The sequence below is a fragment of the Rhyacophila brunnea genome, unplaced genomic scaffold (genome assembly GCF_057557595.1).
Source record: "Rhyacophila brunnea isolate RB1 unplaced genomic scaffold, BYU_Rbru_1.0 scaffold_62, whole genome shotgun sequence".
NCBI classification, from domain to species: Eukaryota; Metazoa; Arthropoda; class Insecta; order Trichoptera; family Rhyacophilidae; genus Rhyacophila; species Rhyacophila brunnea.
Genome location: NW_028233299.1, coordinates 1881697 through 1953785, shown reverse-complemented (window position 1 = coordinate 1953785; position 72089 = coordinate 1881697). Strand labels below are relative to the sequence as shown.

At 25.5% G+C, this 72089-nt stretch overlaps 1 pseudogene; it reads right to left on the bottom strand.

Moving 5' to 3' along the window:
* Nucleotides 1-54760: 54760 nt before the first annotated feature.
* On the bottom strand, nt 54761-56014 carry LOC147065037 (uncharacterized; annotated as a pseudogene).
* Between the last annotated feature and the right edge of the window lie 16075 nt (nt 56015-72089).

Genomic DNA, 72089 nt, shown 5'->3' with positions numbered 1-72089 from the left:
AATCTCTCTAGTATTACTGTTTCTATTTCATCTTTAAAATAAATGACACTAGCGCTAAGTGTATAGCGAAAATCGACTTCTGTAGGTATATTGAAATCTAAATATACACATTTTGTTACTGTATACGATTCCCCTTTTCGCTCGATTCTTCTATAGCCATATAAAAGAAAATATCCGGATAAAATCATAAAAAAAAGAGATACACAAAAATAAATATTTAAAAAATACATTTTTTGCTTAAAAATATGTCTATGACGTCTTTAAATATGATTTTTAGTTTTAAAAAGAGTCATTTTTTCTCAACTCGAAAATAATCTCCTATTATTATCTTGATGTAATACTTCCTAAATTATAAGTCCCTGATATGGATGAGAGAGTTTTATCAATGTCAAATAATTTGTAAGTTCGTATTTTATGATTTTAATAAACATATCTAAATGTTCATACCGACTTTTTTCGGTCGAATTAAGTACGTAGATGTGCAGTTTGTATATTATATTCTAATATCTTGATCATTTTAATTTGTAATAAAAAACATTTTTTTAAATAATCGTTAAATAATACAAATCTTAAATGGTATAGTAACAAATCTAATTGGATTCAATAAAGGTTTATAAAAAAAGTAATTTATTTTATGTTTTTATTTGGTATTGAAATTTAGGATTATTTTCTATATGCTCAACTTGACTGACTTTCCGTGAGCACAAAATATATAGACTCTTGATCATTATTTCTTCTCTTGTATCTTCTCCGATACCTCTCCTCTTTTTAAAACATTTAAAAAAGGATTTTTTGATTGTAAAATCAAAGGAATAGTTACAAATATGAAATACAGTAAAAAGTTCTACAAATAATATATTTTTAGATTTTTTCAAATAAAAACAACAAGTATCGATAATCTCATCAATATTTAAAATGATCAATTGTGAAAATAAGATCAATCGGCGAATAAACCTTCATTTCATGCAAATGCATAACAAGAATAGACATTTGTCATAACATGTGATAGCGTTGTCGCAGATTACTTAAGTTGTATCTTAAAGAATCAGCATGCCAACAGAAGCTATGAAATATGCGCAAACCGTAGTATTGATAAAAACACTTGAATGCATAAGTCTTAGACGTAGAAGATGTATTGAGAAGTTCTGTAAAGATGGTAGGCCCTAAAGGAGCATACAACAAATCTGCAATATATAGCAATTATAAGTTTTACGCGACCATAATGAAAATTGGGCTCTCAGATAAATATATAATATTTCTTTAAATAAAATATATGCAAGAACAATCACAATTTACTGTAATAAATGCTTAAGATGGTAATAAAACCCAATCTCCATATTAAAATTAGGTCTTAAATAAAGAACTACTCTCTGTAAATTATGATACTTCAAGTGGTGTTTATCATTCAATAAAGTGCTTCTAATGATTTGAAATTTATAAAAAATGGTTTTGCATCATTTTTAGAAAAAAAACTTAAGGGTTATCGAAATGATATTGATAAAAAAAAAGTAGAGTGATGTTTTAGCTCGACTTCCCTTCAATGTACATAAATATAAAATAAAAGTCTATTTAATTTTGTATAGTGTACTGAATTAACAGCTATTTGAGCTCTTTTATTAGAAATATAAAAATTATATTTAAACTGACGCAGTTTCAAAATTATAACTTAATAAAAAGGAAAGAAACGATAATGCTCCAATTGCTAAATCAGATCGGTATATGCTATAAGAAGACTCTGTTACTAAGTGATTAAAAAAATTATTTATTTAGAAGGGTGTTTTTTTGCTTAACATAAACAGCGTATTTATACCTAAAAACAGCGATAGATTATAAAAAATATCAAAACTTTCTAACAAATAAACATAATTTAAAAATTTTTTTGTTAAATTTATATAACTGCAAAATCAGCGTTAAAAAATATATTACCAACCTTTATTTTTCTCTTATTAATATGTATAATTCAATAGAAAATACAATTAGTATATTATTTGTGTAATATTTGGATTATTTCTGGTTAAGTATACCCACTGACTCTAAATTCATATAATTACGTCTAGAAATATTCGGAACTTTTTTTCATGTTTTTCAATCTTAGATAGTCGTTGAGATATGAATATCTCTCTAGATAAACTCTGTACAAAAATACAAAATTTTAATATCTCTTTTATATAAATAACACCATATCACAAAAAAAATTTGTTGTTTGAATAAAAGAAACACTCACACATGAAAAAATAGTGTGTCATTCAAACTTAAAAAAAAAGATGGAATTTATTTTTATGGATTATATTAGATTTTGTTTTATCGAATAAACAATATAAAAATATAAGTAATCTATCATCTACAGAATTATAATAATAATATTTGACTTTTAAAATTGTTTATATCTTAAGATTTTCCATTTAATTATTATCTAAGCTATTGTATTTCTTCTTTAATCTATTTTTTTGTTTTCTAAAATTGCATACTGAAATTCTCATCGCATCTAGGCACTAGTTTATAATATGAAAACAATTCATCAGGACTTTTTGACAAAATTTTAAGGATTTTAATACAAACAAACTTTATCAAAATAAAAATTTTTATTTAAATGAAAACCTGTATCTTCATGAACGAATGAATCTTTTAATAAAGATAAAGTATAAATCTAAAGCTTTTTACAGAAGTATTTTTCATTAAAAAGTTTTTAATATATATAGTTGCGGTTTAACAATGTTAATACATGATTTCGGAGGGATCTATAAACTGTGACTATGGTGCCGAAAAATACATGAGTGCCCTGTATTTATTTTATATTCTGTACCAAAATGTATTTTATGAAAAGAAACATTATTAAATACTAAGAATGCTAGATTAATTTATATACCATCCAGTGTTCGAATTACAAATTAAATAAAATTTAAAAAATAAGTGGTAATAAATACGCTTTATGAACTAGGTATTTGAAATTACAAATTTTTTTGTGGCACAAAAAAAAGTTTAATTCCATTACTTTACGCAAAAATCTTCCGATTTGCGTTCTATTTAAAACTTTATAGCCAAACTCATCATCATATTAAGAAATTAATCATCATGCATGACATAATCTAATGTGGTTTTCTCTATGCTTTATATAATTATTTATTTTTCAGTGGCTTTTCTACACTCTTTTTACTAAAAAAAAATATACATGCCGCTTAATAATGTAAATAATAACCCCATCTTTTCTTTAAATTCAATTAGGTATCTTTAATAATGATTTAACATATTTTCATTCGGGTTTTTAAGGCATTTTTATCGTCAAAATTTAAGATTTTACGTCCTAAACAGCCTTATGGTACTTTCACTCACAAAAACTTTCAACATTTTATCTTAGTGCAATTTAAACAATTTTTAATATAGAGTCTATATGGAAGATACATTTTGAACGTTTAAAATTATCAAAAGCATAGTGTTTTTTTCTGTATTTATTGATGGAAAATAAGATGACGCAATCACAAAAAGTGGCAAAAATTTTCAAATATAACAAATTTTGTACTTAGACAATTATGACTTGTTTACTTAGCTTGTATAAACAAATTCTAGATATTTATAAACTATGGATTTATAAAATGAACGAACTCATGCTAAAGTGCATCCGAAATCGAAATATTTTTGCAAACTAAAATTAAACCACGAAATTTTTATAAATTCGATTCCTTGTAAAATCGCGCAAAAAATTATAAAACAATAAAACCTCCATTAAAAAAATAATATGCCCATAAAAATATGATTTTTTATGCACCATATCATTAGCGTAAATATTTAAGAAATATAAAAAATTTTGGGTTTTATAATTTAGCAGCAAAATATAATTATCTATATACACCCAGAGTGTCTATAAAACCTTTCAATCTTAAAATAATTATTTTAATGCCTTTCTAAAAAAACCTGAATAGTACTAGAATGTATGCAGAAAAAAATATACGGTTAACGATTATATAAGTAAAAAATACATCATGATATTATATTTTTTTATTGATAATATTGCTGTTACCTTCGATGTGAAGGATAAAAAGAAGTTTTTAATCACTATAATATAAATAAGAAAAATGAAAAAAGAAAAATGATTTTCTATAAATTAATTACCTGTATAGAATATATGGCTTTATTTCTATCACAATCCGAAGCAATGATACTCTTTAATTGATTTGTTTTGGATTTAAAAGCTAAATTTACTTATGATGAAAAGGATTTTAATTCACAATCTATAAATACGTAATTTATTTGAAAAAAATGCAATATTATTTTTAAATATTCTGTTATTATAATTTTTTTGCCTTACATACATACAAATATCTAAACATGCTAACAAGAATCTACCATTTTGTATAATACAACTGATTCTGAACATATATTATTATATTTTCATAAAGATAAAAAAATTTGTGCTTTTCCATTGTAAGTTTTATTGATTACATTGAAAATATAGTGGTTGCTTTTAATATTGAATTTTAGAACTGTAAAATCTTTTAAGATGGTTCTTTATATTTTGATCACTGGCAAAAGATGTTTCTAAAATTTTCACTTTATTATGAATAACCACAAAAGTTATGATTTTTTTTTGACACACTTTATTATAATAACATAAACTTTGATTATCGACGAACTAAATTTCTCTATACTTCATAAATATAATTTTTATGTTTAAATACACGTATTTAAAAGACATAAAGTATTGTAAATTTTATGTATTTTTTACGGTAAAATATCACATTTAGTTTTATTACTACTAATGATGTTCATGAATGGTGCTGCACCAACTATAAATAAAAGTTTCTCTTAATAATGAAATAAAAAGCGCAAAAATCAATGCATAAAATATGTATTATGATAAATTCTGAAAAATTAAGATAATAGTGTAATGGGTGGAAAAAAAACATTTAAAAAATGATTTTTATTGAAATCAAATAATTCTATGCGCATGAAAATAAATTTATTTTCAAATTGTATCCTCGTGATTTTTTTGCGGCAAAATAAAATTTTTATTGTGTGTATTTATATTTTTCTGCTTAGACAAATAAATTTACTAAAAAAAAGGCCTGTTTAATAGTTATATTTTTATAAGCCTTGAATTGAACTAATAATCTAGTTTTTTTTGGCAGATAATATTTTTAAATTGTATAAAAATGCTTTCTCTCAACAACACTACACTTTTTTACATATATGGAGCTTAGATTAACATAAATGAACTATATTCGATTCAGATATATTGTTATTTTTTTATGAAATCATTTAAATTTGATGATATTCATGTTTTACCTTAAAATTCTACTGTTTCCAATAAAAAGAAATATGAACATAAGATTTATAAGATTTTAATTAAAAAGTTCTGAGCTATCTAAATATCCGTAAAATATTATGTGTCGCTTTTTTTGTATTTCTCAAATCCTATTTAGCGTGCTATACACTACATTATATTTTTTTATTTAATATTTTTATATATGGAAAAAATGGAAATGTTCCCAAACTTTGTTTTCGCAATTATTTGTCAATACTTTTATTTTTTACAAAACATTGCGAATTTTTTTTCTATAATTTATAATAAAATATTGTAATTTGGGTGTACAAATTAAAAAATTTCTGTATGTTTGTTATTTTGATTGATTTTTTTAATATTTAACCATCATAAATTAGGATAAAACATTTAAATAGTGGTTACATGATGCAATATCATTTTGTTAGAATTTCATTATCATATTATAAATTGTAGAGGATATATAAGTTTATTATCATAAGGCTTTAACTACATATTCATTGATTTTGTTCCCAATCACATACGAGCATATCAAAAAAAGACAATAATAAGGTTTTTTTTATTTTAAAATCGTGATTAGTGTAAATATTCACGTAATCTTATCTTAATACGTGAATTTTCTTTCAAAACAAATATGATATTTTTTAAATATACATGATTCACAAAAAAAATTGAACTGTAGTTTTAAACTTTATAACCATATTTTGGCAGTATTTAAGACCATAATTGTTTTTTTTGGTTCTCAAAGATTCGAAAAAATTGAATCAGTAAAAAATTATATACGAGTTTGAGACCATTTCTAGGTTGGAAAATCTATTTATTTTTGAAATTATGTGTAATATATACTTTTTCATGATCAATATGCAACGAAAGATAAAAATTTAATCTTAAACATCAAGGTTAGGCTTACATTAAAAAAGTATAGATACATACGATTAACGAAAATGTTTTTTTTCAACAAATTCAATAGCTTTTATCTATATTTTCTTTTGCAAATAAATATTATTTCTTCAATTATTTATTTTTATAAAATATAATGTATTTCGTTTAAAGGGACCATACATTGATACATTTGATTACAATGACTTATCTTTTTGTTTATTAGGCGGTTTTATAAGTGAAAATAGTTTTAAATCATAAAAGCGAACTAAAATTGTTTGAGGTGCTTAAATATGCAAAAAAATTCACTATAATTATAAAAAAATATATAATTGCGATATTGATGTATTTACGAAATTTAAATTAATTTAAAAGTCAGAGAATGCATAGACATATTCACCTTTTTATGATAACTCTTTTGTGAAATAGTTTTTTTTTCAGACATCACATTTATGGCAATGTTCATTGAATGATAATTACTATATTGAGTATTGAGTCTAAAATTTTCCATGTCATCTAAAAATTGATTAGTTAAAATAATTTGAAGTTTTCTTTTGGTTAATTTCATAGAATTGGTTCTTTTAGTTTGTGAGCAATATATAAAGATATTTTTACGATCGAACTGAAATGATAGACATTATCTTAGTGATACGATAGTTTTATATGCTTTTTACATTTTTTAGGCATGGTTAGTCACTACGGACTTCTTTTGTAGCTTTTTAGAAGCATTATATATATTTATACACACTCGAAAATCATCACTGTCTCTACAAATGTCTATCTTTCTAATTTACTTTGATCGATAAGAAAGCTTATATTGATCATAATTTAAATTAAAAAATAGAAAAAGAAATATTCTAACCATATTATAAATTTGATAAATATTCTATTCACATTATAAATTTGATAAATATTCTATCAATATTATAAATTTGATAAATATTCTATAATATCCGCATTCTTTTAAAATTATATATCTTATACAGTCTACAATGATATATTTAATGTGTTCTGCTTTTTTTCAAATATATAGTGCTTGAATTTTTAAATAAAAAAAGCTTAAAGAACAACTGTTTGATTATTATTTTTATTCTCTATACATCCATTTCTAATATGGTATTTTTTTAGTCGATAAATAAAATGATGGTGACACTTTTTATCCATAATTGTATGAAAATAATAAAAAAGTTTTTAAATTTATAACCCTATTTTAAAATCTAGATGTTGTATAATAATCTGATCTATCTGATTGTGGCTTCATTTATGATAATTTTATACGGGCTTTACATGCCGGGAAAATTAAAAAGGTGGATATGGAAAGGGGATGTCGCATTAAAATTAGCTTATTCTGAATACGATATGCCGGAGGATGTGTATCTTCGTTATGCATTCTGTGATTTAATAATGTATCGAAAGTCCGATTTGGATGTAATAATTCCTACCTATTTTGACTTTAGTCGTAGTAATTCGTACCTATGTGACAAAATGGACTACTATTTGTCATATTTTTTTTACATAGCTTGTACAACCCTTCGAAGTCACAAAGAACTTATAAAAATACTGTTTAGTATAAATCAAAATAGAAACAAAGTTAAACAGCAATTTATGGAAAATAAGACCTTTAGAAATGATTTTTTTAGACAAGATCCAGAGGACTGTTCTTTATCATCTCTCGAACTTTTTGATAAATATAAATCGGATGGTAGCTTTGTTTTCGAGGCGCTTCTTCATACTTCAAGTATATTTTTAAAAATGATTATTGCCAAAAAAAGTATCGTATCCAGGATGATTTTGAATCTTAATGTTGCATCTATGCGTCGTATACAAGATGAAAAGGTTGAAAAGGACCTAAAAAAGATAACAGGTGACAATTTCGATTACGATTTACACGAATTTGATATTTACAACCATTTCAAGATTCGTCTTTTTATAAGGGAATTTATTGCCGAGAGAAAAAAAAATACAGCTAATTCAAATATAATTATTTTTTATTATGATTACATTCAATTGATTGCAAAATTGCTTTCCAAAAAATCATTTGATCAAAATATTTTTTATACCTCTGCGATATTAAAATTAAAGACAGATGCCTTGAAAAAACTCAATTTTGATGATTTAGAACAGGACAGCAAAAAAGTAAAAGATATAAAAAGAAAGGAAGTCATTTTAGTCGTAAAAGAGCACTATAATAAAAATCGTTTATCTTTGATGGCATCAATTTTAAGTGAGTGTGATGATAGAAAATCCAATGCTGATATTGATTTAGATATAATTGACTTCAATAAAATAGCACTAGAAATTTCTTCGGATGTGCATCTATATTATAATCGACTTTTAAAACTGTTGGAGCGTGATTTTTTGAGTTACACTTTTAAACTTAAATTTGTCTACACATACCATAATATCGAAGAATTACAGAAAAAGCAAAGAATTGATGGTGATGTTTCAGGTCAAAAAATATATGAAAAATCAAAAAATGAACATGGTATAAAATTAATTGAAATAAAGAATGAAGATAAGAAAGACAAATTTTTGGGTACTACAAATAAAAATGAATATGGTATAAAAGTAATTGATATAAAGAATGAAGATAAGAAAGACAAATTTTTGGGTACTACAAATAAAAAGAAATATAAAATGGGGAATGAAAATATGGCACCTACTAGCAAAGCGACACCTTTAGCTTTAGATGAAATAAAAAACTTGCCAAATACCAAAAGCACAAATAATATCCGCGTTAATACGCCTTTGAACGAGCTAGAACAAGCGAAAATCTTTTTAGAACCCAAACCACAATTAACAGCAAAGAATAAATTTGTAAAAGAACAGAAAGAATACAATTTATGCCAAAATTTTGAAATAAAAAGTGGTTCATCAAGACAAAATAGGGTTAAATATAAAATGTCTCAGGCTGATCAAAAATCTAGAAAGATGCAACCATTAATCACTGCTACAATTTATGCTCAGAATAAATCAATAAAAATAGAATCAAAGGAAAGGGATGAAGATTCTAAACCCACGACAATAAAATTAAAAAAAAAGTTGATTCAACCAGATTTTGGCAGTACTATTAAAAGAGGAAATAAAAGCTCAGAAGTAAAAAAAGAAAATAGTGAGAAAATAATCCCGAATGTTCATAATAATAATAAAATATGTGAAAATATTGTAATAAAAATTACCAATAATATAACAGTGATCAAAAATGAAGATATAGATATTGTTTCGAGCAATGAATATGTGGAAAAAAACTCTAAAGATGCCATTGAAAATTTGCTTTCTAAGAAAGAAAACGCAAGTAAAAATATGACTGATAATCAAATCTTAGGATCAAACAGTCTGCCGATACTTGTAAACCCTGTTTTAAACTGCGAAGAACAATTGATAGATGAAAGTGACATCAAGTCTCAAAAAAAAGAGCAAATTTTGAAACCTATTAATATCGATATTGCTTTGCTTAAAGCTACAACAAAAAAAAGAAATTCAAGATATATGTATTTGTATTCAAAAAAATTACTTGCACCTAGGCTAATTTATACTATTTTAGAATAATTAAAAAAAAATTTATGAATTTTTATTTTTAAATGGTACTACAGTTTATATTATTTTTTCTCGTTGCCCCAGAAAACGCAATCTAATACCTCTTGTTTTTTCATACTTAACTTTATTAAATATATTTTATTTCCGTATTCGCATGCGAATTATATATAAATTAAAAATATGAAGAATTTCTTTTCCGTATTTAGTGCCCTAGACTATTGTTTCGGGCTCTATACAGAATGTGAACATGAAAATATTATTTTAAAACGACATCCGACGAAGTAAAAAGTTGTGGGTTTATAAATTGGTAATGGATGATCCTGTATTTTTTGATAATTTATAAGAATTTTTTGCATATCTCGTTTATTTAAGAAGCGTAAGATATAAAAGTAACTGTGGAATAATAAACACAGCTCTATGTGATCTTTATCGCTTAGTATTCTGATATAAGAAGCTTTTTTTAAAATTTTTATCTCAACCTAAATATTTGTTATTTGAAAAGTAACCAATATGTAGGTTGACCTCGATCTTTTTTTTATTATTATAAATTATCATTATAATCATGAAAAGCATCCAATTTATAATAAATAAAAAACTGGCGATGGTTGAGTGGTGTAAATATTCAACCTAAAACTAAAATTTAATGCGGTAGGTTCGATTTCTCCTCACGTAAGGTTTTTATTCATTTCCAAACTGGTAATCAATGCCGTCTAGCTGCAAAGAATACAGAAAACACTGTTAGACCGATCCAAAGTAATTGAAAGCTTTCGGCTTTATATATGCATTTTAATGTGGCGCTGATAAAACTTAACTACATTCTCAAACACAAGTTCAAGAGCAATTAATTCAATCCATAATGTTATAGTTGGTATATTTCTTTGTAGCAGGTACTCTATTGACGTGGTCAATACTGTTAATCTGTATTATTATAACCAATAAAGTAGATCTAAAAAGAACTATTATGCGTTACTTTATAGAGACAATAAAAATCATAATATTAATACTTTGATGGGTAAACTTGATTTGCATTTATTCAAAAATATTCAAGTTAAAATTCATAAGGCTCTATAAAACATATTTTTTTTATAATTTTTTTATAAGATTAGAAATTTTACATCTTTTTTAATATCTATTTAGACGTCAAACTATAGTTTCAAGCCAAAAATCTTGATTTTAATATTAACACAATTGACTTTTATGCTATTTTTGTGTGCCTAATGAAGGAATTCTACTTTTATTATATTTATCGTGATTTTTATGTTTTATATAAAGACTTTAAATATGCCTTTTAATTGTATATTTGTGGGCTCTTCTACATATACATAAAAAGAGCTATATATTTAGTATTAAGGGCTAATCTCATTGTTATGTTACAAAAATGATTGTATCACTATATTTCTGCATATTTAAATTTTAATTAAACACAAAAGGAAAAATGTTTTTTTCACAAATAAATTGTATTTGAGTAATATCTTCGGATGTTTCTAAATAGGATAAGCATAATCTAAAATTAAGGTGGCGATGGCTAAAGGGTGTTTTCAACCTACAATCTTAATGGTAAAGCAAAAAAATAAATTCACTTGCACGATGGCATTTTTGATTTATCAAATAAGTAATTAATGCCACCAAGCTTGAAGAAAAACCGAAAATATCGGTAAACTGATCCGCGATAAAAGAAAATTTTTGGTTTTAAACATATTTTATATTTCGTTTCTGTGTGAATTGGCTCAAATTCAAAATATAAGTAAATACAAAAAATGACATAATTAGCATTTTGGGTATGTTTAGCGGAAGAATCGACCCGCAGAGACACAATATAATTTTTCATTTCTAACATTATAAGCGAAAACTTAACTGTTTCAAGATCTTAATTGGCGAATAAATAAAATTTAAACAATAAATTGATATATAGAAAATGAAACACGATTCCATAAAAGGTACCCGAAAGAACTTGAAGTCATACACCAAATCAAGGCATATATCCAAACTATAGTATCAAGAAATACACTTAAATAATAGGCCTTGAAAAGAGAAGAGTATTGATATGTTTACCAACGGAGAATAAATCACGTCATGCTTGAAGAAAAATATATATAATTAAAAAAATATAACAACGGCATAAAATATATATTAATTTATTTTAGCGATTTATACTTGTTCGATCAGAACTTTAGATTGCTCTATAGAGCTGATTTGTCGCATACTGTATTCAATTCGTCATTTAGACAATCTTCTTCACTCAAGACATATCATTTAAAGCGTCCTCTTCGATTTAATTCATTCTAAATATGTCGTTATAATAGCTCATTGTTTTCTGTTAACCAAGGCGTGGCATATGCTTAAAGCGTAAAAGGATTATAATAACCCTCTCGGGAAAATAAGTCTTTAGAAAATTACATTTTAAAGTATTTTTGCTATAATGAGCATTTTCAAAGTATAAGCCTTCATTATTATGGGAATTTCTTCCATTTGATTTTTTATTCTGTCTTTACATGACCAGTTCGGTTTTTTAACTACCTTTAGCCCTCATCGTGGTTTTTCTTTTATTCTCATTATTTTTTAATATACGGATATAATCTGTATTTTATAAATTAAATAACACTCTTTTTATGAAAAATACCGAAAGAAGCAAACAGTTCAATGCCAAAAATGTCTATCTTTCGAATTTTATTTAAAAAAATGATGTAAAGGCTATTTTCAAGATTAGTAAATGATAATATAATTAAGAATTTTTGTACTTTTACACTTAGGCAACAATTTGAAGATAAATATTACAGTTATACGACTTAAAATATAATAATATAAGAATTTGATAGAGAGAATACCAGATCTCAAAAAAAAAACATATCCTGAATGTTATTGCTAGTTTTAAAAGGGTATAAGGGTGGAATCTGAAATGGCAATAAATATATTAAAGTATGATCTACCAAAATATTTTTATTGCAATTAATATCATTTCACGCGAATTAAATTGTATTAATATGAATTGAATAAAAATTTTAGCTACGAATACTTTAATAAACATGGTTAATACCTAAAATCAAAGAAAACAATCATCTGGTACTATTAGCCTAAATACGGACCAATAGTAGAAATTATATTTCGGTAACCGAATTTAGCAGCTATTAAAGGGGTATTTTTCGTGTGATATGATCCTAAGCAAGCTGATTTCGCGTCACTTCGATCCCATAGTCTTATTGTTTGATCAGCTCCACAAGATGCAATAACAGTGCCAAACCAACAAAAAGCTACGCTATAAATAACCCTTTCATGTCCAATAAATTTATTGATACTTTTTCCTGTGTTAATATCCCATAAAAATACATTCTTATCTTTTCCACCACTCAAAAGATATTTACCGCAACAACTTACTTCAAGACAAGTGACACCTTCTGTATGTCCGTTGAAAATCCTTAAGAGTACACCATCTTGGACTGAGTGTAATCTTATTTTATTGTCACTTGATCCTGTAAATAGATAATTACCGTTGGGGTGAAATTTCACGACTGTTACATCAGAAAGTGCGCTTACTATCAATCTTTCGGGCTTGTGTGATGCTATTGACCAGATGCATGCTTGTCTGTCTGATCCTCCACTAGCAAAATAAAAATTATCGGGCGAAACATCTATAGACCAAATGGGAAATACATGTCCCTTATATGTTGCTATACACGAAAACAATTCCAGTGACCATAATCTTATTGTGCAGTCTTGTGAACATGATATTAAAGTTTTATTCCCCTTGAAAAACTTGATTGAATAAACGGGCCCAGAGTGGCCAATAAGTTTGGCTGAACTTCCTATACTTTCGAAAAGAAGATCCACTTCCTTTTTCGCTTTTTTTGCTTTCTTATCATTCAGTAATTTTTCATCTTCACCCATGGAGAATTCTGTTTCTTTTACATTTTTCTTTTTTTTACTGCTTTTTAGTTCCTCACTCTTTCCAATATCGGTATTTTGCTTCAATAATTCAGAATCACTTTTTCCCAATTCTGAACTGCTTCTAAGTTTTTTAAGTTCGCCTGAAAGTGAATGTATTTCAATGATGCTATCTTGATACCCGAGAGCAATCATTTTACAGTCTTCACTTATTTCAGCACAGCACAATTTATCGCTGGCATTGTGAACCGTGAAACAACAAATTGAAGGCAAATTGTTTTTATTTAAATTTACGCGCTTACAAAGATCTTTTAACTTTTCAATTTCACTATTAATATAGCTTGGATTGGGGTTTATACTTTTTCTAGCCTCTTTACTCTTCTTCAACTGCATTACAAATTGCTCAAGACTATCATATTTGTACTTATCGTTTGATAAAACTGCTTCTTCTGTCTCTTTTGTGATTAACTGTGTCCCTAAATCCAATACCACATTTTCTGGTGAATTATCATCTCCTTGTACATTGTTTATTCCAGTAATACCGATATTTTCATCATCGCTTGCATGATTTCTTGACCCAGGATGAACCTTTATATCAAAATAATGGGATATTATTTTGAGAATCTGTGTCAAATTATTCTCTTCTAAATAAGATATAAAAAGATCGAAAGCATACTTTCCCATCGATATATGGTATTTATTATTTCTGTAACTGTTTGCTATATTGTTGTCTCTTAAATGTATAGTATCACATATCGAACCTATTACACATAGATCATGTCTTCTTGTGCTATTATTTTGTTCAAACTCTGTGCTAAAATCACTAAAGAATTTCTTTGCTTCATCCACTTTTCGATTCGCTATCAGATCTAAATAAGTGTGAATGAAAAGTGGATATAGAACTCTCATAAGTTCATCTCTGAAAATGTCTAAGGAATCCTCTATCCATGTTTTTAAATGCGAAAATGATTGACTTATTGAGTTTTCATCGGGTTGAGCGCAATGTAATCTTGCTGGAAAGCTATGCATTTTTGAGGGCAATTTTAAAAAAATTTGTGGGTCTCAAAACTGTAATTTGGATATTAAAAGCGTGAAATTAAAAAATTAATTTTAAGCATAAAAAATCAAATCTTGATAAGTTTCATTAATTTTGTGGGAAATCTAAGCTTGTATTTTCTAATGAAATTCAAGCCAATACGAATGGAAAATGGAACTGTTTTCGGATATTTTTAAAAAACATTATATTTATAAAGTGTAAGTAAAATGACTAAAACACGTTTTGCTTAAATTTAGAAAATATTTCATCAAAAATATCATTGCTACTTAAGAAAAAATTAAATTTTATAGTACCACAAAATTATCCTTTTGTTTGGAAGCATTATCGATAATTTTATTCTATATTTTTTACATAGATACTTATCTTTGTAAATATTTTTATTTTAAATCATAGGTAAAAGAAAGAAACTAAGATCCTTATAAATGATATCATCTATTTATCTCTATAAAATCAATTCAAGGCCAGCAAAATTATTGATCTTAGCTTAAATTAGTGCTCTTGGTGTGTTGTTTTTAATAACATTTACTCTATTTTAACCTCTAATATTTTTATATCATTTATTTTACTTGATTAGATTATAATTATAAGGAATTTTTTGAACAGGCTTTGTTGTCCGCTTTTTTCTTTAATTATCATATTTTCTATGGACTTGATTGAATTTTAATTTAAATGAATTTGTCAATCCGGGCGTATTGTCTACTTTTTTTATTGAATTCTCATATTTTCTATATCATTTACTCGAATTGATTGAATTATAATTATAATTAAGGTGTTAAAAGGACGTTATGTCTGCTTTTTTCTTTAATTGCATATTTGTAATGATTAATTTTAGTCCATTAATTTAATATTGACTATCGTAAAAAAATTAAATACTGCTGTAATTTAGAGGATAAATGCAAAAATATTTTATTATATAAAAATTGAAAGGTTGATTTTATTTACAGTAAATTTTAAGATTTGTGATATAATTATTTTGCATTTAATTTAATGTTTACATAAAGAATAGAAAATAAATGCGGCTTTAACTCATTTAAAAATTATGGTAAATATTTTTTTTAGAACTAGTATGCTTTTTCAATCTCGATAAAAATTTATTAAGTCATGAATAATTTATAAAATTAGCTTGTATAAATGTATAATTTTTTTCATGTAAAAAATATAACAAGCATCTATAAAAAAATAGTTCGTCATTTATTATAGGGATTTATCTTAAAAAGAAGTTCTATAAACCATACATAAAAATAGCACAATCTCATCTGGAATTATAAACACATGGCAATCAGCTGAAAACAGGATCTTAAATTAAGCATAAATATTTATTTTGGGTTAAATGCAACAAAAACACTGTTTATATTTACAATTAAAAAAATGTATTTTTACAATATATCGAAAAATAATCCCATTATAAATAAATAATCTGAAAATATAAATCTCTGTATATTAAGATGAAGGTTCTTATTCGATTTATCCCCCCCACCCAAGAACAATAATATATTAAATTAGAATCTAAGATCGCATAACTTTTTTAAAATATATTGGTAATTAATGTTTTTTATATTTGTTTGTTTTTACTTTTTTTAGATCAAAAATATATGTTTTGCGCCAAGAAAATCATTACGGTCGAATAAAATAGCGTTATAGAAATAAATTTAATTATTGCCTTTTTTGAGTATCACACGAGACATATTTTGACTAAATTATAATTTTATCTATAAAAAATTTGAATACATACTGCTAGAAACCCCATTGTTTTGTGAAATTAATTTTATATATATTCTTTTTTAAGACTCTAGGGAGCCTAAAATTTTCGCAATCATATTTTTTTGCGCTCATTCATCTGGTTTTGTTGGAATTTTAAATACCATAAAAGACATTCTCATAATTAACCATTAAATACACTAAGATTAATTAATATTTTTTTCCAGCAAAAAAGTAAAAATTAAATGTGGAAATTCTCTATCTATAAACCTGAGAGTATTGTGTCTTTAATTATAAGAAGAACTCGAACTAGGGGTGTGGTTATGGTTTCGATGTGTTTTTAGACATAATTTACTTCTATTTGAGCATATCAATATATTTAACTCTGTTTTCCGAGCTTTTTACTAAGTATTTGTGATTTTGAAGTAAATTATCATTTATTTCGGGCATTACTTCTTATTGATTTTGTTTTTTTTCTATTGTACATTTTTATATATAATTAATCTATCAAAATGTTTTTTTTCTGCTATCCTACATACGATCATGATCTTAAACAGGAGATCATATTCGTAAATAAAGTATGAGGTGTAAAATTTATCTAATTTACAATCTATAAAGCAAATAATTTGGAAAAGGGTTGAAAATCAAAGACAGAAGACATGCATTATGCAATAAGAATATGTATAATTTATAAATAACTTTTTATAATGTTTTTTATAATTTTTTTATATCAATAATGGATATATTTTCAGACTAATCGAAGGTTTTGAGTTTTAGTGGGCGCATAAACGGCAAAATTTAAGACAGGTTTTTTAAAATTGTTATTCACTAGTTTCCGTAAAACATATTTCATATTTTCCATGGTTTTAAACTTAATATAACTATCCCTTATTTTACTTTATTAATGAAATTTTAAATTCCCATAATTTTTTCCAAAATAAAGGTTTTTATTTACATTTAAATAAAAAAATTTGAATTTTACAAAAAGAGTATGTAGAATATTTCTCAATTTTTTATAAAATTTCATATAATAAAATAGAAATGAATTCAATTTTCACCCCCTATATGTTCGGTGTGTCTTATAATACTAAAATAAAAGGTGTCTTTCCAATTACAGTTCTATGTAATTCAATGGCTTCATAATCTACTTAAATGATGCTGAATTGAGCAACCAAATATTGAAAAGTTCGAATTTCATGTACATTGTATCTGAATTATAAATGAAGGTGGGAAAACAAAAAATAAAAAAGACACTACCACGTTGATAATAATATTTTATCAGGGTTTTAAATGTCAGTGATAAATAAAAAATTGTGAATTTTTTTTTTCGCGATTATACTATACCATAAATAAAAAAAATTATTATGTTTTAACCCGGATCTATCATCCATAAGTTGGTCTCGAAGGCTTATATGTGTATTCAGTAAACTAGGCCCGAAAAATTGAATATCGTATCGTTCTATATGATTTTAAATTTTAAATATCTGTAGGTATAAACATATTGTAGTGGGTGCAATCAAAAGTCTAAAACAAATTCAGCCGCTAGGAATTGTAATAAAATGGGATAAAATTTTCTGTAATTTTATCTTAAGTGATAAAAACACAAAAAAAATATGCAAAAATACATTCCAGTCTTAAATAATCTAAGAACAAAAATATATTTTTTAGGATAAGCCTAATTTTTAGAGTAATATTTTATAGCATTTTCCATCTATATTCTGGTATCTTACCTTCTTTTTCAATCTATACATAGCTCATTCATTTATTTTTATCATAAGCTACATAGTTTTTCTAGACTTTATCCAATATTCGCTAAAATAGGGATGGGATTTTTTTCAATTTGTTAATAATATTTCTGATTATATCTTTCGTGAATTTTTAATAATGTGTTCTTGTTGAAATACACATACGTTTAAAAAAATCAGATCCGTTTTAAATAAAAAATGTAATCTATTATCCTGTGATTAAATTTTCTATTAAGTTCATTTAATTTATAAATAACCAATAAATATAATATATCGTCTAAAATAAATTACATGGTTTTATGTCCATAATAGATAGGCATTAATAGCAGTTTTCGTCTTTAAATCAATCATGTTCTTTTCTATTAAGATAATTTAAGTATTTTACACTGAAAAACAATATAAGAATACAGTGGTAGTTATTTTAATGTGGTAGCTGATACTGCACTTTCCCCGTCAATTCCTTTTTTTCAACACTTTTCAAACTACTAGTCGGTATTTAATCGAATCCGTATAGCTAAAGCTGGTTTAAACACTAAAAATTCCTCGTAATTTTGTGTTCTATTACCTATCGAACATATAATTCAACAAAATTAAATGTATACTTTTGAAAAATTGAAAACACGTTTCAAGATGAAAAACTAAGAAATTTATGTTAAAATATAAGAAGTTTAAAAAATAAATATAATTTGGAAAAAAACAAAGCTTATCGGCATTTAAAATTCCGATTTATCGGCAAAACTAAACAGAATTTCTTGCTTAAAATAGCTAAAAGCACAAAAAAATCGGAAATTTATTAATTTTATAAAGAAAGTATGATAAAAAAGATAGGATAATAATTTTACTTTATTAATAATAAAGTTTACGCACTTGAACCATCATGATTGTTATGATAAAATCTAAACAATTGTATATTTTATACTTATTATTCTAAAGATCATACTATAAAAGGCAGTATTTTATCTTTTTGGGGTTTATTCAATATCATCAAAGATTCTAGTTTTAAACTAAACAACAAAGACGAAAACCAGAAAACCGAGTTAAAATGCAAATATTAAATCCGATAAATGCGATAATTATAATTCAAAATAGTATTTAGAGTTGATAGATACCTTTTTATAACACTAGTTTGTGCGAAAAATATTTATTTTAAATCCAAAAAAAAATTAAATGTTTGAGTATTATACTAATGCATTTAAAATGTAAAATAACGATTAAAATATATAAACTAAACTTTAAAAGAACGTTTTTTATTATTTTTCTGAATTTCTTTAAAATTCTATTTATAATATTTAGGTGATTAACCTTATTAAATTTATAATTGAAAATAAATACTTGAATGTCATATGTTTGTTTTTATTGTAGCTCGACATTTAATTTTTGAAGATTTATCATTTAATCTCAACTATTATTCTAAAATAAAATACAGATCCAAATTAATTGCAATATAGTCGGAAATTGAATAGAAAATCCCAGGGTTTTTTTTTATAAATCATATATATTCAAATGATGAATAATGTAGATTTTTTAATGATCAAAAGATGCTTTTAATGATTATTAGACTGTCTTCAAATTTTATTCTTGTTTATGATATAACAATCAAAGAAGCATATTTCTAAAATTAATTATTGTATTGAGCCTAAATTGGAGTATGGATGTAGGTAAGACCAAATTGGTGTCAAAAAAATTTATTAAAAATATAATCAGTGTTAATAATTTGAAAGCTTCTTTCAAATAATATTAAACGCGAGTTTTATTGCATTCTAAATTATTTTTATAAATTTTACATTTTGTTCTTAATTTTGGGTTAGTATCCAATAAAAGAATAATTTTTTCTATCGAAAAGTTAACCTTATATTTTTAAACACACCAAGCAACTATTTTTAAACTTTATCTGCGCATAAACCTATGACCACATCTTTGAATTATTTTGCTACTATTGCTAGGTCCAGATTTATTAAATTATTTCCTTAAAAAATCCTTTATTTTATCTTTATTACTTCCTGTTTACATACAAATATTTTTTTATTTATGGGTTAAGTTTCTTTTTATCAATTTTATCTATTTAAACGTGGTCAATCTATTGGGAACATTGCACAACACCTTGATACATCTTTTGGCACCTTCCCCTAATCTATCTTCATCGACGGCTCTTTTTCTCTCAAATGAAATGAGTTCAGGTGTCTTGCGAATCGATTCCATCTGTTATATATTACTTTTATATGTCTTTCAATTGTATTATAAAGGGTTCATAAATAAAATTTTAACAAATATTAAATTATGCACACAATACCATCTATCTGAATGTATTTTTAGATTGGAAGCTTATTTAATTGCTTGAACTTGCATACCTATATGTCTACGGTGCCATCATAAATTTTAAATTAATAAAATCTAATATACACATGCTAATTGTATATCGAAACAAAAAAAATTAAATTTACAGATAATGTCCCGACTCGTTTTTTAGAATCATGCATCATACAAGATACAAATTAATTTTATATTTTTTTTATTTCTGCACAATGAAACATACAGAATAAATCTTTATCAAGTTATTTTGATTAAGTTAGTGTCTCGGGACTTTAGGGCTTTAAAATGTTTGGTGTTCTCCAAGCTCTTTTTTTTTATATCTCTAAAACCTTTCCAGCGAACAGAACAGAATACCCACTTCTTATCGACACTTTCCTATAATTTATCAGTCAATATTGTTTTATTTCAATCATCAACAACAGCTAACCTCACCACCCTCTCTCCAAAACTTTCACTCATGTACAATACCAATACACCACTACCTGAATGTTCATCATAATATTTTCTTTTTTCGAATTTACCCACATCTTTGATATTTCTTCATTAGCAGAACAATGTCTTCTGATTCCCTATGATATCTTATTATTGAAACCTGCGGTAATTTCTCCATAGGCAAATATAAATTCTTTCTATGCACCCACAAACATTTGTATATTATTAAAAGATGCTGTTTGCATGAATATTTATATTACCTGGAGTATTTGCTTTATCCTGTATGAATTAGACAATACAGTGTTTTGCCATTACGAATATTAAAGACCACATAGGTTTTCCGAACATCTCATTCTCTGTTCCTAAACCATTTATTATAATTTTTTAGCCATATATTTATAACTTTTTAGTCATTCTTTGTTTAATCATAAATTAAATTTATGTTTACTTATTTTTAATTTTATAGTGCATTTTCAAGCGCAAGATAAAATAATTTTTGCCATTGTCGAAAATAAAAAGGATCGCCCCAGTCTCTTACCCGTATTCTTATAGTTATATTTTTTTTTGCTTATTAATTAGAATATACACAATCTCCTGTGCTATATTTTTATCAAAGCTTTATTTATAACTATTTTCTATTGATAGATGCTTTGAGTTGTCTTGATACAACTTATTTATAAAGATAAATAGTGGGTCGTGATTAAATTTTGTAGATTGTGTTTAATAATCAATTTAGAGGAATAAAACTTAGTTTAAACCTTGAATCTATAACGAATTGCAGGAAACAAATATAGGAAGAATTCAATGGAAAGACTTTGAAATTAAATTAAAGAAATATGGATTAATTTTTTTTTATGCTGAAAAAATAAAAAATACTGCTGGAATAATTAAATGGAATTTAAAAGGATAATAAATATAGCTATATAAATAATGGATCAACTTAGTGTTAGTCTTACCGAATTGAAAAAATAATTTCAGTATAGTAGAAATATTGGCCCAAAATAACCATTTATAAGCTTGACTATTATAAAAAAATCATTTTAATAAAATAATATTTAGAATCGCATAAAAATCAATGATAAAAAGGTAATCAAATCGACAAAAAACAATTATAAAGTGAAGGATTAATGTATAGAAATTTAGCCAAGACTAATATATGATATTTTCAACGAATAATAAAATTTGCTCTATTTGCAAGTGATGTAAAAAAAGAATTATAAATCTGTATTTAATAGAGGAAATAAATAAGTAAATGTGAAAGTTTTAAATGATACATATAGACTGGAAAACAATCATAGCTACAAAATTACCGAAATAATGTTAAGTATTGATTCTTATTGGCTTTTTGGATAATTATAATTTTACACTGAATTTTATATTTGTCTGGCAAATCATTAACATGGTTCGTTATCGTTAGCGGATACCCCTTTAATAGCCTTTCTTGGAATAGACATTTTCTACGGGTAAAATTTATCCAATCTTTTCACCAATTAGGTATTACTTTGAACTGTATTTTACCCTCATATGCAAGAATATTATTTAGGGATTAAAATGGTTTAAAAGTTGTTTTAATTCGATTCTATTCCCTAGAAATATTCCTTTTTTATTAAAATAAGCTAAATCGATTTAACTATTCGTTTGAATCATTAAATATTGATAGTTTTCTAGAGCTGCTTTTTTTATAAAGTCATTCATCGCTTAAATATTGATATTATAAGGAAATTTTTACACTAATCATTTAAATTTGGATTCCATTAATATTAAATCAAATTCAAGTTTACAACACAATGTTTTTATTGTGTTATTTTAATATGTTCTTTATCATTTAAAGAATCGCAACTTATTCGATTTCATAATAGTCGTTTTTTTTCAGCAGAGCGCTGTGGTCTCATCATAAATTTAAAAATACTCTACATGTATTTTTATGAATTTCATATACTTTACTTGTTTTTTAGTACTTCAAAAATAGTTATAATCAAAATTTGAATTTTTTTTTCGGTTTATATAATCAAAAATTTCTGTCTGTATTTAAAAATTTTGGATTATTTTGGTCAATATAAAATAAAAATCATAAAAAGTTCTAAAATCATAGTCGCAGTTATTACAAACTCATAGTCGTGATAATTTTGATTCCCACCATAACCAGAGTAATTATAAGAACAAATAGCTTTGAATCAAGAAAACTGTTGAATTATGTGTCTTTATGTATATACTTAAATGTTTTCCAGTTTTTATCAAATTTTAAACAAGTACTTGATACCAATGAATTTAATTTCGATACTTAAACGGAATTTAGTTACTCGCTTTATTTTGACGTGTATTTTTTTTATATAAGTATATTTGTTTATTATTTTAGCATTAATACAATAAAATCAATTGATTTGATCAATTCACCCCTGGCTATTTATTTTATTCCTTTCCCATTATCTTTAAAGACTCTTTGAAATCCAATAAAAGAAGGTTGGAGCATAAAAAAGTCAAACATGATTGCTCCAGAAAATAAATACCTAGATCAATAAAGTGAAAATAGTTTGTTGTATATATTCTCCTAACGCCCTCATATTCCGTATTAAAAAAAAATACCAAGAATATAATCACACTATCATGCATTGAAAAAAGCCAAATAAACCGGCAAAGAAAACACTATTCGATATATATAATAAATTTTGTCGAATATGAATGCTTTTCGATACTAAAAATAACCATTTTAAGCTTTTGTGTATAACAATATCTAAAAATACTTATAGGCGTAATTCAATTTTTTTTATAAATACTTTAATCAAAATCAGAACCGATGGTTTTATTCAAATGTGCATCCACGATTTTCTTAAAAAATGTTATATTACGGAATTTTGTGTAAAAACTCACAGGGAAAATTATATACAGTTTTTTTAACACATTAGTTCGATTATGCCAAAATATTTATGAAATATACATGTTTATAATTATATAATTGTTTATTTGATCATTATGTTATAATCAACTATACATAGCGACATATATGCGTTTTTTTGTAGAGTTAGAATCCATTTTTTTAATATTGAAAAAATAGATAATATCGGCATGAAAACTTATATCTTCTCCACTAATAACATATTTGAATATTTTTATGTTTTTAATCATAAATAAACTTGCTATATGCAAAAAATAGCTTTTAACATTTAAAGGGAAATATATGCCCATTATATTCTGGTGATCTTTGTTATTTGGAAATCTTTTATCAACGAAAAAAACATTTATTATAAAATATACCATATTGGAATATGTCCTTGATATTCGAGATAGCAGTTAAAATTTAGGATAAAAATATATAAATAATATATTAGTAACTGGTATTTGTACAATAGGCTTTTATGCTAATATTTTAAATTAAAATATATAAATAATATATTAGTAACTGGTCTTTGTACCATAGGCTTTTTAGCTAATATTTTAAATTAAATATATTGATGTTAGAGCTTTAATACCATTAATTGACATTTTAGATCTGATTCAATGATTTAATATATTATTGTGTACAGTTTTTTTGTTTAATTTTCATTTTTGTGGTGTAAACAGCCTTAGGTAATTGTATTGCTTAACAATTTATTTTAATTTTTATTAAACTCGTGGAATATTTGTTGCTATTGTGTCTTAAATTTTACGCTTAAAAGATCAGTAATATTGAGTTTACTGTGAATTTATTGATCAATGTTTCCATTGTGAAAATTTTATATCAATATTATTCGTTTTTTTTTGAAAAAATAGATTAGTGTGTTTATATCATTAAAATATATAATTTTTTGCCCGATAAGATAAGATTCTTTAATTAATACACGAATTATTCATCAGGGAAGTATTAAATATGAATAAACTCGCTATTTGTGGCTGATATAAATGAATATTGGTATAAAGTGAGAAAAATTTGTATGATACACTACACAGTAAAAGTAAGAAAGACTTCTATTTAAAAAAAATTGTGCGTACAAAGACTAATTATCATAAACATTTTATCCATGATTAATATATTAAAATGGAAAAATTTGTAGTAATGTTATTTAATTTTTATAAAAAAAGTTGAGCTTTAGGTCATATTTTTATATTGAAGTGTTCTTTTTGATAGAATCATATATAAATTTTCTTGTTTTTTTTTCGTTCTTAGAAATAATACAGATGGTATTTATAGACATTAGGATGCATATCTTTTATTTTCCCCATAAATATATGCGGTAAAAGAATAAACTAGTTTAGTTAAATTAAGATTGACTATAAATTTATGTCACCAAAGGTCAAATGATCTTGGTTATAAAATACCAATGTCATATTAGAATGTGCTAATCGAACATAATGTAAAATATGCAAGGGCTTGGATAAAAGTACAAATAATATCAGACGGACAAGGAAATATAATTAAATTGTATTGAATTCATATATTTGCATATATATTATTTATCATAGTAATCTTTATCTCGCCATATCTGTTTATTAAAATAATAATTTTTAAAAATAAAAACTGTTTTTTCATCTATAAAATAACAACATTTTATAAATAGAATTGATCATATGATTTTTTACACTAAATGAATAGGGTTCTATCATTTTTTTAAATCATAAAAAATATTTACATAACTTTTCAATTAATTTTTATTACAAGGGGGGAAATAACCATCCATTCATGACAATATAAGAAAATTCATATGTAGAATTTATGAAAGACTCTAAGAAATTATTTGAAGTTGTAAAAATATTTATTAGAAAGAATATATACCCTAATGTTTAAGGGTAAAATTCAAATACAATTTTCCACCATTCTGTGATAGATACATTTACAAAAAAATCTAAAGGTTGTTATTAACCTAAAAATACATGAAAATATAGTGTTTTTTTTTCTAGATATACCTCTTAAAACGAGAAAGATTATTTATGTTATATATTAGCACGGATTAATAAATTTATGAACAAATTGCATACGGTCTATTTATTTTGAATTTTTCATAATCAAATATTTTCATTCTATTTCCAGACTATTATAATTATAGGGTATCTTTACAAAAAAAATGTGTAATAAGAATATAAGTATATGCATTGAATATGTGAATATGGAGTTTTTAATACCATATATTTTTTCATTTTATTTTTTACGGTAATAAGTGATGAAAGTACATTTTCGTGTAGTTTCTGAAAATCATGTTGTTAGAAAATACTTTATTATATTGTCTATGTTCTTTATTACTATTTTTGCATAGTTAAAGCAGATATTCTATCATAATGCACAGCTTTTATTTTTTCTGCCTGATCGTCACAAGAAAAATTATCAATGTATTAACCATTAAACTTAAAAAATCAATTATTTGAAAGGAAATTATGTTCTTATTGTCCATTTTATATAAGATTTTGATATTTAGCATGTGAAATCGCTTAAAATACATATATAGTTAGTTGCCATTTTTTTACGCTGTAAAAGGGGATATTTATGTTTAATCTCAAAATTATTATTGTTTATCTTGTTTATTAACCTTTTTGTAATTTGTTCAAATACATAAATAGACAGAAAATATAATCCATTTCATATTTTATGAACGCAATATCCTAAAAGTTGGTTAGATAAAAGTTTAATCCCATAAATAAATTATTTATTTATTTCGAAAGAGAAATAGATAATAAGAGTCTTTGTTTAGAAGCTGAACCTTTCCCGAAATAAAGAAATTAAAATATAATTGTAAAGAATCTAGACCTAATAATAATATTTTATTAAAAAAAAATAAATTCATTCCACGAAAAAGATTCGCGTAAATATTAGTAAAATACCTTTAAAGAAACTTGCTTGGAAATTAAATAAATTGTATTGGGTACTCCAAAAGCTTTACACTTATTAAATTTGAATTTTACTCTTATTTTATATACGAGGGTGATTATTTTCATGATTTAAGAGAAATATACGCCTTCTTTTTAAAAGCAAATAGTTTTATTGTGTATTATTTGTGCAATTTCTTTTCCGAGATTTAGAATCATATCGATTAATGGGCGTATTCTTTTCAATTTGGTTTTTAGGAAACTAATGATAAGTGGATGTAAATGTTGATTTATGATCTAATTTCTACGACAAGTATATAATAATCACATGATAATAATACTATAATTTCAAACATAAATATTTATTCGTATTTAAAATCAAAAAAAAAATATTTTATGACATTATTTTACACATATTATCTATTAATAATGGTCGTAATCTCTTAATTTTTACAAAAAGGTATTTTTTCTTCGTGATAAACTTGATTGTAAAAATTAAGAGATTATGATCATTATTAAAGACAATAACTTTTTTTTCTTTTATAAAAATCTATTCGGAAATATATTCATTGTATCGGTTATTTTATTTTATTTTTCGAAATTAACAATACCATTCTAAAATGGTTAGGCGCCATAAAAAAGGTACTTTTTTCAATATCAGCATAATTTATGAAATATATCTAGAGGACAAATAAAGTCTGATATGTTCAAATGATTGTTTAAAAATCTTTTTAGTTCTATTTTTGATTTTAATATTTCTAACCATTATCTAATGGCCTTTTATCATGACAGTATATCATTGTGATTATAATAAAAAAATATAATGGTTTGAATTTTCCATTAAAATAGATACGTCGCTGCGGGTATGCATACCCATCATATCAATCATGGCTGGTATTATTTGTGTTTATGAATCGATTCGAGTTGTTTAAGCGAAACAATCAAGTACATAATATAATAGGGAAGTTTTCTTATAACTGTGAGTTTATCTGCCAGTGTAATATGTATTCTTTACGGGATAAATCACCTGTTTAGAAATCTATTAACGCCCTTGCATGATGAAGATTATAGGTCGAATATTTACACCGCTTAACCATAATCACTATAGTATTATATTAAAGATCCTTACAACTTCTAAAAAAAAATTTTAACGTAAAATATTTTCTCCATATATTTTTATATCTTTTTTTGTGATATTTAATCCTCTAAAAAAAATTACAATATTTTATTTGATAAAATTACTTTAAATGAATCGTACCATTTTTATTTTATTCTAAAAACAAAATTGAAGCATTTAAGATGTTAATTATTCAATTAATTTTTTTTTAATTTCGAAAAAAATTGCTAATCCCGTCTTATACTTAGTTTCTATATAAAATAAAATTTGTAAATCAGATTATAATATTCAAATACGTAACAATGTTTGTATTATAAAAAAGTGTTTATATTGAAAATGAACCATAAGATATCGAATAAATATAGAATTATCATCCCGAAATAGTACTAAAAGAAAGATTTTCGAAGTGAAAATACCATTTATAATAATTATATATCCAGTCATTAGCAGAATAAATTAGAAAGTATTATAAAAAAGGTATTTTATGCCAATAATAAATCGCTCGATGCATTTGGACATACAAAATTATTTAAAATAAATTCATAATTAGTGGTCACATTCATTAAAATATTTTTTCATAAAATCAAGCATTTTTCTTTTAAACAATACATCAATTACAAATAAATTCTATTTTAGAACGCTAAATTTCTGTATTAATGTAGTATATTCTATCTAATATAAATTTCAATTTCGCGGGAAATCAAAAAAAAATTACCATTCAATATATATTTTTCTGATGTTTTCATAAGAACTGTAACTTAATTTGTATTTTTAATCTCTTCACTGGAGTATTACACCCCTATATAATACTATTTGTGATGAAATGACAACTAAAAGCGAAAAAAATTATTTATAGTCTATATTTTTAGATGATTTAAAAAGATAAGTAAAAAACTTATTTTTTTATAACTGAACTTTTTAGGGGTTATTCCGGAGCTGAGCTCTCAAATTTATAAATAGGTAATATCTTTAGCGAAAAAATTGTATACCATCATTATATTTAATGCTGCATTTAAATAAATTTATTTTTGTATTTACGCCTTATTCTGGTTGATTTTCATATCTTTGTTCCATTAGAAGCATAAAGTGAATTTGATTATTTATTATTCGTATATTTCTTCTTCTGATCAACATATTTAAAATTTATTATATTTTTGGTAATACGAACTAAATTTGTGAATATCTTTTTGTAAAATGACATTGAATGTTTACAAGCTTTTTTATCTTAGTATTCGGCCGCATCGTGCTTTATAATCCCATTTTAGTTGATATTCAAAGGTATATAACGATACAAATTGAAATATAAATATTAAATTCACAAATGGAACATCTATTATATGACATTTGTGATTTTTTTTTAGTTTATAAGCTGATGATTTTGCTTGTAAAATTTATTATTTACATATTTAAATTAATAAATAAAATTTAGGTTAGCTTAACGTATATAAATATTCTCTGTTTATATCAAGTAAAAAAATATGCAATTTAAGACGAGTATAAAGTTGATATTATACAAGAATTCATTTTTAAAGGCTACTATATACTTTAAAAAATAAAATCCACTTTCCAGGGTGCCAATCATAAATAATAAATGCTGAAAAAGTCTCTAAATGGTATTAATTTATTATTTTATTTAAAGTTTTGTATTTGTTTTTGAAAATATGTCTTTTATAAAAATTACAGCCTGATATAAATTCCTAGAGAACGGATCATAGCATCTCAAAATAATTTAGGGTGATTTTATGTAAAATAATGAATTGAAATTTGCTTTTATAGCAGTAGAAATTTTAATTGAATAGGCTTTTATTGCCACTTATAATTTAATGCAGAAATTTATTGTATTAAAGGATAAATATTTCTTAAACTTTTTTTATTCTTAACACTTTCTATTAATATTGTGTATAAATCGCATTTTTTTTTATTTTTAAAATGTTTTCAGGCAGGAAAAATCAACCCTATATAGAAATTATATATTATGAAACCGCACAAATCGATAGTTTGAGTAAAATAGCTCGGAATTTTAGATATTTTTGCAGTTATTGATTTTAAATTACGAAATTTTCTAAAGTTGTTTTAATTTCTATTTATGCCAATTTATAGGGTATGGCAATTCCCTCATTTTTACTCTCTTGATTGGAACATTTATACCATTATAAAAAAAATTGGATTTTATTACACAAAAATCGTTATTTGATTGATTAATACACTTTTTTTTAACTTCAAATATTGCAATCAAATTTATAAGTATATCAAGATTTATCAATAAAAAAATTCTATCGTTTATTATTAAAAACATCTATTGCACATTTATATTTAAATATTTCATTTTCCCTTAAATTATAATTAGCTTGAATTTTGTGTTAAATTTTACTTTATTTGATTATATTTATTTATTATGTATTTTAAAAGGAATTATGAAACATTTCATCATATTTTTTTATTTTTTTTTCCAATATAATTATAAATAAAACATTTATTTTATAGTGATTTTTGTCAGTCATCAAATATAGAAAATTGTGGTTCCGGTTCTCGGGCGTTTTTCAAATGAAATCAAAAAAATTGTATAATTTAAAATTTCGCGTTTTTTTTTCTGACAACATTTATTTTCTATTCACTTAATTATCTATAATTTACCCATAAATTTTATTTTTAAAGTAACAGAAATGTTTTTTTTGTAATAAAAGAATTTCTATATTACTTGAAAAATTTTTAATTTTTAAAAAAAACCGAAAAATAGTTTCAATTTTTTTTGGTTAAATTAGAAATATTATATGATTTACTTTTTAGGAGTCTTTAACACACTCGATTTCGAAAAAATTGTTATTTGCCAGAATCCTTCTTAAGGTTATTTTTATAGGATGGTAACCGTTTTTTTCTAGAAAATGTGATGAAAATGCAAAATTTGTGTTTTAATCATTTTTTAATTTATTCAAGACCTTAAATAATTTTGTTTAAACTTATCCACATAAGAAATATCGGTAGAAACAGGATGCAGGATTTTCTTTTACATATATTTTTATATTAATAAATCTATTTTCATACCTAGTTTCTTTGCTATATTTTGTTAATCCATATAGTTTCATTTAAAATCAGAATCAAAATAGTAATTTTACAATTTTCTTACTCTATAGAAATTGTAATGAGATATCTAATAAAAAAAATATCGATCAATAGTATTACTGAGTGTTAGCAAAGCACGAAAGTATAAGCACAATATTTGCTTATTTTATGTATAGTTGCATTAAATTCACAAAAATCGTATAAAATATCTTAAAATATCATTTTTTGTACATATAAATTTGTATAGGCATCGATCTGATCTTAATCTATTCTTAACAGTCAGATAGATTATACGAAGCCCCACCTTTGATAATGTTTAATTTAATCAAAATGCTTTTCCCAAACTTATGTTTAATCTGTTACTAAAAGTTAATTGTATTCATAAATTCACTGGAATATGTTTAAAATATGTATGTTAAATGATTTACTGGCCAATTTCAAAAAAATATGGCTGTTTCCTATTATCCTTATTTTTCTTATATACTAATAGGCATAACATTATTTTATAAACCTTTTTTAATTACAAACAGGTACTTTTTACGCCAGATAATAGTTTTCAACTGAAAATCACATCTTAAGGAAGCGAATTGAAATAAGCTGTTTTTTTATTTCTATCTGGCATTATTTTTAACTGCTTTATTTTACATATATAAATTTTATAATTTTTTTTACGATTTACTGATGTATAAGGGTTATTGATCAAAATATCACTTGTATTGAATGATTTGAATATATGATAGTGCAATTTTTCATGATTATCCTAGTTGATTTATTTATAAACTTGGAATAAAATTATTATTTTTTGAAGTGAATAAATAAACAAAGATATATAATATAAATCATCTATTTTATTTCGAATTAATATACACTACCATCGGGATATATAGGGAAATTATCAAATGGTGTGAACTTAGTTGATGGATTAAAAGGATATACTATATATGTATTATTGATTTTACAGCCTTTCAATATATTTTATTTCATATAGTAATCGTAATTGCTTGAGTGATGGATTAAGAATATATTGTATCCAATTAATTTATCTATTTTTCATTGAATGAATGTATGAGTATATTATATAACAAAAATTTGTCTTTTTTTTTGTTTTCAATAAATATAAGAACATAATTCTTAAAAAAGTTTATCCGTTTATCTACTGACTAGATATGCCTTTCCGAAGTGTAATTAAAGCCATCAATCGATCGTGTTAACTCGAGTTGATTTTTTACAATATCGTATAATAAATTATGCATGTAAGAGTATGATTCACTAAAATAAATAAATATTATTTATACATTTTTAAAGATGAAGATTTTTTATAGGTTAATTAAATTTCTTGAATTTAAATTTTCTACAAATAAAATTTTATTGTTGATTTTTTAATGATGATTAGTTGTTAGCCCCTTAAAAATGAATCGTCACCAGATTGATAAATATCGTACATTTATCGGACCGAATGCGCTTCTTGATCTTCTTTTAGAGAAGGGCGCAGCAATAAAAACACGTTCAAAACAGAAGTTGGCCCGTAAGAAAGTATATGTATCATCGTCATCAAATAGTGATAGTGAAAATGAAGATGATGCTAAAGATGGTGAATTTATTGAGAAACCGAGCCGGAATTCGTTACGAATTGAGGATGATTCTAATTCGAGCAAAGATGCATCAAATTTTACTTTAGCTACTACGCCACCATTTATTGTGGGTGAGCTTAGGCCGTATCAAATAGAAGGAGTGAATTGGTTAGTTCAGATGCATATGTTGGATATCAACTGTGTTTTGGCGGATGAGATGGGTTTAGGAAAGACATTGCAGACGATAACTTTTCTTGCGATGATTAAGGAGACTTCGGGGTTTGAGCGTAGTTATGGTCGATTAGATGGCATTAAAAAACCATCAAAGATCAATCTTTTAATAGTTCCAAAAAGTACATTGATGAATTGGAAGAACGAGTTCTCTAAATTCTGTCCTTCTTATAATGCTTATGTTTTTCATTGTTCCAAATTTGATTTACGGAATGAAAAAGAGGAGATATTAAAAAAATTGAGAAAGAACGAAAGGTTATCTAAAACGAAAATCAAATCAAACGAAAATGTTGATAATGTTGATGAGTATGTTTCTGAAATAAAGACAGACATAGATTGCATTATTACGACATATGAAATGTGTTTGACAGCTAAGTTTTTGCAGAATATTTCTTTTGAGTATGTTGTTATTGATGAAGCTCATCGTATTAAAAATGAAAATAGTAAGTTGAGTCAATTTGTTAGACTTTATGATGTTGAGCATAGACTGTTAATTACTGGAACACCGCTACAGAACAATGTAAGGGAACTTTGGGCTTTACTTAATTTTCTTGTTCCAGATATTTTTTGTGATGGTGATATTTTTGAAGAATGGATTCAAAATAAACCTGCAATTGAAAATAATAATAATGAAGATGAAAACAATAGTAATACTAATGTTCAAGAACAAGATAACAAAATAAAAAAGAATAATAATGAAGAAGATGAAAACAATGGTAATAATAATGTTCAAGAGCAAGATAACAAAATAAAAAAGAATAATAATGATAACGAAGATGAAAACAATAGTTATACTAATGTTCAAGAACAAGATGACAAAATAAAAAAGAATAATAATGAAGAAGATGAAAACAATGGTAATACTAATGTTCAAGAACAAGATAACAAAATAAAAAAGAATAATAATGAAGAAGATGTTAGGAGAAGAAAGACTAATATTAACGAAGATAATACTGAAGAAAAGGATGATGAAATAAAAAAGAATAAAAGCATAGATGATGAAAACGGAAATATTAAAGAACAAGATGATAAAATAAAAAAATATAATATTAACGAAGATGAAATTAAGCGAAGAAAGTTGGATAGCAACAATGATAAAGGAACTGGCGAAGATAACGAGGAAAAACAGGATATGAATGCCAATAAAGACAAAGAAATAATTCAAAGTAACATTGACGAGAACATTCTTGCCCTAAGAAGGATGGTCATGCCTTTTTTTCTAAGGCGTGAAAAAAACGAAGTTGAAATAGCCCTAAAACCAAAAATGATAGTTAATTTATATCCCCGCCTGACCGAAATGCAAAGGAAATGGTACCGAATAGTTCTTAAAAAAGAAATAACAGGTGAAACACCTTCAAATAGACAGGCTTTGATGAATACTATATGTCAACTGCGAAAAGTATGCAACCACCCATATCTTTTTCAAGGAGCTGAGCCTGAACCTTTCACAACCGATGAGCACATTATCACTAATAGTGGTAAAATGGTCATCCTTGATGCTCTCTTAAGTCACATAAAGAAAACCGGATCGCGAGTTCTTATTTTTAGTCAAATGTCACGTATGCTTGATATTCTTGAAGATTATTGTATATTTCGAGAATTCGAATATAGAAGACTTGATGGTGGAACCTCAACTGAAGAAAGATGTAAAGGTATAGAAGAGTTTAATAACGATGAAGGCATTTTTGTATATTTATTAACCACACGTGCAGGTGGTCTTGGAATAAATCTCACCGGGGCTGACACGGTTGTTATTTATGACAGTGACTGGAACCCTCAAATGGATCTTCAAGCAATGGACAGAGCTCATCGTATAGGGCAGAAAAAACAAGTCCGTGTTTATAGACTGGTCCTCGAAAATACGGTCGAAGAAAAAATCATTGAAAGATGTCTTCATAAATTAAAACTTGATGAAACTTTGATGCGCAAAGAAAAGAAAGCCGATACGATTGATAAAAAAGATCTTTTGTCGATAATATCAGTCGGTATTGATGAAAATCTTAACAATAATCCAAATAAAGAAAATGGATCTATAAACATAGAAGAAATTCTTGAACTGGGCGAGAAAAAAACAAAAGAACTCAACGAAAAAGTAAATGGAATCGAGCTCGGAGAAACAAAAAACCTTGATTTATACAAATGGGAAGGCGAAGATTATGCTAAAAGAGTAAAGAAACTTGAAGAATTCATTGGGATCAACGAAAATCACAAAAGAATGAAGGCTCAGGTTTCAAGAAAGAAATTCCATGATTATCAGTTCTACGATACCTCGCTCGAAAAACTTGTTAATGAGGTTGGCGAAGAGGAGAAAATTGAAAGAATGTTAAAAGAAGGGTTTGACTGGACTAGACGTGAGTTTCAAACATATCTCAGAGCATGTGAAATCGTAGGTACCAATATAGAAGATATCATTAAATTTATATTCGGCACTAAAGAAAACATTGATAAGGATGATATTGATGGAAATGCCGACACTTCAACTGATAAACAAACCGTCATAGCCGAAACACCATGGTCTGAAAAGGAAGTAAGAAGATACCATGAGATTTTTTGGAAAAGAAAGGATGAAATTGATGATATTGAAAGAATAATAACAAACATCGAAAAGGGTGAGGCAAAAAGAAAGAAAAATAACGCAATACAAATCATTCTAAACAAAAAATTTGGAGACAGGTTAAAAGACCACGGTGACATCCACAAATGGGTAAACTCGGAAATAAAAGTATGCGGTCACACACTGCAGATGAATAACTCAAAAAGACAAGGAAATAAGTTTTGCGAAAAAAAAGAAGTGTCAGATATCGAAATCAGATTCGGAAACTTAAAGATAAACTATACTAACTCAACAAAATCTAAATTTTACACAGAAGCCATCGATAAAGTCCTCATATTCCTTTTCTACCAATTCGGAAATGAAAATGACCCCCATTCACACATCAGAAAATTCATCTCAAACATCGAATGGTGCAGATTCGATTACTTTATTCGAACTCGAAACTCATCTGACCTCGCTAAAAGAATCACTCAACTTATCACAAGTCTTCTCAAACAAGACGAATGGGAAAGAAAAATGAATAGTAACGCGATAAACTTATAATAATAAAATGATTAAAAAGGGTTTAATGTACTGTATTTTTATATTAAATTATACTACGCAAATACGCCAAGAAATTTTTACTTCTTTAAATTTATTATTATTTATATGTCCAATGGAATTCAAATTTCTATCACAATCATATTCATCGAAGAGTATCTTCTAATTGTATATTTGTTGGGTTCTTTATGATTGATAGTATCTTAAAATAGTATCATTTCTATGTATTGTTAATACAAAGTGTATGTATATATTATCTTCGAATAGTATATTTGTTGGATTTTTATTATTAATACAAATGTGTGTGTATATATTATCTTCGAATAGTATATTTTATGTATTTTTATTGCTAATACAAATTTGCATGTATATTATCCCTATAATTCTCTTTATATATTTTTATTGTGATTGGTAGTATCCTCGAATAGCAGATTTTATAGATTATCCCTATAATTCTCTTTATATATTTTTATTGTGATTGGTAGTATCCTCGAATAGCAGATTTTATAGATTATCCCTATAATTCTCTTTATATATTTTTATTGTGATTGGTAGTATCCTCGAATAGCAGATTTTATAGATTTTAACTATAATTCTCTTTATATATTTTTATTGTGATTGGTAGTATCCTCGAATAGCAGATTTTATAGATTTTAACTATAAATAGCACTCTTTAACCGCACATTTTTTAATTTTTTATGGACAGTAGTATATCTAATTGCATCTTTTAGAATTTTATTATGGAATGTATTGCCTAATTATATCCTTTAAGGTTTTTTATTTTATTTTTAACCTCTAATTGTAAATTTTTATTATGAATTATTGAATAAAAGTAGGTACTTTCTATTCAATATAATATATTTCTTTTGTGTATATAGTTTCATCCGCACTTAAACTGTTGTATACGTTCAATTCTATTACAAGATACTTTTTGCGCACTTTACTAATACTTAGATAAAGCACAACTTCATTTTTTTGGTCATATCATTGCCTTGCAAACTTACTGATCATAGTATTTTTTTGTTTTTATTCTTTTCAATTTTATCAGTATATCTTATAATGTATCATTTACGTTAAAATAAAGTATATAGAAAAATAATAGTTTTTTCTTTTACTGTAACTCGTTTCTTTTTTTTCATACACTTATAGGAGATAAATTACTTTTTTTTGTTGAGCCTTTATTAATTTAAATTAAAATATGCTTTCCGATCCATTCGAAAACAACTTCTTTAATTTATTTTGAGATTTAACATATATTTGTTTTATCTACAGAAATGGTCAATGATCAAATTATAAGACATGAGGTGGTTTTCTCTAAGTACAAACAAAATTACAGAAAATTAATATAACCAGATATCCAATTATTTGGGAAGATAGCATAAATGTTTTTTTATCTTAAAAAAAACTATAAAAGCTTATTTTCTGTCGACTATAATTTTAAATCAAATTTTGAGATAAAAGTAATGCATTATATATATTCTTTTGCTGAATTAATGAAATATAAAACGTTTTATGCATAAATTATTCTAAAAACATGATTTCTTGATTTAAATAATGTGATTTATACTGTTTTTATAGTGACGAAAATTTCGTTTTTATATTCTAATCACCAGTGATATCATATTTTAGTATTTATCTAGAGTTTGCATTATAAAATACTAATGATAGTTGCATTATAATGCTTAATTCATATCAGATATTCTTATTTTTTTATAAATTGCCATTACTTTATTTATATTACAGGAAACACAATTCTTGACGATTGAATCTCGATATGACCAAAATTTGTTTCAGCTTATTTTCTATATTGAATATTATATTGTGCTTTCATTTTCCAAAAAGATATTCAATTGTGTATTTAAAATCATAATAGATCGCTCTATCCTATTTTCTAAAATCACCAAAATTTTTATAAGATACCCTAATTAGCTACAGGAAGAAGATTTATGCATAATTATCCTGCTGCTATAACCAAAAATAAAATAATTATTGTCTTCAAATGCTTAAAATCCATTTTCTTCAACTGCAAATGGCACATTATGCCGGGTTTAATGGTGTATATTCCTGTTGCTAGCACAAAAAATATATTAAACTATGGGATTTTCTCATGTTGCCATGAATGCTTGTATTGTCTGAATTTCCGATCACATAAAATAGTTGATCAAGAATAAATTTTCATATTGTTGCTTAAATTTTAGGTATTTTTTTACTGAGTATATATGATCGTCTCCTATTTTTATAATTTTTAGAGCTTTTGAATGAAATACACATTAAGTAACCCCTTAATTTTTGTATTTTCAGTAGTTTAAGTCTTTTATTTTTATATTTGGAGCTAAAATTGTTATATTCATATCTTTAATCAAAGATAGTAAGCAATCATGCGATTCTGCTATAAAAAAATATTACATAGATCATAAACCCACTCGTGGTTTTTATTTATTATTTGCATGAAATCGTTCGATATCGCAATCATTTTTTAAGTTTAGATGCTATGTTAATCTCTACCTTTTTACTTTTTCGGCATAATTTTAACCTTTCAAATCTTTAAAAATAATTTTCCTTTAAAATTCAACTTATTTAGAAAAATTAGAATGATATAATAAATAGAAAAACACTTAAAAAAATATACTGGTAAATTTATAAAAAGACAATATAAATTTTTTATCTCGCAAAATACCATTATTTAGAGAATGGTGATAGAAATACAGTTTTTAAATAATTTGAACTTATCAAAATTAATTTATTTTACAAGGGAACATTTTTTTAGCAAAAACAAGAATTATTGTGGTCATCGCTTTTATTCTATGATTTAAATATTCCTAAAAACCTATTCATTTGCCAATTTAAAATGCTAATATATTGATTAGGAACAAGAAATGTCTTTTTATTCGCATTTATTTCTATCAACAGAATATTAAGAAAAATATATCATTTCACCACTCCCATCATATCTAAAAACACTGAATTTCTTTTACATTCGGACATATCTTTTTTGTGCATTGAATTCTAGATCATTTATTACTGATACATTTAACTTCTAAAGATTTGTGAGTTGATTTATGCTTTCAATAATAAAGGATATACATCAATAAATATAAACAAAATTTCACTAAAAAAATATGGACAAAGTTATTAAATAATTGGATTTTTGCAATAAATTTTTTTTTTATTCATAACTTATCGTGAAATTTTCAATGTAGTTCATTGCCACTTACAAGCATTCTAACAAGTCTAGCAGTCTCTCTTTGTTATTTTCGTTTTGTGAATTTTTATTTTCCTACTTTATCTAGTAAAATTACCTAAAGCACAATCCGAAACTAAATAAACTTTACATATGTTATTCTTTTCTACTTCGAACATTGTATACCACTGTCTTTTCTAAAAATTAAACTTCTACAATATTTTTACCGGTGTTTTTAAAAACCGAATCAATAGAAATCCTTATTTTATACAACCGATCTATAAGTTTGTGTTATTTATTTAATTTTATATTCAAAGTCAAATAGAATGAATTTTTAAAACTTCCGTTTGTTTTTGAGTGTATTTTATGCTCTATATAGCACTTAAGATAACACGTTTAGAACCGGTAAAAAATATTAACAGCTCTATAACATATCATTTATAGATTTAACTTGAAAATTACAGACATTAAAATTCCAATGAAACGGAAAAATAACACCTCCCATAATATTGCTATGAGCATCGCAGGTTTTTTAAATGATTTTAAATATAAATGATCAATAGGCTCGAGAAGACTTTAGAGAGGATAAGATAACCGAAAGTATAAATACGCTGTGCAGCGCAGGGAATCGATCAAGTTGGTCTCGGGAACAAAAACTAAAACCGTAACTATAAATTGTGCCCATAAATAAAAAAAAACTACAAATTGGCTGATTTCTCAATGTGGTTTTTATATAATTCACGCAATAATCGAAATATTTTATAAATTGTGAGTGTGAAGAGAAATATTTTTAAAAATTTATGGGATAACTCTTGTGTTCACCTGATTAAAAATTATTAAACTTTAAAGCTTCTCTAAAGATTCCAAATGATTAAATTAATTGTCATAAAAAACATAATTTAGTCGTGAAAGAAAAACACAAGCAGATATTGGTATCTTATAAAAATGAACAAATAAAACCATACCCACGTATATAATAAATATATATCGTAAATACAAAGACTCAGTTTTATAAAAAGTTAATATATGGACAAATAAAAATTTCATAAAATCAATACAAACATGACTTAAAAGTATCTACTATCCGAAAATGAATTTTGACCTTTTTTTCTGCTGTTTTTTTGTGATGGGTTAATACTTTGAGTGAGCTTAAGGCATAAATATTTTAAAATTTTTAGATAATTAGATTGGACATATTTTATTTATTTATGGGTCACCTTGACATTTAGCTAGCTAATCTTATTCAATCAAAACTTTGGAATGTTCTTTAGAACATATTTGGCTGATTCTTCTTTGCCCCTATGATCTTTACAATATTCTCATTGCTCATTCTTATTTCAAGACTCAGCAGTATAGCTATATTCTTCAACCCCACTGTTTGCACCTATATTTTTTATTAGTTGGCTTTCCCAACACCTTAATATACGACTTATGGTATTTTATAACCAACAAAACCCAGTTATGACGTATTGTACCATTCGTGTTCTTAGTTTGTAGGTAAGAGATATTTGATTTGCTATTAGGTCATATTTTCTTAGCTTTTCATTTTTTAAATGATATCATAAAATATATAACTCATAAATTATTCATCGTATATACTAAAATATACGGTTTCTGTGTCAAAACAAACCTGGATTTATTCATCTTGATCTAATTCTTAATTTATATTTTTATCTAATAGTTTTTTTTCCATACCTATGCTCTGACATATTAATTTAGGAATAATCAGTGATTACATTCGTATGATTTATGCACATATCTTAAATATGATATTATATTCATATTTACAATTTAGATATTTATTATATGTAAGATAACCTAATATTTTGGCCGATATTTATTCTATTTAGCTTAGATCAAGTTCTATAAATAAATCTAGCTGTAATTTTTATTCTCTTTTCATATTACCAACCGTATAATTTATATCATTGTGTTAAATTATTGCTAAAAAACAAAATAAAATCTTGGCAAAATAAATTTTTGTAGTTTGGGTAAAGGTTAATTAAAAATGATAATATATAGATTACAAACATAAAGTAGTCAATCACAAGTTGAAAAATTTGAAAAAGAAATCTAGTATATAATTATAAAGGCTTTATTATTAAATGAATTTTGGATATTACTATGAATAAATACGATGTTTAATTATTTTTTAAGCTATAGAAGCGAATACATACTTAAAAATGTGATGTAGGACGTTGATTTTATTTAAGAAAAAACGGCTTTTTATGGGTATAATGGGTTTTTTAGAACACAAATTATCCTTATATATATTTTTTAAAACCGATATCATAAAGGTTTCTTTTAAGCATGTAAATTAATGCTGTAATATAGCCAATTATAATCCAATAAATTGCAAAATTAAGGGTTAACAAAACAAATAGAGAGGCTAAAATACAACAATGTAAATAATATTATAAAATATTCGGCTGAATAAGGGAAGAACTAATATATCTAATATTTTAAATAAAGTAAGTTTTATGCAGAATATGGCCCCGTATTGAGGTTTTATATTTATTAAACAAGACAGCCTAAACAGATTGCAATTATAATTTTTTTCGATATACTTAGATATAGATATATAACTTATTTTTTAAATTATTAGAAAACTGAATAAATCCTTGAACAAGATTAAAAATAGTTTGAAAATCTATAAATAAATCAATTAAGATGTCCTAAAAAAAATGCAAGAAACAATTAGTGATGTTTGACGTTTGTATCAGATATGGTGGGATTAATAAATAAGTTGATTATTTATTTTCTTTAAGATTCAAAAAATATCCATCATCTAAAAAGAATTTGGAAATATTTTAAAATAGGTTAAAATGCCAAAATATCAGTCAATAACATCGTTTTTTCATATTAATTTTGGTAAAATACAATTTTATACATTGAATTTTAATATTGAATGCAAAATGCATGGTATTGGAATCAATAATAGGTATTATTTGCCTATCTTATGCTATTTTAATGTTTTAAATTTATCAATGTCAATTGGGTCACCAATACAGGAAAATATGTATATCATATTAACAATGGATTTTATTAATGCCCTTACGTTAGGGGATAGCAAAAGTCGTTTCAGCACCATAATCAAGTGTATTTTCTAGGATGAGGCTTTATTTTACTATAGGTTTTTTAAACGATTTTTGTGAAGCCTTGCGGCCAGTAAATATTAATTAACTGTATAATGATTAATTCTGCAATTCAATGAAAGAACTTTAGCTTTTTATCGTTTAAATTGATGATTTTAGGTGAAATATTCGCACCATTAAATATTGCTACACAAGGATTGTAAATATCATTAAATGTGCAAATTTTTTTAATGAATACAGAAAACGGCAGTACTCGTAATTTCCATTTATGTCTATAAAATATTGTATTTGAATCTTTAAAGTAAGCATCAACACAATATGTCCCCTTTATAAAGCGAATTTTTTTTTCACGAAACCTTATTCAGATTCCTTTTTTTATGGTGATAATTATATACTATGTTGAAACTAATATTTTAATTCAAAGCAAGCATATTTAATGATATCACGATATATAAATTAAAATACGCGTCTTTCTATTTTAATTTAGTATGGCTTGTCGAAATGAAACACTATTACAAAAATTATTTCGACATAAATATATTCTAATGTAAATATATAATAAATACAACGATTTGAAACTATTTTTTGTAGTTATGAATCTTTAAAAATATGTTTTTGGGCTAGTAGTGTGAGAAAACATTTTTTTGTATGTATATCTTGGAATATTTAGTTTGTAGTCAAATATACTATGTATTTAAAATATGAATTCTAGACAATTTTGTTTAATCTAAAATATTTATATAAACATTATTAAAAGGTCTTCCGAATTAAATTTAGAACCTAATATGTACTTTTTCTTTATATTATTTCATATGTTTTACTCTACAGCCATTGAAAAAAGCCCTTTTACGATTTTCTTGCATAATATACATATCTCTTGTATGATTTTTTATTTTGAATATTTAAGGACCTTTAAGGCTTTAATTTGCATCAAAATATCTTCACTTATTGATCACATGGAAGCGATAAAGCCAAATGAATGCATGCATTTCATATAAGGGAAGTCATTTTTATGTTTAATCTTTAAAATAAGTGGTTATTAGATACAAATAATCACGCACTGAACATATATAATAAAATCTAATAGTTGGATGACAAGATATATGATTTTTAAATATTTCGGCAAAAATTGTAATTTCCTTGTAAATGGCATTCTAAAAATCAAATTATCACAAGTGTGATCATTATTTGTGCATGAAAATCGCATCTTTTCTGGCATATATATATAAAAATATTTTAAATATTCAAACTTCTATCATATAAACATATTTAAAATATTCAAACTTTAAATCATATAAACATATGAAAATATTCAAACATCATAAATAATTTTATGCATTACACCATAGTGGTAGCTGATATTAAATTGATCATACCTCGGTTATTAAAAGTTTTTTATAGAATGATTAATTTTGCTGTAACTAGAATTTTTAGCCCCTCAAATATATTATTGTTTAAAACCTAAATTGGTTTAAAATACATCAAAACTACTGATTTTTTGTCTTAAAACCTTGACATATTTTAGTATTGGATTTTGCCGTAGTCACAAAACACCACGATTTGATATTGTATAATTATACCGAACAACAAATAAAAACATATAAAAAAGAGAAAATAGTGAAAGAATAAAACCTAGATTGAAAAAAAACTGAAACTCACTGTTTATAGTTTCTGCAAAGTAAAATTGATTTTCGTACAAAAATTATAAAAAACCAAAAAAGAGATTCATATATAAATAAAAAAATACCCTGGCTATTTCATTTTAATTAAGTGCTAAAATTCTCCATAAAAATTGATGAAATTTTGTGGTCACCTCAATTAATTAATTATATCTCTATTGATTTTTTCATATAATTTTATGATTTTGCCTCTAAGTTTTAAATGTCCGCATTTTAAGTGTGTATTTGAAGACAGTAATGACAAATTACATAAGAATAATTGACAAAATAACAGAATATACCATTTTTTATTGTAATTTAACTAGAAAACAACGAATCTAGATTTTAAAAAAATAAGATTTTATATATTTTAATCATTTTGACTTTCTATTTAAGATAGAAAAAGGCAGCATCTTCTTTAAAATATAAGATTCAGAAAAATTAAAAATCTTTCCAGCATTGTTTATATTAAGGAAACGACGCATATGAGCAGAAATCCTTATTTTTCCGATATCAGCCGTTTTCATAACTGAAATATTGAATTTTATCAATGAGAATTTATTTATTCAAATTATAAAACTTTAAACCGTAGCCTTTTTGTTTTATTTCTATGATTTAAAATTTTTTTGTGTTTTTCTGCCAATTTTTTAAGTTTATATATTCAGTATTTCGATCAAATTTATTATCTAGTAACCAAAATTTAGGATCTAGAAAGTTATAAGTTGTATAGTTTAATAGCTATTATCGCTTTTAAAGTGTGTGGGGCTATAATTATTATTCATATTTTTCACAAAACATCGCATGAATAGGGGGCTTTTAATGTATGAAACATAGTATTTTGTTTTAAAACATTTTCTCGATCTAAGAGTGATCAAAAAGAGATGATAAATTTTTTAGAGTTAGTGCAAAAACCAAGATTTAATTTGTCGAGGTAGTAAGTTTGGATGATTCCAAATCAATGTATCACAAAAAATAAATCAAGGGATGAGTTTGGATAGTTAAATTTTATCAGAATTACTTATACCCAAAAATTATTGATTTTATAGCATAAATTATAAAAATGCCAGAAAAAAATGCATATTGGTTAATTTATAATCTTGAATTTGCTGTATTCTACGATGATATCATATAGAATTGATATTTTTGTGAATTTGGCAAGATACTTAAATTCATCTCATTTGAGAGAATAAAAGCTGTTGATAAAGATAGATCAGGGGAAGGTGTCAAAGGATGTATCAAAAAGTTGTGCAATGCGCTGATCTAGTCTCAAAAGATTGAATTGATAAAAAGAAACTTAACCCATAAATAATAATAAAAATATTGTGAATAAGTAATTAAAAAAATCGTGGTCTGGCAATTTTGAAGCTAACCTGCTTAAGAATGAAACATTTGTGATTTATAAATGAATGAAATGGGAAGAATTAAGTCTATAATATCCCAATATATTCATAACTCGACTTTAAAAGTAAAACATTAATTTTTTCGATATTTCTTCTTGGGAATTCGAATATCAAAATAGTTTTGTGCTAAAAAAACCATTTACATGTATCATATTCTATAAAAATATTTTAATATGTTTTCAAATCATACACACTGAACCAATATAAATATCAGAAGATCTAAATTACACTTTCTTATTTTTGAAATCGATTATATTTATGGAGAAAGTCCTCTATGTAATTAAAAAAATTTCCACCTTCGTAAAAGTCCCTGTTTGCAGGATGATCGCCAAAATAGGTTACGTATGGTGTATTTTCGACTTCTTTGATACTTTTTACAACGTCGAATAAATTAACACCGCGATATGATATTAAATTTTCAATATCTATACAATCAAATTCAAACATAGAACTTTCGCTCAAGGCACAATTTAGGGGCATTTCAGTTACGAAATATAATTTTGCTACCTTTTTGGGCAATCTTCTCATTTCCGTTAAACAGAAATATATTCTTTCAAGATCAAGGTGATAGTAATTGTCTATTTTTTGATATGAAGTTGGAATAACGTGTTTTTTTATGACCATTTCAAAATCATTGATAAACAGACGAATATTTTCTGTTTTTTCGCTTATATTCATCGCATCATTCAGCCAATTAAATCCATAATGCGTGTTCAAGGTTCTCAAGATCATTTTTCTCTCGGTATAGAAATAATTTTTCGATACATTTTCAATATCCCTGATATAATTGTCAATTTTTTCTCGGCCAACGCAATTTATTGATGTGATCCTAGGTATTCTAAATAAATCCGTTATATCAAATACGAATATTCTCCTGGGCATCATACAGATAAAATCAAGTAATTTTAAATCACCCCTGGTTAATTTTGATATTTTATCCATTTTACTATCACAATACGATCCTTTCGTGGATCTTTCTTTTTCATTTTTAAGATGAACTCTATCTACTGTTATTCTTTTAATATAAACCTTTTTTTCCGCATCGGCCATTTGTGTATGCAAACTTTTGCCCGAATTCTTATGATTCTTGACGAAGACGCGACGAATATATTCCAATCCTTCACGTGATATTAAATTCTTGATGTATAGATGAAACATCAGTGTATAAATATTTATATTATAATTCTCTTCAAATTTAAAAAAATTTAAATATAGATCGTCATCGAATTTCAATTCCATTTTATCTATAAGTTTTAATACTGAATATCGTTTTCCTTCCTTTAATTTGGAAATCAAATACTCTTTTGCTTCTATTGAATTTTCTCCAATGAAAAGATCCTGTATGGTTTTAAATTCCTTGAAGAAAAAGTTTACTTCATGGATGTTGTCCAGTATTTTATCTATTTTCTTGTGGAGCTCATTTCCCATATAGGGCTCGGAAATTGCTGAAATTCTTAAACTATATAAAACTTCATTAAACTGGATTGCATTCGGTTCGAATTCTAATTACCGTATTAATGTGCTAGTTTTAAACTATCTATCTATTTTAATTATTAAAAATTTTTTATGGAACATATCTAATTCTAATATAGCGAAATATTTTAATTTGAAATGATCAAAACATTGATAAAATCAAATATATCAATAGGGTTTCTTAATATAAAAATTAATTTGCTTTCTGATGGAAGCGATATGAAGATATTTATAGAATATACAAAGAAATTTTAATTACAATTTATAATGTTAATAGAGACACATCCTTGACCATCAATATAATATTTAATAAATTTAACTTAATTATGGTTTAAAGCATCGCATCCTAAATAAACATTCAAATATATAAATTCTATTCGACAAAGATATCATTAATGGCTGGCATTTCTAACGAAAAATGATGATGAGTTTATAATAAGAGAATTTTGGGTGGTTTTGGATCAAATAATTAAAAAATCTTTTAAATGAGCTTATATAAACATGGATTTTTGCTCACCATCTAGCCCGATTCTAAAAATGGAAAATAAAAGGTTTTAACCATGTAATCCTTAAGGGTGGTCACAGAGATTTTATATTGTGTGGTATTTGATTTATTGTGCTTAAAAAATATCATATTGTATTTTTGGGCTTTAAATTCATCACAAAAATTTCATTAGATGAAAATAGGGTGTGTATATTAAATGGTACCGTGTTTATAGCAAAAATAAGCTTCCAATCTTCTTTAAGCTTATAATTATAACTGAATCAATATTTTATTGTATAAAAATTAATAAAAAAATGTGTTTGAGTAAACTGTGTGATTAATCATCAAATTCAAACCAATAAAATGGGGTTAATTTAAGTCCGTCGATTAATTCATAAGTTAAATACTTGATAATTTTATTTTTATACCTCGAATAAACCATAGTACTAAGTTAAACAGGTCGAGACTAGATTTATTTGGTTAGCGAAAAATAAGTGTATAATTTATGTTTTACAGGAAAAATTTTATAATATATTTTATTTTTTAAATATACAGTTCTATTCCAAAGAACCACATAAAATATTATGAAAATCCTCGATTTAACCTAAAATTTAGATTCTGATAAAATATTTACGTTAAAAAATATTGTTAAGACCTAAAAAATACAGGTCTAAATACTTGATATCTTGGGCAATAAATATAAAAAAAATATATTTGTATCTATCTATTTTTTTATTATGAAGTAAATTTTTATGTGATTGTATGAATATGTAAACTTAATATATTAATATACAATTGGGATTTATTTTATAAACCCGAAAATATTTTCAATTTCAGAAGATTCTCTCTAATTATCTATAGATAAATCTTATCAATAAAAAATAAAAATCATTTGAAATATGACGTTAAATCTTGGCTGAAGAATTAAATATGCGATCTTGTGATAAAAATATTATTTTTTTTTATATACAAGTCTTTTTTTCTGGTTTTAAACGGAGTTTAGAATAATAGAATGTAATTTTTAAGACACTAAGACCTTTATTATACTTAAATGTACCACTAATTTATTTTCCTAAAAAAATCAAGTTCTAAATTATAAAAAATAAAATAAATTTTTTCATGGATAAATAAAAGATTGTTGATTTATTCTGGTATTTTTAAGCATCTGATAAATTAAAAAGATTTACCATGTGTTTTCTTTATTTTAAGCTAAAAACTAACATGTGCCCATTAAATAATGAAATTTTATAAATTAACATGCTTAGAACTTTTCGTTATGTCTTGAATTTACCTCTTTACGATTTTTATACTATTATTTATATTTATTCTAAATTTATGAGCCTTTACTAAAATTCTTATCAAAAGTAGACTTCTGTAAATAAACTGAATAAGAACACCTAAAATTATTTTGGAAAAATTTAAAAATGTTGAAAAAAAGTGTTGTCATATAAAGTAAAATGGATATTGCATAGGCAGGAGCTCAATAAACAAAACATACATCTTTAAATTATTATAAATTAATTTCTATAATATAAAAAAAATAAAAAAGGTTTAAATTCAATAATTTAACGTTTATTTTTTTATAAATATGAATTCGTTGTTATTTAAGCAGGTACAAGAGGTTATGATCTTTTGGTCGCAAGAAATGCTCAAGACCAAGAATACATCATCCAAACATAGTTTATGAAATTTTTTGTAAGCTAAAATAATATTAAATTATGTATTTTTTAGTTAGTATTGGACGTATATCTATGAAATTTAAAAAAATTTGGTTTTGAATAATTTGGAAAATTAAGGCTATATTATTTCTAAATACTGTTAAAAGTATATTTTATTAAGGATTTTTATATCTTTCAGGGTGGGTATTTTTGCTAAATATATCAGATCGATCATTCTATCAAGCTGCAATGTCTCTAATTCACTAACGATACTAAAGTTCCAAAATAATTATTCCTTTATATTATATTATATAAAGTTTTTTCAAGACATAAATACAATTAAGAATATTCCAGCTGTTTTTCATTACGTATATGGCAGTGTTTACTGATAATCAACCCACCTGAATATACTTAAAAAAAGGTTCGTCGATTTTACGATCTTGTACTATTTTGTAAATAAGTACTTTTATCTTGTATTAATTTTTAATTCCGCATGTTTATAATCCTTTTTACTATTTTTGCTTCGTTAATATTTATTATTTAATTATTTTATTGACTTGAATAAAGTATAATAATACGCTGTTTTCAAGATTACAATCAAATATATTTGCATTATATTTATTTTTTGTGTTCGCATATAAGCGGAAGAACACATATAATACAAAGATCAGACATTATTTCTATATAAACAATAAATGCTATTTCTTGCACCAAATTTAACTCAGTAGTAATCTATATAGAATGAAAATTATACAATCTTATTTGTATCATTTTAAATAGGAACTTATTGCATTTCTTTAATTTAATTTCACCTTTAAACTTCTTTATTTTTTTAATATCTTATGGTGAAATAATACTTTAAAATATATTTTCGACATCAACCTTGCGGGTAAAAAATAATTTCTACATTTTTTGTAAAAATATACTTTAAATTATTATATTCTTTGCATGAATTGTTTATATATATTTCGTAATCTCTATTACTAATCCTTTTTCGAAAAAACCAATGAATACGCTGTATTATAGTACTTGGATATGTGGGTATTAAAAGAATATAAAATGTTTTAGCAGTACTTAACATTCATAAATACATGAAATTTCCTGAGCTTACTAACAGAAATTTTCAAAAATAACAACTTGAAAGATTTTTCTTTTTTAATTTATAATATTCACAAAAACCCCAAAGAATAACTCCAAGATAAACATGGTTTTATTTCTACCAAAACCGATGCTATGCATATTTTTTGGGTTATTTCTTACATGAATCCTAATTTAATACCACGATCTTTCACCTTTAACAGACTTTTTTGATTTCTGTATTGAAATCCGTATATTTTTTCACATAATCAACAAATTTTTTATCTCTGATACAAACATTTCGATGTACTTTCTATCCTTCAGTATAAATAATATAGCATTTTAGAACTTTTTCTCTGAATAACTTTATATAGTAGCTATGTTTATCTTAGTTACATCACAGGCAAAAAGTATTTTTTATCAGTTCTTTCTATACCAATATTACACCCAACATCTTTGACTCTGTGCCCTCAATTATATTTTCTATTACCAATTTTTGTCACATGCTCTTAAAATTATACCTGGCCCAATTTTTTATATTTACCAATGTCATTTCTACAGAAAATGTTCTTCTAAGAACCATGCACTTTTCATAGGTAATTCTTTTCACAACACCAGCACATTCAACATAATTCTACACAGTGTCTTTTATAAATGGTGATAAAAAACCTTTAATAGTTTTTAAACTGGAACTTAAGCTTTTTTTAAAATTTACAATATGTTAAGGCGCTTATAATCTACATTCATTGTTGCTGCACCCATCTAATTTTAAAATATCATTAATTTTTGCAATTTTTTGTGTTTAAATTTACTTTATTACATATATAATATTTTATTACACTTTATTCTTTAGCTAATCTTTCAAATTCATTTAAGTGGCTGCTAAAAAAAAGCTAAAAATGTGAATTTTAGAAAATTCCGGAAAAAATTGAAGCGAATATGATCTAAATTTCCAAAAGTGCTTTAAAAATTATTTCTTTTGATAATTATAGTCATTCAAACAATAGCGAACGGGTTGCCACATCATACAAATATTTTTACTTGAATGAATATTTCGTTAATATATATTGAAAATTACAAATTTATTGCTTACAATACGCTTCCAGTGATTAGTACGAAAATTTCATTTTTTGCTCTTTATTTTTTTACAATTCATTTTTTATTACAAGAGCGCTATCATGTGGAAATTTGATCTTTTTTTAATAGCCATAAATTCTAATAAAAGAGGTATATTTTTATACAATACTATATGTTTTATTATGCTATTTTCAGCATCTAAATATGAAATTTCCATAATTCTACCTATTATGGTTATAAGACACAGAATATAGAATGTACGAGTGAGTATTTTAAAGTAATATTTACCAATAATATCAACTTCTTTTTGCTATTTTTGTATACTATAGGAAGGTATTTTCTATAATTTTTTTGTGTTATATAGATTCTATCGATTTGTAAACGTTTTAATCCACACGTTTTTTTGGAATAAAAATAATCATTTAAATGTGTTATTTTTGTTTTCAGATGTATAAAAAACTACAAAATTGTGTATTTAAAATAGTTTTTCTTATGTTTAACAACAAAGCGAATAAAGGATTTTAAAGTGTTCAACAATTTTTTTCCTTTTATATGTACAAACGATTAAAAGCAGAAGTCAAGATGTTTCTGATCTTGCGGTTTAAATGTATAGCTGCTTTATAAAAGTACTGCTTTTAAATATTATTCTGTAAAAAGAACGAGGTTTAGGGTATATGAGTATAAGGATGTTTGATGAAAACAAGCGTAGAAATTTCATACTAATTTCGCACTTTTTTGTTTCATTTTATATTTACGATTGATGAAAAAGAAATAAAATTCCTTTAAATTTAGAGTTTTATAAAGTGATGAACTGTAATTTTTTATTGCACGAAAAAAATCCTTGAAATGCATGCTCAAAAGGGGGCTGAAGCTGTCCAAGGAACTGATAGGCAGAATAAAACATTCTCGAACTTTATTTCATTTCAATTTAAAATACAACAGAAGGGGTCTATTTCTTAAAAAAAATACTACGAATATTCAAGACCAAAAAATATACAATAGAATCTCTTTTTAATGCTTGTAGCCTATAGGGCGAATTATTATATTCACAAAAAAACGCTACAGTCCAAAAAAAATCACGATAAAACCGCAAAAATGATGATTAATACCTATATTATACATCATGATGTATTTTTGGCGATCTTAATGATTAAAAAAATCGGTACTCACTTTAAAATCAATTAATTATAATTTCAAAATAAATATCGAAAAAATAAGCAATATAAGAATTAGATAAATGATGACATGTATGTTGGGATAAAATTTCAATTGAACAAAATACTAGACAGTATATATTGAAATACGCACCTAAAGATAGGTTTTATAAAGTTCAAATCCATAAAACCTTTTATATAGAACACAAAGACTAAAAATTTTATTATAGTTTTTTTATCTCAAAGGGTAAGTGTAATTCTTTAAAATATGATTATTTTTCTATTTAATACTAGAAGAGTGTGAATTATAATCATAAATATTTCCAAACAATCAAATATAAATCGAATATAGTGATTGTTTAATATTTATATCAAGCATAATTGTAATAAAAATTTAGATTCAGCTTGGTATGTTCACTTGCAAATTTATTTATTTTTTTACGAAAAAATACTATCAGTTTCAAATAACACTTTTATAGATATAAAAAATGTAGTCCAATACGTGTTACAATTTACAAAATAATTACAAATGATTAATTTTTCCCGTGATGAATTTATTAGATTAAAAATATTTCAGGAAATATCAGCATTTATTTAATTATAATCTTTTTATTTTAAAAAGAATGAACATGTATTGTTATTCTATTGCGTTGTTTATGAATTGAATGTTTTCGAATGCCATTTATTTTCGTTAAAGTAAAATATTTTTATAAATAAATATTTAAGGATTCTTGTATCATAATCAGAATATATTTTTATGCAAGAAATCAATGCTTTTGAAATTGTTTCAAAAATGTAAAATGGAAAAATCACAATTTTTTAATGTAAGGTTTTTAATTGTAGTTTAATAAGTATTGAACCAGTGAACTGAATATACTTTTTGTTTCATAAGATTATACGGCACTAAAAAAATCAAATACTTACTTGGTTTGTGATTTTTTCACTGCAAAATTCTGATTTATTGTTCGTACAATTCTTTCAATCGAAATTATTCAGTGTATTCACCCATTTCATTCCAGTTTATATTTAATGTAAAACCCTTTTCATTAAGATTTAATAACTTATTTACATATTTGTTTGCAAAATTATTGTTTTTACGCAAATTAAAATCACCTTAAAAATTTTGGGGTATTTAGATTCTATATTCTTGGTGTGATCGGTCGTTGTATCTTATGGGGTGTAGATTCTATTGAGCTCCAAAATTAAATATATAGAACTAATATATCGGACGAATTTCTCAAGACAAAAGTCGCTTTTTTCATCATAACATTATAAAATCAGAGATAGAGAGAAGGGCTAAAAGGCTTTATTTAAACAATTTTTTTGGGCTATCGCTTCTGAATACGTTCCATCACACCAATAATATCTTAGATTACTATCACTTGTTAACTAGAATACACACAATTCTTTTTAGCGCCAACATCAAGTGTGTGTTTAAAGTTATGGCTTTTTTTTACTGCGAGTCGACATACCAGTGTTTTCAGTATCCCTTTCAGCTAGGCGGCATTAATTACCTGTTCGATAATTTGTAATGCTCTTGCATATTAATGATTCGAATCATCTATCTTTTTAATATAATATTCTAGGCTAAATATTTGCTCCTCTCAGTCGTAGATTCTATAAGATTTGAGATCATAATTAAATTAGATTAAAGTAATTTATGAAAGGCAATTTATCTATGTACATCTATATAATATATCAGGAGGAGCGGGTGGTTACAAAATAACATAAGTCGTATATTAAAAGGTTAGGAATGTCAACAGAAGCGGAAGCATACGCTCAAACAATAGAATTGAGGAGTATACTTGAACTAAAAAGTCTTGAATGAAGATGATGCATTGAGGAAGATCTTAAAGATGACGAAGAGTATAGAAATATCAGCCAAATATGTTCTATTGAAGAATCTAAATATTGCTTAAACAACTATAAAAACCAAGAAATTAAATTAACCCATAAATAAAAATCAACAAAATATATCTAGGTAGTTATTATTATCAATAAAAAGTTTCTGTGGATGATCTGTATTTTATAGAAATAAAAAGGGAAAACAAATGTATATTTTGAATAGTGTTAGAAAACATATGCCTTTTTAAATGGCAAATGCAAAATTATTACACATTTTTTTTCAAATATAACCACGAAACCAGGGGGATTTGGATAATGACTAAGCTACATGCACTATATCAAAACATAGATGATAAATTGTGTTTTTCAGAGCCAATATTCTTAAAAGATACATTTTTGGAATTAATATTAGCTAGTCATTTACTGTTTTATGATCAGAATAAACCATCTGACAAATTTTTCCATTAAAATATTTTTATGTTTTATGGATACTACTAGCATGTTTATATTTAGTTTTCGAATCAACTTGGTTGTCATGATATTTTAGACAATTAAAAATGGGCCTATGCTGTTATCCACTTGCTATATCTTGGATTTTTTAAAAAGAAGAAACAATGTATGTTTACATAAAATAGCTAGCCTTTTATAAGAGATTATACTATGGTTTTTTATCCGTTAGAAATGTCTTTCTTATAGTATAATAAGAAATGATAAATAATTTTCTATGTCATATTAATCGGTTAAAAATGAAATGAAATTTTATAATGCTCTTGAATTGCAAAATCACATATTTTTTATGTTAATAAATCTGTTAAAAATGAAATGAAATTTTATGATGCCCTTGAATTGCAAAATCACATATTTACTATATAGAAATGATAAATGATTTTATCAGTTAAAAATATTTTCTTGAATTACAAAATGGTTTTCGTATAATATAGCCTTGATTTTCTTTTATTTTAATCTTGAATCGAAATTTGATTTAATTTTGAGGTATTTACTTATATATTGTCATAGAACCCCTGAAAGCCCTTTTCAATGTCATTTTTGAGACCATCAAGCAGATCTCTTATTTTTTCTTCTTTACCCTTACAAAACTTCATACCTACGAGTCTTGCAAATAGTGAAGCCGTGTCTTTTTTAATTTTATCCCATTGCATTCCTTTAACGTCTTCAATCAGAGATTTAGAATTTTCGAAGTAAATGATTATATTTGCTAGCATGAGTCTAGTTTTGGTGAAAGATGAAAATCTGTCGTATGCGCTATACCCGTTTTGTTGCATAAAGTCTTCTTTAATAAGCTTTGCGATGTCGAGGACGAGTTTGTCCATTTCGCTTAGAGAATTTCTTCCGACCAGTTGTACGATTTCAGATATATCTTCATCGAGTTGTAAAATTTCTTTTGTGATTGTTCTGTTGTGTGTGAATGTTTTATCTACTGAATCGTAAAAATTTTCAAGGCTTTTATAATATTTTGAGTATGAAAGAGACCAGTTTATACTTGGAAAGTGTTTTCTTTGGGCTAGTTTTTTGTCGAGGCCCCAAAATACTTGTACTATTCCGAGGGTAGCTGAAGTGACTGGGCATGAGAAGTCACCACCTGGTGGGCTTACAGCTCCTACTATTGTGACACTTCCGATTAAACCTTTCAGTTTTTTGTCCTTTTTATCTTTTTTTGATATTGAGTATTCGGTGTTAATACTTTGATCTTTAGATTTTATATCATTTTCATCATTCAAATTGGCGTTATTCAATTTTTTTATAATTCTTAGATTAGAATCGGTGTTATTCATCGAATTTATAATAGAATCGGTGTTATTCGTTGTTTTAGAGTCTTTTTCGCTTTCTTCAAATAAAGTTTCAGATTTTTTTCTTGGATCTTCCCCACTTAAATTACCATAGGCTGAATCATCTTCTTCCATATCGTTTTCTTTAAGAACAGCATATTTTGTTCCAAGACATTGAACAAGCCCTGCTCTTTCATAGAAATGGGCCAATTTAGCGCCTAAATATGCTGGATACCCAGAATCAGCTGGCATTTCAGCAAGCCTTCCGCTGATTTCTCTTAATGCTTCTGCCCATCTTGATGTTGAATCAGCAAGCATAGTTACGTGCATTCCTTGATCACGAAGATATTCAGCTATAGTTATTCCTGTATATATGCTTGCTTCTCGAGCAGCCACTGGCATATTTGATGTGTTTGCTACTAAAATTGTTCTTTGCATGATTGAAACACCATCATCTTCATTGGGACTCTTTTCAGATAGATTACTATTTACAGATTCCTCTTTTTTTTCAAGTTCAAGATTGCTCAACTGTTTGTCAATATTATTTTTTGATGAAAGGCTATTGTCTAACATCATTCCCTTTTCAATTTTTAGGGTAGGAAATTCCATAAGAACTTCACTCATTTCATTTCCTCTTTCACCACACCCAACATAAACAATAGCATCACTATTTGAATATTTTGATAATGATTGCGAGATAACTGTTTTTCCACACCCAAAAGCACCAGGAATAGCAGTTGTACCTCCTTGGACACAAGGAAAAAGAGAATCCAGTACTCTTTGTCCCGTGAATAATGGAGTAGTCGGTTTCATTTTTTTAACAACTGGTCTCGGAATACGAACGGGCCATCTATGATACAAAAAATATTCAACACAAGCACTATTAGAATTAGCCTTATATTGTAGCCTAAGTTTACATCCATTTACTGACCCACAATCAGTATTAACTGTACAGGGCGTGGAGTCACAAACCTCAGTACTTCCACATTTATCAACAGCAACATTTATTGCAACACTAACATCCCTGACCCAATCCTTTTCTTTCACTAAGACACCTTCGAAAGTATCATAAACACAATCAACAACTTCCCCACTAAGAACATAAATAACATCGTTCAAAGTATACCATCCATCACAAACTGCCCATACAAGATACCCCGATTTTCCTGGTGGTACCTGTATCTTTAAAGTAATAAGATCATTTTCAACAACCTCCCCAACTATATCACCACCTTCAAGATATGCTCGTGGCAATAAATTCTTGCTACGTGTAAAATAATACTTCTTGGTTCGACTCAGTGGCGGTATATTGATTCCTCGTGGAATATATATACTATTGGTTATCTCATTAATGTCCTTCAATGGTCTTTGCGTTCCATCAAATATATTCCCGAAAAGACCTGGACCAAGTTCTACACAAAGAGAATTATGGGTTCGCATAACAGGATCTCCCACTCTAAGACCAGACGTATCTTCATATACTTGGATTGTTGCATACGTCCCGTTAATTCGTATAACTTCACCGGTAAGTTGGAGATGTCCAACATGAACTAGCTCGTACATCGCAGCTGTTGCTAAATTACAAGCAACAACCACGGGCCCACTCACGGAATGTACTTGGCCTGATTCTTCTAATGTCATTTTATAGGGGTTCCTGTTGTAAAATGTATTTAGCATGTTTTATTATTTATGAGGTAATAATTAAATAGTTGACATGATACAATATTAACCAATTATTATTTCGGTTAAGATGCGCATGTATTTTATCCTACATAGGAATATATTTTTTGAAACTTGACGCAGAGAATCTGGCTTATTAAATTACATAAAATCTAAACAATACATGATTTATTATTTATCTATATTTATATTGTGTTTTATTCATACATTATTTTATTACACAAATATTTTTAAAAGCATATTCAAGATAAATAAATATGCGTTACTATTATTATTTATTTAAGTTTTATATTTATTTTATTGCACAAACATTTTTAAAAGCATATTCAAGATAAACAAATATCCTTTATTATTATTTATTTAAGTTTTATATTAATTTTATTCGTATATTATTTTAGTACTCAAATATTTTTAAAAGTATATTTAGGATAAACACTGCGCTTGAATTAAAACAAAAAGAGAGTTTATTGTGTGAAATACAACAAAAAATACTACATCAAAAACTCTTCGATGTTCATAAAAATCCAACGCTTGAAATATTAGGATCCTCAAAGTGGCTACAATATGGAAATATCAGACCATTAGAAGAGGCGAGATTCAACTTTGTTCAGGATAGAAACGTATTCTTTGGAGATAGATCAAGGTGCCCGCACTGTAACGACATAATTAAAACTGTCGACCACTTAGCAAGCAGATGTAAAAAAATGCTTGGTCATGACTATACAAGAAGACACAACGAGATTGTAAGATGTCTTCACTTTATGTTGGCAAGAAAATACAATTTCAAAAAAACCAAAAAAATCCGCAGAAACACTGTACAAGAAATAATGTAAAACGAATTCGCAGAGATCAAAGTAAATACAAGAATTAAAACAGACATCAAGTTATCGAAGGACAGACCTGATATTTTTGTATATGACAAAAAGAAGAACTGCATCACTCTGATCGAAATTGGCGTGACAAGTATTGACAACATAAACATAGTTGAAAACGAAAAATTGAGAAAATATGACCTGCTAGCATCTGAACTATCATTAATATACAAATGCAAGACAAAAATTATTCGATATGTTATAACATGGGACGGTGTGGTGACACGATATCATAGAAGGTACATCAAGGAACTAGATGTCACGAACCAGGTTGAGGCATATATTCAAACCTTGGGATTGAGAAAAACCCTTGGATTAATAGGTCTCGAAAGAAGGAGGGGTATTGAAGAAGACTATGGAGAGGAGAAGATAGCCGAAAGTATAAATACGCTGTGTGTACAGAGAATCAAGCAAGCTGTGCCTGAGAACAAAAACTAAAATTACAACTATAAATATAGCCCTTAAATAAAAAATACTCATAGGATAAACAAATATCCGTTGCTATTATTATTTATTTAAGTTTCATATTATTTTTTTCATACATTATTTTAATACTCAAATATTTTAAAAGTTTATTCAAGATAAACAAATATGCGTTATTATTATTATTTTAAGTTTTATATTAATTTTATTCATATATTATTTATGAGATTTGTAATTTATTTATTGGTTCAAGACGCTTATACTTAATACTAAAACGATTCGGAAGAATGCCGAGATCTGGCTGACAAGAGTTTGTAAGAATGCACAATGGTAAATCTTAATGTATTATATGCATGACCCAAAGCAGTAAATATCACTAGAGATAATAATGGGAACAAAAGATAAGTCCGCAAGTTTAAATAAATATATATGAAAAGAGGGAAAATAAGCACCAATATGATCAGATTAAAAAAATTCTAAGAATTAATAAACTTTAAAATTGCAAAAAAAACGTTCTTAAGAGTTCTAGCGGACTTGGTAACTATTGACATTATAGAGTTTCCAGGAACCAGAAAAGTTCCTTATATAAAGATTAAATGAAATAATAAGTGGACTTAATATTGCGATCAATATGCACATCACAACCCACCTTCCACAAAATATGTGTGAGATAGCCCGAAATTTACAGGCTGTTCAAAAAAGTTATAGGAATTAACATAAAACCAGCCGCAGAAAGGATAAATTATGTTAAAATAAAGGAAGACAAAATTCAAAGCTACAATAAATTTAAAAAATTTCTGAAGTCTTATGATGGGAGTACATAAAGATTTCAAGATATAAATGTTGAGTTTTTAGGAAGATCATCCAAAAATACAACAAAATACTCGACAAAAAGATTGATATTCTAGAAGCGATCAGCAAGAATAATGATTAGATATCAATATTGAAAAAGCAAATAGAGCAATACAAAAAACATAGTTTACAAAAACAAATTGTTACTTCTAAGTGAACAAAAGACAATTCTACAGACAACAAAAAACCAGATATACAAGCTGAAAAGAAAATTTTATATAAACTTTTGGTCAAAAATGGGAACAAAACGCAAAAATAAGACTAAATTTGATGATTACTTGCTCAAAAATGCAGTCGAAAATACACCTGGTATGTTTTCATCAAAGAAAACGAGTTCATTCATATATTAATTATCTACTAATATGAAAATCGCGGGATGTGATGGTATATATAAATTCTTTATAAAGAAAATTATAATTTGATTTTATCTTATTCGAGATATTATAGCATTATGCTTAGAAAATAAAGAGGTAAAAAATTGGTTTTGTTCCAGTATTACATGCTTAATACCAGAATAAACAGCCTTAGATGGTTCGAAATTCGGGCCCTTTTAATGCATGTCAAACTTTTATAAATTAACAACTTAAACAGCCACAATGATATTCCAGAACGATGCTAAATCTCGAAGCAAAAATTCGGAAATCCAACTTGAAACAGTCAGAAGAGTACAGGGTGCTAAAGAACAGGTAATGATAAACGTTGCGATAAAATGTGAATACAACAACGAATTAAACGTAACATGATTTTATATACGAAAAAAAGTTTGACTCGATCGATCATAAGTATCTTTTGAACAGCTTAAAAAACCTTAACATATAAGAATAAATGATGGTTTCATAACTTTATTAATATAAATTTGGTACTTATAATGAAGTCAGAACAATGAAGAAAATTTTTGACTAAGGAATTATTCAAGGTTACAGTTTATCCCCACTGCTATTTGTTTTATGTATGGAAAAAACAATGACGTAGATTAAACAAAAAATATCCATCTGTAGCAAGTAAAACTAGACTAGAGAATTTACACACAATCATTTTCTTTTCATTGATGACTTAAAGATTGTGGCAAAGGACGAAAGGAACAAAAAACTATTATCTAATTAGGCAAACTTTATTTTTCAAATGCATTAAGATGGAAATAAACATGCCAAAGTCATCATAAACAACGATAACAGTAAATAAATTGAAACATTGATAGAAAGGATGGAAGTAAGTAAGTATCTAGGTGTATTAGAAGACTCCAAATCAAGAACAAAATACGAAACAATAATAAAATTATGAAAAGAAATGTTGAAACGGGTCATAACCTCATACAAAACTTCACTTAACAGTAAAAAATTGATTAAGACAATTATGAATATGCAATATCATTAATCAACTGATACGTAGGGTTATTAAAGGCAGGAGACTCTAAAAAGCTAGATGATGTCATTAGGAGAATATTGATTGAAAATGGAATACATATGCAACCATTCAAATAAGAATGAATTGGCCTCAAAAGAAACAAACTGGGGCGCGGTCTTAAAAAAAGAATTTAAATTTAGAAAGAATGCACTTTCAGCTACTAAAATCAAGAAGTATAAAATCCCCGAGTACAGAAGCTTTGCTGAAATTTGAAAAAGACAACCAATGCACCCGGCCATAAAAAAATGATTTATTGAAGACAAAATAGGAAAAATAAACCTAGATGTTTCAGACTCGAATTAAAGCAAAAAGAGAGTTTATTGTGTAAAATAAAAACAAAAAATCTTCAATATGCATGATAATATAACTCTATAAATACTAGGATCATCGAATTTGTTACTGTACGATAATAGAAGAACTTCAGAAGAGGCTAGAATCTCTTCTGTTTGGGATGGAAATATTTTATTAGGTGAAAGAGGAATATGCCCGCATTGTAACGACTCTTTTAAAACTGTCTATCGATTGGCAAGCTTTTGTGTAAAAAAAGCTTGGCCATGACTAATCAAGAGAAAATAACGAAATAATACGGTATTTTCATATTATTCTAAATAGAAAATAAAATTCGAAAAAAATCCGTAGAGACACACTACAAGAAATAATAGGAAATGAAACTAAGGAGATCAAAGTAGATACAATATTTTAAACAAATATAAAATTATCAAACAACAACCAGATATTTTTATTATGATAAAAAGAAGAACTGTATCACTCTCATAGAAATTAGTTTAACTAGTATTGAAAACATTAACATAGTTGAAAATTTAAAATTGAGAAATTATGACCTGCTAGCATCCTAACTGTCATTAATATACAAGTGCAACACAAAGATTACCCCACATGCTATAAATTGGAACGGTTTGGTATTATAATATCATAAAAGGTACATGAAAGAACTCAAAGCAATTAACCAGATTGAGGCATATATACAAATCTTGGGATTAAGAAAAAACCTTGAATTAATAAGTCTTAAACGAGGGAAAGGCATTGAAGAAAACTTCGGAGAGCAGAAAATAGCCGAAAGCTTTCTTAACAGTGCGTACGAGAGATCAAGCAAGCTTTGATTGAGAGCAAAAACTATAATTATAACAAATAATTTAGCCCTAAAATAAATAAATTTATAAATTTTATATCGATATATGATCTTGTATTTTAAATATATTAAAAAAAAATTATGATTATAGCCTGATTTAATATAATTTAGATCATATTTCCGCACCATATTTTATGGTTAATTATTTTTGAAATTACCAGGATTCATCTTATTTATCCAAAATCTTGTTCTTAAAAAAATTATTTAAGTTTTTTATATTCACAATTGAGAAAGAACCTTTTACCCAAGAGGCTTACACTTCGATCCTAAAAAATCATATCGAGGCATATATACAACCCTTGAATTAATAGACCTCGAAAAGTAATGAGGTATTGAAGAAGACTTTGGAGATGAGAAGATAACCGGAAGTATAAATACGCTGTGTGTACAGAAAATTAAACAAGCTGTGCCTGAGAACAAAAACTAAAATTACAACTATAAATTGTGCCCATAAATAAAAAATACATATATATTCACAATTTATTTTATTATTTAATAATTTACAAAAAATAAAGGTCACACTATTTTAATAAAATTAAATTTCGAAGGTAATTTAGAAAATTATGAATAATAAGTAACTTGGTTTTAATTCGAGTCTAATTTATTGGGCACATATGTTTTCCCTACATATATTTAAATGTTTTTAATTTCGTTATCATGTGCGTTAATATGTAAATAACAAGAATGTTAAAAAATCAAACTATTTAATAAAATTTTAATCTTATAATTATATTATACAATTAAAAGCTTTAAATAGCACATTAAAGTGTTGTAAAAAACACTTTTTTATTTTGATTAAAATCCTGAATCGCCTCTAACGATCTATAAATTTATAAAAAAAGCAGTGAAAATTAAAAGTAAAAAAAATATAAAGCGAAATTTTTTGAGGTATGCTGAATCTACTCAGAATATAAAATATATTCAATTTATGTCTCTTATTAATATTTATAAAGGAATCAAACCTAAAAATTCGCATTTTTTCTCGCCAAAAACCTGTTAATACCTTTATTGTAATATATAATTGATCACACACATATTTTAAATTATTTATTTTATATCTTTTTAATAGAAAATAGATTTCTTATTTATATATTTATTTGAGGGCTAATTTTTCTTTTAACTTTCGATGTTTGATTGCGTAAAACTTTAGATTGCTCTATAATATTTTCGTGCACATCATCTATAAAGTCTTTCTCAATATATTTTCTGCGCTCAAGACTTAGCTTTTCAAGTTTTTTTTCTAAATACTATTGTTGTGCATATTCTCCGCTTACGTTGGCATCCACAATTACTTAATATACGAATTTGGTATTTTGTGACAATACCGTCTGATTTTATGACATATGCTACCATTATTTGCTGGTTACATATATATTTCAATAATCAAACAAAGTTTTTTTTTTGCTTTAGAAAAGGATTCATATTTTATTATTACAGCATATATATGATTTATAGAAAATGTTGTCCTATATAGTTATAAAATCTTATTAGTCTATAATGGAAGACGACACCAAAAGTAGTTTGTTGAGAGAGTTGATGCAGAAGAGTGGTTTTGTCGGAGTACAGAAAAGAAGTATGCTAATCTAAAAACACCTATAATAGAAAAAAACGGCGAGTCTTCCCTCCAACTTTTAAGAATTAATTAGAATTATTTAAATACACCGGTTCTTCCCTCTAACCGAGATAATTTACAGAATTAATTAGAATTGTTAAAAGACGATGGGACTTTCCACCAACTGACATCATTTTTAGAACTATTAAAATACGCCGGTTTTCTTACCAACTGACATCATTTGAAGAATTAATTAGAACTAATAATAAGCTGAGAATTTGTTGAAAAAAATCGACGGTTCATAAAATGTTTTAAGCATTAAGCATAATGTTAATTACATAATTAAGTGTTATGGTGTGAAAAAAAGACATTGAAAAAAATCAATTTACGATTCTGGGCGGAGTTTCAAGTCGCGTGTATTAAAGTATCATTTTTTCTCTATTAGTTTTTTTATATAAATGGATATTCTACTTTTTTACAAACATTTCCAGAATTTTTTTATATTTAAATTTTAGAACTCTCTGCTAATTTTCCTTGAAATAATTATATACGAATCATATCACTAATAAATAATAGATACAGATCCTTAAGCTCATGTTTTAAGATAAAAAAAGAAATGGTTTATTTTTTCATATTTCTGAAAAATATTTATAATTCGAAATATCGATCACCTAGAATATAAATATAAAACCTTATTACTAATTAAAATTAAATACTTGTTGCAAAGACATAGTGAGCAAAATGAAATAGAAACGGTACAAGGAGTATATTTATCCCGATTTTGCTTTTTTTATTATATATGGGCTTAAAAATATCTTAAAAAATTTTTAGTTTAAAAAAATGAATATTTTCCTCTTTTATTAATGTACAAAGTGAACGGCATTTAAATATAAGAAATATTGAGGTTAAACGACAAATTAACATCTTTATGCTATTTTTGGGATTTTTTTGTGAGAAAAAGTAGCTACCAACGAACTAAAAATAAATCTGTGATATGCCGGGTAAATAGAATATTGAAATAATAATAAATGTAGAGAAGATTTTTTCTTCATAATATTTAATAAGTCGTTAAATTTTCGTATTTCATTTATATATTTATTATATATCATTTTAAAATATTTAGTCAACTCACTTGAAATTCTTTTTCAGCAACTCGTTTGTTTAAAGAAAAATACAAAATAATAATATTTTAGTGGATCGCTTACTCCGGATTTTACGATGATCAGATATGAAGACACAAATAATAAATTTGCGAAACGGCGATATTTCATGCATTACTTATTAATTGTATTCACATCTTGATCATAATTTTGTGGCTATTAAGAGTAATCGATAAAAATTCTCGAAGGATTTTCGATTGTTAAACAAAAAATAGATCTTTTTACAAAATTAATAAATATTCATTAAATATAAATTGCTTGTATCAACTGTAATAGTAGACGATGAGCATGCTATTTTTCACAGTAACTGATATTGATGGAATACGTTTGGCTAGAAATCATCGAAATGGTTTTAAATTTTTTATCATTTTCAAGTTATTTAGAAGAATGTAGTTGTGAACTAAAAAAACGTGGTTGAATGGCATAAAGAGTTCAAAACTAGGCAATGTTCATTTTTATTTTATATCTGTAAAATGCTTTTATTTTATTGGGAATAATTAAAATAAATCTAGACAAGTTTTTGGATAATTAAATCATGTATATTAAATAAAAATTCATCAAATAAGTTTAACAGGTTTGATTATATTTAAATACATTTTTCAGTTGATATCTATTTATCAAATAAAATAGACTTGATATTACTTATTCGATAAAAAATATTATTATGTTGATTGAAATAGGTAAAACTAGCCTTCATATATTAACTGAAGTTGGGAATGAGAAATATAGTAATTTTGAAATCTTGGCGAATAAAATTGATTTAATACACAAATTTAAAGCAAAAATATGCAATGACTTGGGAGGCGGGCTACAAAATTCCATAAAGAATATGTTTAGGTGTTGAAAATCCCAGATGAAGTAGAAGCATGTATGCAATTTCTCAAACATCGCAAGATACTTGAACTCATAGTATTTGACAGAAGAAATGCAGTTGACGAAGTCATATCAGGGAAGGTGTCAAAAAATGCATTAAGGAGTTGACAATATCCCTAATGGGCTGTCTGCGTCTCAGTAGATGGAATCATAAAAAGAAGAAACTGAAAATACAAATAAAAAATACATATTTGATTTTTGTATAATTAAAAACCGTGATGCCCTTCCTATAATTACTCGTATTTTATTTCGATACATAAACAGCTTTTTGCTCAAAAGTCGAATATTAAGGTGTTTAGAATACTAAAGAGCTTGTAAGCATACACAAAAAAATGGTATTGAGCAATACAGGGGGAATTGATAGGCTTTTATTGGATAGATTGTATGGGAAATATTAAAAAGAAGATGGGAATGAAAGATGGATGAATATTTTTGTTCATTAAATTAATCTAAAGTTTTTTGCTCTTGAATCCCGGTAAAAACTTTATAGAATAAAACTAAACCCTTTACAGGTTTATCATTAAGGTTCTTACTTTAAATAGACTATAATATATGAATAATTTTTGTATAGTAAATTGCCTTGAAATTTTACAACTAAATAATATTTTTATTTAAAAAGATGAAGACTTTGCTTTGTTAATTTTTTTACTATATTCCATATATGCTAATTTACAGTCCCCCATTTTCATTGCGTCAATCCCAGATCTCACTATCACAAAAATAATAAATACAAAGATCATATATAATACAAATAAGATGGAGCCCATCTTTAATACTAAATTGTAGAAAACTATTGCCACCATAAAGGTCACTATTAGTTGTCCCTGTTGATTCATTATTGAGGGTAATCAAAAGAAAGAATGTTTAATATTAAATATTTTATGCTGCAAACTATATAGATAGAAAAAATCGATGTATGAGTTATGCTTTTGTAATTATTTGCGAATGTAATATTAAAGGGAAAATATCCTGGTTAATAAAAATATAAGATAATTGTTATATGGATTAATTTTGAATGTTAACCCATAAAAATACCCAATTATATCGAATTATATGATATGAGATTGAATGAAAATATGTAAAGAACTAATTTTACAAAATAAAAAATCACAACACAAACTTTGAATCTATTATAACCTAAAACGCATATCAATAATAAAGATTTCCGGAAAAAATGCTTGCTTTAAATTAATTCAATATAATAGAAAAAATATATTTATATCTAAAATTATAATTTATAATTATAAATAAAGATGTATTTTTTTTTGGATTTTATCAAGATATTTTTTTATAAACCGACTTTTGGGTGAGAATTTTCATATTGGCTTAAAAATTTTATTGGTTTTTTATAAAAAATTGGATAAATAAAAGATTATATTAGATAACATCGAATCAATCATCAATTGAGGTTTGACAAGGGTGTATTTCGAGAAATTATTTTTTAATTCATATCGTTTAATAGATCAAATTTAATAAATTACATAAAATATATCTTGGTAAATAATTATTATCTGCTTTTCTATCCTGTTAAATTTTCTTATGCCTAAATGTTAATTAATATTATATTTTATTGGGCTATAACTTAATTAAACTAATACTAGATGGAAGTTTAATAATGAATCAAAAACCCGAAAATTTTTAAATTCCTAAAATATGTATAATTAAATTAAAAAATATTTTGGAAAAATATATGTATCAAGAATTGGAATAGTAAAAAATTTATAGTATATTTAAATGTAAATTTGCTAAACATCTACTATTTAATAAAGAAATTTCTTTTTATTCAATACAAAAAAGAATTTTTCTTATAATATAAAAAATGAAGGCTCCAAACTGAAGGTTTTTTATGTACATATTCCTTAAAAACACATATAATGAATGGATTTATTGCATTATTCTTTTTTAGACAAGAAAGTTTTTTTCTTTGTGGTTTATATTTTAATTCGTAATTTAAATTTTTATTTTCATGCATAGCTTAATCGATTATAAAATAACACATGAAATCTATACTTTCAGCTAAATTATCTTCCCTTATATGACTCTACTATTTTCTGAACACATTATTTCGTGAATTTCATAAGTTAAATGTTTGGCAAGGTAAAAATATGTTTAATATAAAAAAAATCTAGGAAAAATTGAACAATCTTAAATTTATTTATTTCTTAGATAAGTCAGCAGAATTTTTTTTACAAAGTTTAACTAAATCAATAAGGGATCTGCTTCCCCTTTTTTTGAAATGTTTTACAAAACTATTATATAAAAATAACATAAGTTTAGTCGGTGATATGATTTATATCGAATTTTTACCGCGTTTTTCAATATTACATATGTTCATTTGGGTCTTGAAACAACCATGTTTATATGTTTGTCCAACTCCTTGATGTTTAAATTTCGATTCATGGTGTTTTCTAGCGCTTTCAAATATTTTATTCATAAATCTCTCCACATTAATATTTTTCAAGGAATTCATAATCTTAAAATTATAATCTAATTAAACTTTTAAAGTTCTTATAAATAAGATTTTATTGGCAAGCAAAATTTCTTTTTCCATAAATAATTTTTTATTACGGATTGACTCAATTCATTGTATGTAATATTTAAATTTTATTTAATTATACGTATTATTTCACGGCGATTTCTTGTGAATATGGATATAAAAATAGCTCTATATCCTATGTGTTGTTTTACATTTTTTACTAAATGTGAACTTTAAATATTTTTGAAAACGATATTTGTATTCTAATCTAAATAGTCTTAATGCAATAAAACAATCAAGTTGTATGATGCTTAGAGTCACTTATCATGAAATTTAAACCATTGTTTTTAAGATTTACTAGAAATATACTGACTTAAAATTCCACTAAGATACTTTTTATATAAAAAATAGTTCTTCATAGAGTATTTATTTTGAATATTATGGCACATTTAATTAATTAGAGGCGTATTTGAAGGTCGTTTATGAACAAAATTGTTTTTCGACTGCATTCTAAATACAAAATTTTATCTTTTTCAGGTACAGCAAAAATTGGGCACTGGAGTAAACATTATTGTTATACTTATGTTTTCCCCGAACTTTATTTCATAGGATTATCAATTTTTTTTGCCCCCACAATTTATTAAGAAAACTAAATTAGACTATTTTTATTGCAAAGAAGCAACTTCTACAATATATAAAATATGCAACAGTGTTTTTCAGTAAGAAAAGAATATAAAAAATTACTATAACCTGTGAAGTATATGGGTCTAGAAACAAATGTACATTGTGGACGGCTGTAAACTATTTAAACCTTTAAAGTCAAAAATAATAACTTGATCATAATTCATTTTCTACTTCCATCCACTGTTGAAAAAATTATATTATCGTCAAAGGCGTAAGTATTTTCGAAATAATCGCCATAAAATGGAGGTTTTGATTCATAGAACTTGCTTTACAACAATAATGTAAGAGTTAAATAAAAAGGGGATCTTATATAATGGTGGTTGTTACTAAGACATGCCTTTTCTGGAAAAGATCCAATGAGGAACACAGAGTCGAAGACATACGATGAAAAGGTTTTTACGATAGCTAACCAAAAAGTTCCTTTGTATAATATGAATTTAAAGTGATTTTACTTCTATAAGAAAATTGTATATTAAATTAAGCATCGTTTCTCTATATTTTTAGTTGGGTTTAAAATAAAGTAAAAGATCTTTCGGCACTTCACATCAGCAAACGGTAATAAATCAGCATAAGCCATTTTAATATGCATATACTGGACTTTTTGCAAACACAGTAGATAAAGTAATAACTTAAATTAGGAATGTTCATAATAACAACATATAAATGGATTTTTACATAATCTTGGATAAAGAAGCTAAATCAGCTGATAAAGGCGTTCTTTCTTGTGTTTTTTCTGTATTTTAGCCTTCCATATTTTTGAACTATAGCACACCAGATGCGTAATTGTTTATTATAGGTCAACGAACAGTAAAATTTCTAAAAATTATTAAAAAAACAAAGTTAGAGAACTCTTTGATCCATACTATTCTAAATCATATAAAACAAATTAACATGATAAACTATATTTTATGACCAAACAAATCAAGCACAATAAAACGAAAAACTGTCAATTTAATTATTTAAAGGCATAAATTTATGTTTTACTGTGGTGATAAATCCATTGAATGTTTTTTTTGTCTTACTGAATAAAACCAAATGAAATATTTACTTTTTATGTGCAATAATATTCCACTGTAGTTTTTAATGCGCTTCGATTTCAATCTCAGAAGACCCAGAAAATAAGAATTTTCTTTTCAATTTAATATTAAATATATAAATCACAATTGAAGCATATTTTATTTTTTAGATTAAAGCACAAAGCTTGCCTGATTTGAATTATTAATTCATGGATAATACTAGTTTAATGAAAAATTTGATATTTCCGAATAGATATCTTCATGGTTTTAAAGGGAAATTTGATCTTATTTTTGGTAAAAAAAGCCCTATAAATCAATAGATATTTTAATTATGTTCTTTTCGGAAACTGTGCACAGAATCGAATTACATAATAAAAATACGTATATTTTGATTCTATTGGAAAGTCATAGCGATTATAGAATATTTAAAAACAAGGGTATATATTTTTGTTTTTAATCATAACAGATTTGATGCATCTATGTTCAGATAATGAATTTTGGGGGTTCGCTATGGTTTTAATATATTAGAAATGAACAAAGCTACTGATAAATAAAATTTCGCGGCTTTATATCTATAAAATAGCCTAGTTATATCCCCGTTATAGATATTATCAAAAGATAGAGAATTTTCAAAATGTAATTGTATTATTTTTAAATACAAACCAAATAAAATATAAAAAGCATATGTTTATAAATATGTTTATGTAAAGCTTTTGCACCAAAATATACAAGTCTGTGTGTTTTATAAACATGAAATACCATTCTATAATGATAACATTATTGTTATATCATCAAAAATTTTAAAATTTATAACCTGTATTTTAATTTACTTTAATAAATGTAACATCTTACCAATAATACTAGAGACCTGATATACTATGCAAATTTATACATGAACATGTTAAACAGAAAATACGAAAAAAATTACAAAAAAACATGAACAACAAAAGTGACTCGAAATTTAAGGAATCTATTAAATCAATGCCAAGGGTGATGCAATTTTGGAACTTTATCTATAAATTATTCTAATTTTACACAAAGAATCATGCCTGTGAATTAAATGAGGGTACAAAATATTTTTTTTTTATAATTTTATGAAATGTAGTAAACACAAAGTGCTAAATAAATATATTTGCAGCATATTATGATAGTTTACTTTTTTAGGAAATTAGTGGTGCGGATAATATTATAAATATTGTAACATAACATCTGCAAGATAGGGATGAAATTTTTGATGTTTTTTTCGTGACTTTTTCTTTCTATCATATTTTAAAGTGAAATGGGCACGCAAACAAACTATTATCGTGATATGATTTGATTGACTTAATCCTAGGTTTCTGTTGATACATTTAGAACATTCATTATTCGAAAGCGCTGTAAAAAACTGTTTTTATTGTTAAAATCACGATTATTTATTTTTTTATTGAATATTTCTATGCTTATAAACCTCAAGTATGTTTTTTATATGGTGCTAATATTAGTTTGCCGATTCAAAAATATTCAATTTTTAGAATCCGTTATGATTTGGGAATAAATTATAATAGCAGATTCATCCAGTATTACATTCTTAAATTGTTAATGTCTCGCAGATTTACATCTAATTATTCAAAAGTTTTTTTTAAAAACTCCAATTTTATGTGATAAAGGCGTAAAATATTCAGTAAAATAGAAATATTCTAAATGGAATTTTTATTTTAATCGAGGTTATATATGAAAAAAATTCACGACAGCATAAAGCTAGAGAATAATAAAATTGTCTGTTATGTATTCGAAAAGCGACTAAAAAATTAATAATGAAAAATCTAGAATAAATTTTGGATCAGATGCAAAATTTTTTGCAAGAACCCATATAAATAATATTCTTTTTATTGTGTGAGCAGCAAAAATTTGAATTCAATTTTCAAATTAATTATGCATCTAAAAAAGTTTAGAAACATATTAATAAAAGTAAGCTAAAAAATATATTTTAATAAGTGAATAGATTAAAAATTGGCACTACCTTAAATCGCTAAAAAAAAATTCAATCTTTTTTCGCCTTTAATCCATTAAATTTCTAAAAACCATTAAAAAAATCGCAATAAATAGTCATATTATTTAAATTAAACTAGATTGAATGCTTATGTGCACAAGTAAAAATAAAAAAAAACAAGAAATCCATTTAGTAAAAGGTTAGATGTGTATCAATAGATCATCCATTAATTATTAAGAAATAACAATAATTTATGAAGAAATTCAATCGTTAACAAATAATTTTTTAAATATTAAGAAAAACAAAGAATCCTATAAATTACTATGAAAATATACAGAGTATAAATTTACCCTGAAAATGTAAAATTGAACGTGCTATTAATGAAACCGGGATTCATGCTCAAAACTATCCTAAATCTTAACATAAAGTGCA